Genomic DNA, 72,089 nt, shown 5'->3' with positions numbered 1-72,089 from the left:
GTCTTCGGTAGAATTCCAAATGTACACAGAGAAACCCTGTCTCAAAACAACACCAAACAAACAAAAAATAAATAAATCTATCAAAAAAACCTTGCTTTAAGAACAGAGTGTGTAGCTAGGCAGTAGTTAGCCATAGAGGACAGGCCATGGAGGAGCACACCTTTAATCAAAGAAGTTTGGATCAGTGGGATCTATATAATTTTATGGCCACCCCAGGATACACTGGATTTATCCAGTCTAAAAGAGAAAGAGAGACAGGTCATGGCTCATTCCTTTATTCCTGTACTTGGGAGGTAGATATGGCTGGGAGGAGAGAGAAATATAAGGGTGAAGAAGACAGAAGCTCATTGTGTTCTAATGGAAGACTCCTAGAATCAAAATCGCCAGACCCTTTGGTCTGAAGATAGAGTGGAAGTAAGAACTAGGGGATCACTGCTCTGCTTCTCTGATCGTTCATCATTAACCACACATCTGAGTCCATATTTTGACTATTAAGACTAACTAGAATTAGCTTTACAATTTCCAGTGTAGTGTGTCAAAGCTGAACTATGGTGTACAAGACTAGAATTGATGGTAATAGAATTGAGGGTATAAATATTTATCAATTTATAAAGCTTGTTGCTACATTTTGTGTGTTTGAGCATGAGAGAAAATGGTTTGTAGGAATATACAGGTTATGGGATGTAGATAATTATGTGAAGTTGAGTGTTAGTATCTGACCTTTGGTCATCCCGCAAAAGAATATATGCTGAGTCCCTTGCCAAGATACACAACATATTTTATCTGATGAGCCAACACTCTTCCACAGATTAACAAGAAAACCAAAATAAATAAAGAACTAAGTAATGGTCTTTGGGAATATGAAGCATCAGAATTAAGATCCTATACAGGGTAAGTTTGCAACATGAAATGAATACAATCCAATTACGATGAACAACAATTTATAACAAAATGCTTATTACAAAGGCAGATTAACATTTTTCTTTGAAAATACACAGGATGCTCAATGTAATTATGAAAACACAGTACAAAAACTGACATAATATGACTTTTATACTTACCACAAAGTTACAACAATCAAAATACGAACAATATTTGTAAAAGAATAAAAGAAATAGAGAGAATAAGCCAAGAACAAAGAAAAAATATCATCAACTATTAATATAAAGTACAAAAGAAAGTTTGCTAGGAAAAGTGTGATCTTGATCAATGTTATCCAAATACCTATGAAACCATGTGTACAGAGATTAAATAATCAGACTTCAACACCCCAATTAAATCAACCCAAAGTAACCATTCAACACTTTTGACCCTGCAGCTATGGATATCTATTCCAAAGACAGGAGGTCCCTGCTCTAGAGCTCTCTATGCAAAAGGAGCTCATCTTCTGCTACGGCTCTGGAGCCCTTTATGACCCTTTCTTGTTTCAGAAAAACCCATCCCCACTGATGCCCATTCCACAAATAACATGGAAGAATATTTTAAAATCTGCTTCCTGCCACATGTTAGATGGCCCAACATTAGGACCCTGACCTAACTCGCTACCCAAAACCATACCCATCTGAGAAATCTCCGCAGAACAGGGACTCATTTTGTCCCCTGGAATTAAACTTCACGTAACATGTCTTATAAGGGGAGGTAGCATAGACTTAAAAACATTATGATCTTGTATGGCTTATAGACATACACATCATCATTTTTAATACTTTCTAAAATATTTAGAAGACAAACCTGAAAGTGGAATGGAATATACAGAACTTCAAGAAATAAAACCTCAGTTTTCCAGTGTCAGCCACCACTGCACACAAACGGCATTGCATGCATGTGCATACTGAACAGTTATGTAATATGCAGCACATCCTCCCATGCCAGGGCTACAGAGTCTCTAGCAAACCAGAAATGGCAGCTGAGCATACCTGCTTTGAAAATCCTACATTTAAAATGGTGTAACCTGTGTTCTTCCTTAAATCTCGATAGAGCAGAAGGAAAAGGGAGTCCTGGAAAGAAGCTTTCTCAGAGTTCCAAATTGGCTGGGACCACACAGTTTGGCCTATAATTTTTGCAGCCCCCCTACCAGGGGATCAGAAGTCAATGACTCAGATTGCACAGTCCTCGTAGCTCTGCACTACCTACCCAGGAGACAGGGACCTAGTCAAGAAAGTTTGTGTTTTAGTATACATTCTTCTACTGTCCTGGAGCACAAACTGCTCATTGTGAAAATCACAGTGTCTTTTGTGTGCACATTCTATTACACACTTACTGTTCATAGCTTATAACTCTTGACCACATAGTTGGGAAATACTTCAGCCAAGTCCATGAAACCTTCAAATGTTCACTGTTTTCAGTGTGTAAATCCTGTTTAAGAAAAGCAGGCTGTGAATTGGAAAATAATGAGGAATCATGCTAGGGCTTGGGGGCAGAAAAGAGTATGAGGATATGATGCAGTTATGTTCTAAAAAAAAAATTGAAAAGCTGGAAATAGCTTCATGGCCATGTGCTCCAGAGACTAGGGGTTTCTCTTAGAGCACAACAAGGATTTCTCAAACCTTTTCTCTCAGACGGTACATCCACAACCACAAAAAGTAACAGTCCTGTTACCTAGTCCACAACAGTTCACCCGGACCTGTTTTTGCTGAATATGGTAACTATAGCAATTTGTATTCACGTTACGGTCTCTCTCCATCCAGATTCTTGATAGCCCTCATCCATGGATTCCAAGAACCTACCCACTGGGACAATTATGGATTATCTAGGAATGATTATCTAATTCCACTTTGCTCACCTTGACTACTGATAAAGGAGGAAATCTCAGCCTCCACCCTGCCTGTCACATTCTGCACTGTGACTCCACCAGTATCAAAGTGGGTCATGCACTCAATTCTTGCATAAATCCAGCTTCATTTATATGTTGCCACAATAATCAGACATGTAAGGAGTTCACACATTTTCTGGTCTATTTTACTTCTCATTGGCAAGTCAAAGGCCAGACTAGAAGGACATGTGTGATTTTCTTCCCAGCACTGTCCAGGAGAAGCGGGATGAGGAGTTCAAAGCAATTCTCAAAAGCTCAGCATATGAAAAGCCAAAGTTACAAGAGACTTTGCTCTACTCAGAAATCAATCATCAACATCACTTGAGAAAAGGAATTACATAAGTAAAATCTAAGAAACAGGAGTGCAGAAAATAGAGGTAAAAGCATTAATATGTTTAAAGAAGACATTTAAAAATATACCAATATCTGGGTGGTGGTGGCACCTGCATTTAATGCTAGTGCTCAGGAGGCAGAAGGAAGCCTATCTCTGTAAGTTCAAGATCAGCCTGGGCTACAAGATCTAGTCTGGGGCAGGCTCCAGAGCCACAAAGAAATTGGGTCTCAAAAAAATAAAATAAAATAAAAAATAAAAATAAATAAAAGAAATCTATAAAAATGATACCAGGGGTTGAGCACTGGGACAGAGGGTGGAGCCAAAAGTCCACCCTACTTCGGAGACTTCTCGGAGCAACTCTGAACAAAGGAGACCTGACTATCCACGCGGGACCACCCGTAATTTCCACCATCTTGGTCTCTGACCCTGCCTCCAGTCCTCTGCTTGAGTCCCAGGCCCCTCCCAGACATCCGTCTATCTCTGTGGGTCCACTGGGAGTTCCTCTGGGCAAGATCCTTGAACCCCAAATCCTGGCTTCTGCCAAAGAATGAGGTCTCAGCTGGAGAGCGCCAGTTTCCAGGGAGATCCCACTATCCTGCAAAACCTTCTCAAGTTCCAGCTCAGTCCTTACCCTCTTCCGCCAGCTATTGGCCAGAGTTATTTGCCAGAGCTATTGGCCAGAGTAACACTGGCATCTTCTTCTGGATCCTCATCCTTAACCCCATCCCTGGATCCAGGTCTGCGAAGAAACCTCCTAGAGTGCTTGGACCACACAGAGCTACAGATATTGAATCTCAGACCCACATAAGCCCATCGGGGAAGTACCATAGAGAGAGGGGGGGAGACAACACCAACACATACTGGAAGAAGCTATGGGAAGAAGGCTATACAAGAGAATACCTAACAACAGAAAGACAAACATGACACCACCAGAATCTAGGGAATCTACACCACCTAGAATGGAACACAACAACAAAGCAGAGGAAGCAGAAGGGTATGACTTAAAATTTACCATCATAAAAATGATAGAGGACCTCAAAGAAGATGTGAGAAAATCTCTTAAAGAAATGGAAGAAAAAACAAACAAAAAAGTGGAAGAAATGAACAAATTACTTAAGGAAAGGACAGAAAGCCAAGAAAAAACAATTAACCAGGTGAAGGAAACGGTTCAACACTTGAAAACTGAAATTGAGAAAATAAAGGCAACACAAACGGAAGGAATGCTGGAAATTGAAAAGCTGGGCAAAAAATAGGGAACTATGGACACAAGCATAACCAATAGAATTCAAGAGATGGAAGAGTGAATCTCAGGCACAGAAAATAAACTAGAAGAAATAGATTCATCGACCAAAGAAAATCATAAATCCAACAAATACTTAACACAAAGCATCCAGGAAATGTGGGACACCATGAAAAGGCCAAACATAAGAATAATAGGCATAGAGGAAGGTGAGGAAGTCCAGCTCAAAGGTTCCGAAAACATATTCAACAAAATCATCGAGGAAAACTTTACAAATCTGAAGAAGGACATGCCCATGAAAGTGTAAGAAGCATACCAAACCCCAAATAGGCTGGACCAAAGAAAAAAGACCCCTCGACATATAATAATCAAAACACCTAGCATACAGAATAAAGAAAGAATATTAAGAGCAGCGAAGGAAAAAGGACAGGTAACATATAAAGGCAGACCTATCAAAATTACACCTGATTTCTCCATGGAAACCCACAAGGCCAGAAGGTCCTGGATAGACGTTCTAAAACTATTAAAAGAACCAGTGATGACTTATGTTGGAGAGGATGTTGAGAAAGTGGAACACTCCTCCACTGCTGGTGGGAGTGCAAACTCATACAGGCATTTTGGAGATCAGTATTGCAGTTCCTCAGGAAAATGGGAATTAGTTTACCACAGGACCCGGCAATCCACCTCTTGGGCATATACCCAATGGATTCACATCCATGCAACAAGACATCTGTTCAACTATGTTCATAGCAGCACTATTTGAAATAGCAAGAACCTGCAAGCAACCTAGATGCCCCTCAATTGAAGAATGTTTAATGAAGATGTGGCACATCTACACAATGGAATACTACTCTGCAGAAAAAATAATGGTATATTGAAATTCGCAGGCAAGTGGATGGCACTTGAAGAAACCATCCTGAATGAGGTAACCCAGTCACAAAAAGAGGAACACAGTATGTACTCACTCATATATGGATTTTAGACCTAGATCAAATGATCACCAACCTATAATTCACATCACCAGACAAACTAGGATACAAGCTATATTCTAAGAGATTCATATAAAGTCCCTCACAGAACTGGGAAGGAACAAGTCCCCCGAGATCAGGTGAAGTGGGGGGGGGCAGTGAATGGAGAGAGAAGTAGGAGAAAATGAGGGGGAGGAAAGGAAAATATGTGGGACCAGGAAGATTGAGCCTGTTTAGGAATAGAAGATAGGAAAGAGAGAGAGAGAGAGAGAAACAGAGACAGAGAGAGAGAACATAAATGAGGGATCCAATATTGGTTTTAAGATAAAATTGAACACAAAGAAAGGTATAGAGAACTACAAGTCTGCTTCCAACTAACAATCTCAGCTTCCGTGGAAAGGCTATCATAAATGCCCTTCCTGGAGAGTGAGATCAACAACTAACTTCTCCATGGATCCCTCAACTAATGCCTGTTGAAAACAGGATCAATCACCCATACATAAACACTGAGTCGAACTAGAACCCAGAAGCAGATGGAGAGGACAAGACCATGCGGCAGATACACATACAGACAGGTTACCTGAACAAGGAGCAGCTAACGGCCACTAGACTGATAGCTGTGAAGCCAGCATGGGACTAACTCAGCCCCCCCCCCTGTATATGGGTCTCAGCCAGAAGGACTGAGCAGTCTAAGAGACCTCAGACAGTGGAGCCAGGATGTATCTCTGGTGCCCCAAATGACTTTGCGAACATATCCCCCAAGGAGGAATAACTGCCTTAATCTAGAGACAGGAGAGAAGCCCTAGTCCCTACTTCACAGGTCCTGTCACATCTACATGACCCCAACTGGATGGCATTCCCCTACATATGGAATTGGGGTGGGGGGATGGGGGGAGGGTGTTTAGAGTGCATGTGAGAGGGCAGAGAGGGTAAAAGAGAGGGAAGGAGGGAGGGAGGGCTGAAGGGGAGGGAGGGAGGGAGGGAGGGAGGGAGAGGGAACTGGGATCAACATGTAAAATAATACATTAAATTAAAAAAAATGGTTTGACTCCAAAATTTAAGTTGAAGGAGAAGTTACTGGGGAAAAGGTTTCTATTTTTTGTTTCCACAGAAAATGAAATGATGTGGATTCCTTCCAGACTAATTTGGTTTGATCACACCAGACCACCTGAAACAGAGTACACGGTGATCCTACATTCCAAACAGCTGGACAAAACAGCCTTACAGACTACAGCCAGGATATCTGAATCTTCTTCGAATCCCCCGGAGACAGCGCCCCTTACCAGCCAGAAGTAGTTTGGAAAGAACGACGCCCAAATTCCCAAATATTGTGTATAAATGTTTGTTTTCATTTAATTGGACTTTGTTATATAAAATTAAATAAAATAATAATAAAAAATGATACCAGGCTCAACTAGAGGCCTCAGCTCGAGAATTCCAGGCCCTGGCTAGATCCGCATATACATGCCACCATCCTGAGGCCATTCCTGCTGGAGGCTTGTCTCCCATTGCTGGGTCTCTGCTAGAGAGACATCAACAGGAGTGTGCCAGGCCCTGGATTGGTCTGCCTACCCAGGCAGGAACACCCTGAATTGCTGCCAATGTTAATCTTTGACACCCAATGCCAGGATTATGCTAGTTGTGAGTCTGGGACTAATTTGGGTTGAATTAACCCTACAACCAACCCAGGAAACTCCCTGGATTGGTACCAGATATTGCTCCACCTGTGGCCTGTCCTCAGCTAAAAAACAAACAAACAAACAAACAAACAAACAAAAACCAAAAAACAAAACAGAAAATAAATCTCACTTCAACAGAACCCAAGGGTTAATCATGGCAAATATACACACAAAACCACTGCCAACAACAAATCATAAACAAACAAAAATTAACCATCAATGATCCTTATTTTCCCTCAACATTAATGGTTTTAACTTGCCTATAAAAAGACACAGGCTATCAGAATGAATATGGAAACAGAATCTGTCCTTCTTCTGCATACAAGAAACACATCTAAGCTTAAAAGATAGTCATTACTCAGGGTAAAGGGCTGAGAAAACATCTTCCAATAAAATAGACCCAAAAGCAAACAGGTCTGTCTCTCCTAATATCCAGCAATTTAGACTTCAAAGCAAAATCAATCAAAAGTAATGGAAACAGTCATTTTGTATTTATCACAGGAGAAATACTCACCAGAAATCCTCAATTCTGAACCTCTATGCCCCAAATACAAAAGCACCCACATTTGTAAAAGAAATACCACTAAAACTCAAACCACACATAAAACATCACACACCTATAGTGGGAGACTTCAACACCCGACTCACAACACTAGACAGGACCACCTCAGAAACTTTATAAAGAAACAAAAAAACTAACAGAAGTTATGTCTCAATTGGATTTAACAGACACATTTAGAACCTTCCATCCAAACAAAAAAGAATATAACTTCTTCTCTTCTCCACATGGAACATTTTCTGAAACTGACCACATACTTGGAGACATAAAATTCCTCAAGAGATACAAAAAAATTGGAATAGTCCCTTGTAACTTATCAGACCACCATGCTTTAAAATTGGAAGTCAACAACACAAATCGCAGAATCTCTACAAAACCATAGAAACAGAAAAACCGCAAATGCAGCATACCTGAATCAAAGAAGAAATAATTAAATTAAGAATGTCTTCAAATTCAATGAATATCAGAGCACAAAATTGCATTAAGTGCCCATATGAAGAAAACGGAGGATAGTCACATTAGAGAATTAACAGCACAACTGAAAGCCTTAGAACAAAAGAAGCAAAATCACCCCTCAGGATTAGGGCCCATATTCAATTTTTGGGCTTAAAACAATAACGAAGAAAACAGGAAAATAATACAAAAAATCAGTACAACAAAGGGTTGAATTTTGGAGAAAATTAGCAAGATTCACAAACCTTTATCCAAACTAACCAAAAGCATAGAGAGAACATGGAAATAAACAAAATCAGAAATGAAAAGGTGTACATAACAACAGACACTGAGACAATCCAGACAATTTTTAGGTCATACTTTGAAAACCTGTACTCAACAAAATTTGAAAATTCAAAGGCTATGAACAAATTTCTGGATAACTATTACTTACCAAAATTAAATCAAGAACAGACAAGCTACTTAAACAGACATATAACACTTAACAAAAGAGAAGCAATCATGAAAAGACATTCAACCAAATAAAGCCCAGGACCAGATGGCTTCAGTGAATAATTCTAGCAGAATTTCAAGGAAGAGCTAATACCAATACTCCTGAAATTGTTACACGCAATAGAAACAGAACATTCATTACCAAACTCTTTTTATGAGGCTACATTCATCTTGGTACCCATCCACACAAATGCACAACTAAGAAAGAAAATTACAGCTCAATATCCCTCATGAACATTAATTAAAAAGTACTCAATAAATTACTGGCAAACCGAATTCAAGAATACATCAAAGAAATCATCCACTGTGACCAAGTAGGCTTCATCCCTGGGTTTCAATGATGGTTTCACATATGAATATCTATCAAAGTGATCCAAAATATAAACAAACTGAAAATAAAAAAATCACATGATCATCTACCTAGGTGCAGAAATCCTTTGACAAAATTCAACATCTTTCATATTAAAGGTCTTGAAGAGATCAGCGATAACAGGAACTTATGTAAACACAATAAAAATAATATACAGTAAACCAAGAGACCAGACCAAACTGAATGTAGAGAACCTTAAGGCAATTCCTCTAAAATCAGGAACAACACAAGGCTGCATCCCCACTCCATATCTCTGCATTATTGCACATGAAGTGCTAGCTAAAGAAATAAGACAACAAAAGGTGATCAAGGGGACAAATATTGGAAAGGAAGAACTCAGATTTTCTCTATTTTCAGATGATATGATAGTTTACATAAGCAACCGAAAAAACTCTAACAGGGTACTCATACAGCTGAAAAACACATTCAGCAAAATATCAGGATACAAGATAAATTAAAAAAAATTCTGTAGCCCTACTTTATTCAGATAACAAAAGGACAGTGAAAGAAATCAGAGAAACGTCACACTTACAATAGCCACAAAAACATAAAGTATTTTGGAGTAACACTTACCAAACAAGTGAAAGACCTATATAAGAACATTGTGTCTTTAAATCAGAAATTAAAGAAGATTCCAGAAAAGGGAAAGATTTTTCATGCTCTTGAATAGCTAGAATAAACATAGTAAAAATTGCAATCTTGTCAACAGCAATCTGCAGATTCAATGCAATCCCAATTAAAATCCAAGCACAAATATTCACTGACCTTGAAAAGATAATAATCAACTTCATATTGAAAAACAAAAGAAACAAGATAGCCAATACAACCTCTATATTAAGGGAATATCAGGAGGCATCACTATCCCTTTAAGCTCTACTACAGAGCTGTAGTCCTGAAAACAGCCTGGTATTAGCACAAATATAGACAAGTAGCAAAATATAATCAAATATTAAATCCTGATATTAATCCGCATACCTATGAACACCTGATTTTTGACAAAACAGCTAAGAGTATACAATGGGAGGATGAAAGCGTCTTCAACAAATGATGCTTGCAAAACTGGATTATGTTGTGTAGAAAAATGTAGATCACCATGCACAAAACTCAAGTCCAAATGGATCAAAGGCCTCAACATAAATACAGCCACACTGAAACTCTTAGAAAAGGAAATAGGAGGTATTCTTGAACAAATTGGTACAGCAGACCACTTCCTGAATGTAGCTCCAGTAGGACAGACACTGAGATCGACAATAAGTGGGACCTCTTCAAATTTAAAAGACTTGTAAGGCAAACGACACAGTTGACAAGACTGAAAGGCAATCTGCAGACTGGGAAAAGATCTTGGTCAATCCTCCATCTGACAGAGAGCTGATCCCAAAAACGTACAAAGAACTAAAGCAATTAGTCAACAATACACCAAATAACCCCATTAAAAATGGGGTATAGAACTGAATAGACAAGTCTCAATAGAGGAAATTTGAAAAGGCTGAAAGACACTTAAGAAAGTGCTCCACATCCTTAGCTATAAAGGCAAATTAAAACAACTTTGAGATACCATCTTACTCCTGCCAGAAAGGCTAAAATTAGAAACACCTATGACAACTTATGCTGGAGAGGATGTGGGAAAGGGGAACACTCCTCCACTGCAGGTGGAAGTTCAAACTCGTACAGCCATTTTGGAGATCAGCAATTCCTCAGGAAAATGGGAATCAGTCTACCACGGGACATGGTAATCCCCCTCTAAGGCATATACCCAAGTGATCCACAACCATGCAACCAAGACATGTACTCAACTATGTTCCTAGCTGCTTTCTTTGTAACAGGAAGGACTTGGAAGCAACCCAAATGCCCCCCAACTGAAGAATGGATAAAGAAGATGTAGCACATTTATATAATGGATTACTATTCTGAGGGAAAAAAACAATGGAATTTTGAAATAAATAGAAAAGTGGATTGAACTTGAAGAAACCAATCTGAATGAGGTAACCCAATCACAAAAAGAGAAGCATGGTATGTACTTGCTCATTTATGGATTTTAGACATAGAGTAAAGATCACCAGCCAACAAATCAAACTGCCAGAAAAACTAGGATACAAGGAGGTATGTAAGAAATTCATATAAGATCACTTGCAGAAGGTGAAAGGAAAATGGCCCCCGCAGCATATGGGTGTGGGTATAGACGGGGAGTGAGTGGAAAGGGAACTAGCAGAAGGAGAAGGGGAGGAGAGCAAAGTGCATGGGACTAGGAAGATTCATATAGGGGAGGAATAGACTTGAGAAGAGAAGAGAAGAGAAGAGAGAAAGGGACAGAGAGAGAGACAGACAGAGAGAGAGAAAAAAACCATAAAAGAGGGAGCCATTATAGGTTTAAAGAGTAAATACAACTAGAGAAATGTCCAGAGGCCTACAAGTCTGACCCCAACTATGAATTTGAGCAATAGTGTAAAGGCTACCATAAACTCCCTTCCCTGATAATGAGATCAGGAACTAACTTATTCACCATCATGGGGCCCTCATCTAGTAGCTGATGGAAACAAAAGCATAAATGCACAAATAAACCCTGAGCCTAACTGGAATCTACATGCAGACAATGAGGACAAGACCACGCTGTAGAAACACATAGACACAGCTGATCTGAACAAGAAGGAGCTAATGGTGCCCCAGAATTATAGCAGGGAATCCAGCATGGGACTGACTTTTAACCCCTGAACATGGGTCTCAGCTAAAAGGCCTGCAAAGTCTAAGGGACTAAGTGGAACCAGGAAGTACCTCTGGTGCAAAAAGGACTTTTGGGGAAAATCACCATGGAAGGATACTCCCTTAACCTAAAGACAGGAGAGAAGTTTTAATCCCTACTTTAAATGACTTGAAAAATTTAGATGAATCCCCATGGAAGGCATTACTCTACATGTATAGTGGGGGTTGGATGGGAGGGAAGAGTGGCCGGGGGGCCTGGGAAGTTGAGAGAGATGGGGAGAAGGAGGGAGGGAGTGAGGTAGAGGGAACTGGGTTTGATATATATATATATATATATATATATATATATATATATTTTTTTAATTAAGAAAAGAAATGTGATACCAATGTAATTTAAACAAAATAAAGTTAACATATTTTAATAATTTAAAAATGTCTAGCTCTATTGACTTTGAAAAAATCACACTTCCCCAGAGAGAACATCACTTCCAGCACAAGTTCTAATGGATCTTAATAATTAAAACTCATAGTAATCTATCAGGGAGTGGAGGGTAAAAACTGAAGGATCACAGATTCAGAGCATCTGGCCAGTAGATTTCTTATCTCTAACAATTCTCAGACAAATAATATGGTCCTGTCCTCACACTGCCTCCTTAGATTGACTGCCATCTCTTCACTCCCTCAGACAGACTGCTCTAACAAAATCCTCTCACTGCATGCTCTTCTGTCTCCTCCACCTTATCTTCCTCTTTCTGTCCAGCCATGTAGCTCTATCTCCAAATCCCTACACTTGGGATTAAATACCTGAAATCCTAAGAAATGGGATCACCTTAGTATGAGCTGTTTTTCTTTTAGACAGATTTTTTCTCCCTCTCTGTCTCTCTCTCTCACTCTTTCTCCCTCCATCTCTCTATAGCCAGGAGTGGCCTTGAACTCACACAGTTCCACCTTTCTCCTTCCCCTTGTGCTGGTATGAAAACTGTGCCCAACCACTGCTCTCTTAGGGAAGACCTTGGCATCTATGTTGGAAGATCTTGGCCTGTATGTTGAAATAGTGGCTTGGGTGTGTGGCTAGCTAGTGACTTACATGAATGGCTAACTATTGAGTTAGGTATGTGGCTAAATAGTAACTTAGTGTGTGTGACTAACTAGTTACTTACTGCTTTACTGTGTGTGGCTAACCTGTGAGTTAGTGTATCTAACTAGTAACCTAATTGTGCATCAAATCATTGACTTAGGTGTGTGGCCTACTAGTGACTTGTGTGTGAGGCTAAATGGGTAGTGACTTAACATGTGTAACAAACTAGAGACTTATCTGTGTGACTTACTAGTGACATAGTATGTGTGGTTAAATAGTGAAATAGTAGTGGCTGACTAGTGACATAGTGACTGGGATTAACTAGTGACTTATTGTACGTGGCTGACTAGTGCCTCAAGTGTGACACTAACTAGAGGTATGTGGTGAATGTGTTAGTGACTATAGCTAACTAGTGACTTAGTGTATGTTGCAAACAAGTGACTTAGCTGTGTAGCTTACTAGTAACTTCGTTTGTGGGGCTAAATAGTGACTTAGGTATGTGGCTGAATAGTGACTTAATGTGTGTGGAAAAGGTGACTTAGTTTTTGTGGATACTAGTGATTTCATGTGATTAGCTATCTAGTGACTTAGGTGTGTGGCTAATAGCTGAAATAGTATGTGTGGGTAACTAGGGAGTTAGTATGTGTGGCTAACTAGTGGGTTAGTTTGTGCTTAAGTAGTGACTTATACTTATCCAAGTAAATAGTGACTCATCTTAGTAGTCTGATCTTCAGGAAAGCCTTATTTTATAGATCACAAAGAAAATAACAATACAGTAATTAAGAAGAGATAGACTGATGCTGCCCATATGCTGTCATTTTGTATTGAGCTCTGTAACCTGACATATAGTTACAGTCAATGACCTGCTTCTCAAACCTCTGAACTGATATTACTGTGTCAGGTAGGATTGAACATTTCTGTACACAGAGAATTATCTATTGGTAAATTCAATATTCATTGGTTCAGAACAAGCTTCACAAACTCTATACCTACATATTCTGGTCTGTGTTCATACACATGACATAGATTAAAACATGCTGGGAAATTACAAAATCACTCCCCCTACCACAGTCAGGTCCTTTTTTCATAGCAGTCACTCCAGCACATTGTTGCCTACCAAGAATCCTCCTGCGGTGTAAACAATTTTTCTTATTCTAGTCTGAAGGCAGAGGCAATGCTCTACTTGTGAATCCTTTTACTGTGACTGCACTGGATAGTTGAATACCTGACCTGCAAAATTTAAATCTCTGTTACACTAATTTAAGAATTTTGAAGGTATACTACAGAAAACAGCAAGGCCATTGCTTTAGAGATGAACAGACTGCAACCAATGCCTCCCGAATCAACATATGAGCTTGTCTCATAAACATTTTTCTAACAGGAAGAAAATGCATTTGTTCTAAAATGAATATGCCTTCCAAGGGATACGTCATTTCACCCACAGAGGAGATCCATAAAGACAGAACTTCTAACATAACAAGTATCCATCTCTGGAAAATTCTCAAAGAGGAGCCAGCCTAGACATATTTTGCATGTCATATGCCCTATCTTTCTTAAATGGCTCTTAAGTTAAAGCTCCATTTTACACATTGAACAATTTCAGTAGAGACTGGAGACAAGGCAAGTTTAATTAGCACACCCTGATCCCCTAAGTTCTGTTGACCCTAAGCGGGACCATCAGGCTTCAAAGGGTAACATACTCAATGGACAGAGGGTCACACCCCAGTGCCTAAGCTTGTGGGTTTTTCCTTTAAAAACACTTGTGCCTGGGGGATGGGGCTTCTATCTAGCCTGTGTGCTGAGGTAGCCTGTTTGTGCAAATGATTCCTGTTCATTAAAGCCTCTTGCGTGTTGCAGCAACTGGACTGGACATTGAGTTCTTGGGGGTACCGACTGAAACTGGGAGACTCCTCTTTCTGAGGGTCTTACATTTTGGAGGTTCCATCAAGATCTGGTTGACCCCTAGACTCAATTACAATGCCAGTTGGAGGTAAGATAGAGCAATTAGCCTATATGCTTGATGTATTTCTGATGTGTCTAATGTTATATGATATTGACTCAAGTTTCTGTGTCTGGCCTGCACAGGACTTGAATTTGGTATAGGTCCACAATGGGAGAGAGATGTGTCCTGAGACCCTTGGTCCAGCCCTGGACAAAAGTCCTGGGTTGTTTGGAGCAGGGGAGGAGACGAAGTCTTGATTCTCCAGGGGACAGTCAGCCCCTGGACTCTGCTTCCCCAGTGCTTTGTAACTTTGGTTTCAGCACCATTTGTCTACTGCACGGATTTGTCCTGTTTGTCACATTGTTCTGTTTGTTGTGTCCTTCTCTTCCTTCTGTTTGTGTCTATTTCTACTCTCCCCATGCGTCAACAAGTAACTACCCCACATTATTTTGACATTAGATACGCCAGAGAGCAGGGCTGGGAGACCCAGGGAGACAATGAGCACACTCATCTCTTGGCCCCATGAATGTGGCAGTTCCGCCAGAGCTGCTGGGGCTGAGCTGCAGCCGAATGGCTGAATAGCCTTGGGCCGGGGTGGCCTGGGTTGAACAATGCCAGAATGGCAGGACAAGGTTATGTGTTATGACCCTGCCACAGCACATGTTTTTCTCCCCAGTACCAGCCTCCAGGGTTGACCCTTCTACCCAGATGTTTATAATTTGAAACCTAACCACATCCTTTTCTCAGAGGATCCCCAATGCCTTAAGGGGTTGGTAGAGTTCCTTATGTTCTCTCACCAGGCTATTTGAGATGATTATCACCAGCTTCTGCTTGAAGCTAGAAACATATCCCTTGGGCCAATGGGTGGCCCATGCAGCTGAAAAACGAGATTGACTTGTAATTCCTTTGACTTGCCCCATTGAGACTTCAACATTGCTGAAGAAAGGGAGAGCCTAAAATCTATCAGCAGGCTCTGGTGGCGGGTCTCCCAGGTGCTGCAAGGTGGCCCACCAATTTGGCTAAGGTAAAGAGAGCACTCCTTTTAACCCTACCTCAGAAGCTCAGAGAGCTTTGGTGGCTCTAGTCTTCATGGGGAAATTTGGCCTCAGATATTAGAAAAAAACTCCAGACACTGGAAAGGTTACAGAAAGCTGAGTTGTATGATTTAGGGAAAGAGGCAGAGAAAGTGTATTGAAGGGACAGGGAACAGGAGAGAAAAGACAGTAGAAAGACAGAGAGCAGGAAAAAAATGTGTGACAGAAGACAGGAAAAGAATTTGACTAAAATATCTTGGCCACAGTATTTACAAAAAAAAAAAAAAAAAAAAAAAAAAAAGAAAATGAGAGGAAAAAAAAGTTAAAAATTTTAAAACAGGCTAGGAAATCTGGGCAAAAGGGACCACACTCAACAAGGACCAGTGTGCATATTGTAAAAAAATAGGACACTTGACAAAGGGCTGTCCCAAGAAGACAAACAAGGTATCAAATATCCAAGCCCTGAGAAAAGGTAAAATTAAAGGGAGACGGGATTTGGATCCCCTTTCCAAGCCCAAGGTAATTCATGGACTACCCGAAGAACAGTGGACGTTGGTGTGGGCCGGGTATCCCACGAGTTTGAGGTTTCATCTCACCAGCCATCTGTGTTTTGCCTTTGGATGGTTTTTAGACCATGACCGCTGTGTGGAGATCATAAGTCAACTTTGTGGAGTCCACATTTGACCTACCTTGAGGGCAACTGTAGACTCATAGAATTCTCTTTTCCCCAGGAGTCGCATTATAGAAAAACGCCTGAGTCTTTCAAATGAGAATGTCTCTACGGAAGTAACATTGACTTCTTATCTGACCATCTTATAGCAGAAACAGGAACTGAGAATGTGCGAGAGTTTTAGAGAAGGGATAAATTCCATATTTAGCATTTTTTTGTTTTGTTTTGTTTTACATATATTTACCCTCTATTTACTGTATTCTTTTTTGTTTTCAAAAAAGGTCAAACTTGATGGGAGATGTCATTCTGTATATGTTTCTTATACTGGTTAATGAATAAAGCACTATTGGCCAATAGGAAAGGTAGATAGGAGGGACTAGGAGACAAAGAGGAAAGAGGAAGTAGTAAAGAGGAGCCAAGATGGAGCATTTGGAGAGAATAGATCCGCCAGCCGCCTCTGGCTGGTAAGACCACGTGGAAATACATAGAAATGGGTTAATAATTAAGATAGAGCTAGCCGATAAGAAACTAGTAACTTGCCAACAGAATTATATCATATACAGAGTCTCTGTGTGTTGATTGGGGCTGGCACGGCGGCGGAACAACACCAGGCGGAGGGCAGAAAAAACATACTCCTTACACAAACTGAATAAATATGCTTTAAATTTTCATTAATTTTGCTTTTGTATTTTGTCTCTTCTTTTTAAGAATAATATTACTGTGAATTTCTGTCTAAAATAGAACTCACACTATAGACTAGTCCGTCCTAGAACTTCATAGAGATCTGTCCATCTTGATTCCAGAGTGCCTGCATTGTAGTTTGCCTTGTCAACAGAGGAGTTATTTCATTTACTTGGTTCACTTATGATGAATGACTGAGCCTGCTTGGTTAGTGTAGCCAGAAAACAGGTCCTGGTCCTAACTCCAGTAACAAAAGGTGGTACCCACCAAATGCAGTTATTCTGACTCAAAGTCCATTGTCTTCCAAATATGAGAAATATTACTTTTCCTTATCATTTAGTCTGTTATAACTCATCAAAGGCCTTGGAAGAGTTTTGTCTAAACTTGCTGATGGTGACATCCAGGTTCATAGAGATAAGATTTTTTTATATAGTTAAGTGTATTTCTTCCCATCATTCTAATGTCTCACTAAGTAAACTTGAATCTATGAATCCAGGCATGCTGGCAGAGGCCTTTAGTAATGGTTCTTAGAAAGTGGATGTAGGCAAAGCACTTTTTTAATTTATTATTTTACATGTCGATTACAGTTCCTTCTCCCTCCCTCCCTCCCTCCCCTTCAGCCCTCCCTCCCCCTTCCCTCCCTTTTACCCTCTCTTCCCTCTCACATGCACTCTAAACACCCTCCCCTCCCATCCCCCCACCACAATTCCATATGTAGGGGAATGCCATCCACGTGGGGTCATGTAGATGTGACAGGTCTTGTGAAGTAGGGACTAGGGCTTCTCTCCTGTCTCTAGAATAAGGCAGTTATCCCTCCATGGGGGATATGCTTGCAAAGTCCTTTTGTGCACCAGGGATACATCCTGGCTCCACTGTCTGAGGTCTCTTAGACTGCTCAGTCCTTCGGGCTGAGACCCATATTCAGGGGGGCCTGAGTCAGTCCCATGCTGGCTTCACAGCTATCAGTCTAGTGGCCATTAGCTGCTCCTTGTTCAGGTAAGCTGTCTGTATGTGTTTCTGCTGCATGGTCTTGTCCTCTCCATCTGCATCTGGGTTCTAGTTCGACTCAGTGTTTATGTATGGGTGTTTGATCCTGTTTTCAACAGGCATTAGTTGAGGGATCCATGGAGAAGTTAGTTGTTGATCTCACTCTCTGGGAAGGGCATTTATGATAGTCTTTCCATGGAAGCTGAGATTGTTAGTTGGGAGCAGTCTTGTAGTTCTCTATACCTTTCTTTGTGTTCAATTTTATCTTAAAACCAATATTGGCTCCCTCATTTATGTTCTCTCTCTCTGTCTCTGTTTCTCTCTTTCCTATCTTCTGTTCCTATCCAGGCTATATCTTCCTGGTCGCACATGTTTTCCTTTCCTCCCCCTCATTTTCTCCTACTTCTCTCTCCATTCACTACCCACCCCCCACTTCACCTGATCTCTGGGGGACTTGTCCCTTCCCAGATCTGTGAGGGACTTTATATGAATCTCTTAGAATATAGCTTGTATCCTAGTTCATCTGGTGATGTGAATTATAGGCTGGTGATCATTTGAAGGAGGGAAGGAGAGGGAACTGGGATCGACATGTAAAATAATAAATTCAATTAAAAAAATGCTTTGACTCCAAAATTTAACTTGAAGAACAAGTTTCTGGGGAAAAGGATTTCTATTTTTGTTTCCACAGAAAATGAAAAGATGTGGATTCCTTCCAGACTAATGTGGTTTTATCAAGCCAGTCCACTTGAAACAGAGTAGAAGCTGATCCTACATTCAAAACAGCTAGACAAAACAGCCCTACAGACTACAGCTAGGATATCTGAATCTTCTTCGATTCCCCCAAGACAGTGCCCCTTACCAGCAGGAAGTAGTTTGGAAAGAACGACACCCAAATTCCCAAATATTGTGTATAAATGTTTGTTTTCATTTAATTGGACTTTGTTATATAAAATTAAATAAATAAATAAATAAAAACTCATTGGAAAAAAAAAAGAATGGCATTGTCCAAACACTGAGAAGGGACAACTTTAAGAAAAGAATTGTTTACTCAGTGAGTGGTCCTTTGTGGAAAAAGAAAACAAGAAACAAAGAGATTTCAGAGGAACAAAATCCAGGGGAGTTTCTGTGAGCCTGACCCTCATTAAAGGAAAATCTGCAAGATGTACCTTAGGCAAAAGAAACAAGATGACTTCTTCTTTTGTTTTGTTTTAAGCTATCAACTATTAAAAAGAGGATATCTGTGATGTTATTAAAAATGGGAGCAAAGCTAAGAGAATGTCAGCTTTTTAAAACAATATTAACAATAAAGTCTGGGGCTAGAGAGAAGGCTCAATGGTTAAGAGCAAAACTGGCTGCTCTTCCATAGGACCCAGGTCCAGTTCCCAGGGCCCACATGATGGCTCACAACAGTTTAACTCCACCTATCAGGAATGCAACACCCTCTTCTGGCCTCCACAGGCGCATTCCCACAAGGGCATGTGTTCACACATACACACAAGTATAAATCTGTAAAAGAAAAACCATGTCTAATTGCTGGAATTTAACAAACTATAAGATGGAAATATCCTGCCGAGTATGCATGTTAAAATGACTGATCAGGAAATGCTACCTTGCTGTAAGAGTACATATGCCAGACTAATGTGAGAGCAGAAGAGGTCACTATCTGTGATGGAGAAAGGGAAGCAAGAAGGGGAGGGAGGGAAGGTTCGAGAAGGAGATGAATAAGAACAAAGGATACTAGCATGTATGTATAAAGATGCCATAATTTTGTCATACTAAATTAAAATTGTTTCAAAGTATACCATGAAAAAAAAAAAAAAAAGAAAGTGGATGTAGGAATTTCAGGATTTTAAACAAGATGAAAGTGGTCTCTGGGGTATGGTGTTGGGACCACAGTCAAAGTTAGTCTGTGACTGCTTCATGACAGTGTCTATAACCTTGCCCAAAGCTTCGGTACTTCAGGGGCCATGGCTCAAGCAAATGTTAGCTAAGGTATTGACCCCACCTTATTTCCTATGCTTAATTTTAATGAATTTTGTTTAAATTATAAATAAAGTTATTTTCCATACCCATCTCTGTTCCCACTCCCTCCCATGTCTGCACCAACCACATCATCACTAGGGCAGGGACTAGGCCCATCTCCATGGGTCTAGGCTGAGGGAGTAACCCTCCATAGTGAATGGGCTCCTGAAGTCCTTTCATACGCCAGGAATTCATCCTGATTCCACTGCCAGAGTTCCCTCAGTCATTCCAAGCCTTCTAAATCGACACACTTTCAGGGGTTTTGGGTCAGTCATATTATGGTTTTCAACTATTAGACTGGGATACATGAGCTCCCCCTTGTTCTGTTTATTTGATTCTCCTACCTGGTCTTGACAACTGTACTTAACACTCATCTCTCTCTGCAACTGGATTTCATGAATTCCACTTAGTGCTTAGTTGTGGGTGTCTGCTTCATTTCTGTCACCTACTGGATTTAGGCTCTAGAATATCACATAAAGGTAGATATCAATCTCATTAGAGGGAAGGGCATTTAAGGTAGCTTGTCCACTATTGCTTATATTATCATTTGCGATCATCCTTGTAGATCTCTGAAAATTTTCCTAGTGTCAGATTTCTCTCACAACATATTATGTCTCCATCTGGTATAGTACCTTGCTACACCAGACCCAGTGGAGACAGTATAGCAATGGCTGAGAGAAAACTCAAAGGCTTCCTGTCCAGAGGTTAGCACCACAAGTGGTTACGCCTCCTGGGGAAAAGTGGTCCAGGTCCCTGCTTGTGTTTGTTTGACTGGCTGTTTGGAACGGGTGGTGGGTGTATTTTGTGCTATGATATCAATAATGCTTTTGATCATGGGTGTTTTGGCCTATAGCTCCACTGTTAATTCAGAGAAGCCCAGAAAACACTGAGTCTCAGGAACTGAAAGAGATACAGACCAGCAATCAACATATAGATGTTGCTCTCTGTGCCCTTAGTTACAAATCCCATGGCACCAGCGTGACTCCAGATGATAGCCCAAGGTCAAATAAACAATCAGGGTTAAAGCTGTAGGGATCAGCACACAATATGACCCTGCCTATAATTAGCCCACCTGAAGCAAAGCTGCTGTGGAATTTACTACAAACGTCTAACTTGAAATCTTAGGGCCCCTAAATCAATAATGGTACAAGACTTCTTATCAATGCTGTTAAAAGTTATGAATCAGAGGCAATGACTACACCCTAAACTCAGTGAATCAAATCTCTGATATGCTGACCCAAAGCAGGCCAAAATAAACAGAGATTCCCAGCTACACTCTTGCTTAGATGTATTTATGATCACATGCTTCAAAGCAATTGTTGATATGTTTATGATATGTCTGTAAATCTTTAAACTGTGACCACAGATCTGTTCTTTGAACTTTCTGCATAAAAACTCAATGCTCTGAAGTAAAAGTTGCAGCAGTCGCAAACCTCCTCGTGTGTGTTTATGTTTGTTTGTCAAGCCAAAGCCATTGCTGACCTGTTCATCTGAGTCTTGGTCTCTTTGCAGACCCGTCACCCACTGAGAGGTCTGTTGCAGTATCACCTTTCTTGCTCTCCTATCTTCCTTCCAAAACTCAGTCTTCTTGATTCCTCTTGTTCTCTTTTCCCATCCTCTGCTCCCCTTCTCTTTCTCCTAACTCTACCTCTCCTCACCCCATGCCCCCAATTCTCTCGGGAGATCTTGTCCCTTTCCACAACTCTTGGGAGACAATGGCAGGCCATTTAAGGGTGAAGTCTGAACTGAGGTGAATCCAGGGGAGGGCCCCCCTTGACACCCTGAGGGTGGAACTTGGAAAGGTGAAAGCAAACACTGCTAGGATTGAATCAGCCTCTCTCCACCTGCAGCTCAATGTTAAGGCTAAAGCTTTACACAACCTGCCTACTCCATTCATCAAGGAACAGGTGCTGATGGTCTACAGGATGGCAGCTAAGGAAAACCTTGTAAACCACACCGCCTTCTAAAAGCGAACCCACCAACTCCTTAATCCTTCCTCCCCATATCATCCCTGGCAAGATGGAAGAAGCTGTACTTAAACCAACACCAGCATCCCCAGGGAGGCTGGGTTGTTAGGTAGAAACCCTACTGGCTTTTGTATCAATACAAATTGTTTAGAATGTATGGTAGCCCTGCTCCAAACCCTGCCCTCATGTTCTGTCTTTCCTGCTCATGTAGAACTGTAACTCAGGCTCCAGTAGTCAATCAGAGCTTCAAGCATAGCCACCAGTCATAGGGGAGGGTACTATCCCAATCTTATATGCTGTGCCTTTGGTACACAGAAGCTTTGGGTGATGTCTCTCTTGCTCCCATTATCTCTCTTTTCTCTCCCTCTCTCTCTTCCTCTCCCTCTCTCCTTGCAGATTACATCAGAATGGCTAACCAGTTTGTCATTTATCTTGGGTCTAGTGAACTTAATAAGACCCCGGCTCCACAAAAAAAATTAATTTATTGAAATTAAGCAAAAGTATGAATGCTAAAATATTCACCAAATTGCGTGATTTGGGTTTTCTCTTCCATGGGTTTTTCCATATCATTTCATAACTAGATGGTAGACAAAGTATGTCAGATATGTACAGGGTTACAGAAACGGAAGAGAAAAATTATGGAATGTTCATTGCCAGGACCTATGTTAGGAATTTGAGAACATTCTGTAGTTCCTGCTACAGTTTTTCTTATAACTCAAGGGTTGAACATTCTTGGGAACAAGTGTGAACAGACACAACAACATTCACTGGCATCACATAATTCAAATTAAATCAATTCTTGAACCAAACATATTTTCACCTGAGAATATTTAATAATGTGAGCACTCATTCCTGTAATGCAAGTACTTAGGTTTTTAAAGTCTTAACAGTTTCCACCAATATGAATTGGTTTATGTAATACAAAGCAAAAGTGTAGGATTGGATTTAGAGAAATTAATCATCTCAATGAGGCATTCTATGTTGTTAAAGTAATATGTGAAAGGGCCCCCATTGCAGGGGCTCTGCTAAAGAGGCCTTAGGTGGAGAATGCCAGGTCCCAGCTAGATCTGCCTATCATTGCTGAAACAACCAGAATATCAGCCCAGTATCTGTCCATCCATCCCTTGTCTAGAGTCCTCTACTGGAGTTCTGGGCCCTTGACAGAGATCTGCCTGCCTCTGCAGCACCACGGTCTAGGGATTTGCTAGGACCATATGGGACCAGACAGAACACTGAATGTGGCTAAAGTTTCCCACCAAGCCACTGGAGGGCCTGCCATACCAACTCCCAGGCCTCCCCAACCCACCCTCCCCATCTTAGGATAGCATCCCCTCACTCACCATGTTGTGGCTTTGGTGTTCATCCATGTTCCACTCACAATTTACAACAGTAGCACTTCCAGAACAGCAATCAATCCACTGGCACTTGTTCTGCTATAACACCAAGGCTGTAGCAAGCATAAAAGCCTAAAGTATGGCTACAGGAAGTGTTCTGCAATGCCTGTGACTGACAGGTTAGCCTGGTTTTGCTGATTGGCTGGTGAAGCTTGAGCAACAAGGGCATTTACTTCCACAAGGGTGAGTATGCTTAAAATCTCACCACAGCGTTCCTAGGCCCTGGCTTTTACTCAACAGGTAGACACCTGTAGAGACACAAATTTCAATATCACTTACTCCTGTCTAAAATAGATAACCCCATTCTCTTCCAGTGGTGTGTGTGAGATCATCATCTCCCTCCTCCACAAAATGTGCAGATGTTGCAGATACAATTATACAAAGCAGACAGGAATGATTTCCTTATTCAACACAGGAAATTTGCCCTGTATATTAAAAAATTGAGAGAGATTTTAGGGCATATGGTACAAAAGAAACGTTTGCTTTGTGTCATCTTGCTGCAGTCAGGGGAACTGTGTGTCCATTTTATCTAGTAGTCATAGACAGTTCAGAAAACCATGAGAGAAGAGAAGGAGCCATATCAGAAAGAAGAAGATCTATCTTGCTCCTGTCAGATTCTTGGCTGATAGATCCAATGCATTGGGAGTTTTATTAATGAAATTATTGAGAAATGAATAATAATAAAAAGTGTTGTCTTTATGGTAATTTGAATACTCTGAGTGAATTGGGCTGGGAAGATGGCTTCTATAAGCACTGTGGTGACCCAGCAGAGCTTCCTCAGGATACAGGTGAGAAAAATAGCTGCATTATTCAATGTTCTCTTCTTGTACAGGACTGTTTTCAGGTTTCTAAATCAGTGGAGCCATCATCCAGCCTTGAGTTTGGAGAAAGACTTATTTTCTTGTTTGAGATCTGGTTCCTGTTTTCTATTCTTTTCTTTCCTCTTTTTTTTTCTGCTTGTCTGAAGCCCCAGTGACAACCAGGAAATAAGTGGTTTCAGTTCATCTGACCTAAATGGGAAACTACTGAATATAATTCCCCCTTTCTGTGCTGAAATCTCTCGCTAGTAGTTAGAACAGAGAATAGTCACTCCATGTGATTGTGCGAGCTAGCTAGCCACCTTGTTTTCAGGAGAAAGGAGCGAGTGTGAGAAGAGAGCAGTGTTTGCTATCGGAGTCTAGGCCAGTGGGGTAGAAATGCATTTCTCTGCTGATCTGGAAAAGGTTTTGTCTGGGTTGAAAAGCCAGGCCAGGAATCATTGTGCTGTGTGTATAAGGACAATGCATTCCTATAGGAGGTGGTCTTGTCATTCAGTCATCACTAGCCAATCAGGCTCTCCTCATGACCTGTCAGTCATAAAAGGTAAAGGGACCTTCCTGGTGCCATATTCAGGCTTTTCTATGAAGGAGAGCTGGCACCTTTTTCTATGTGCTTTTATTCAATTGCTGCTACAGGAAATTGATTAGAGATTGGGAGAGCTCAGTAATCACACCATGGTGAGTGAGTGGCTAATGTCCCAAGAATGGAGGAATATATTGTGCAATATATGAGCCATGTGGTGTGTTCTCCCAACATCTGAGTGGGAACATGCAGACAGATTTTCCTTCATGTGGGTTTTCATGAGATCCACGCAACTCTATCAGTCAATAATAGGAATCTGAATAAAACTTTGTGGGTTGAATATCCTCAGAGTATTGGGAGCAGGGAGTCCTGTGTAGAAACTTTTTAGTCATCTTCAATGAGCATTCTGTGTATCCTTGGAAAGACTGCCATGCTTGGAAACATTTAACAATTTACATTTTACTTTATGTGAAGTGATGGAAAAATAAAAAAAAAATAGGGATTATGGCAATATGGCAAGAAGGGGAAACTGGAAAGAACAAGAATTTCTTCCAGTAGATAACTTCCTGACAAATCCCACAAACTATTTTCAGGACATAAAGAAAAAAAAATTAACGTTGCAGGTGTGCTAATGAGTCTTGTCTACCTATCCTTGATGAACTTCCAAAAAACTATGTACTCTATGAAATGCTGTAACCTTAAAAACCATATGAACTGAAGTTAGTGGTCTCAAGCTTCCCTATTTATTTTCCCTTTTGGAAGCCCTTCACTATTGAAACTAGGTGCCTTAGTCTTACAATAGAGTGAGGTTCTATCCTGTTTGTTTCTTCCCAATTAAAAACATTTGCTTTTGCATTTGAGAATTACTTCACTGGACATTGAAGAAACCTGGGAGGTACAAAGTTGGGGGGCTCAACCAGGATTTCCCCCAGCCACCCAGGGTCCTTGACCCTGAAAGATTGTGCTCATGGCCAGGGTGTTAGTTCTAAGTCCATCAATTAATGTGCTTGAATGTCTGTCTGTCAAAAAATGTTTTTTTTTTTCTTGTCCAGCAGTGGACATCTCAATCTGTACACAGGTTAATAGCACCTCAGTGGATGCACCAAAGGGGTCACCCCTGGAGAATTTGGGGGACACCACAAAATCTTATCTGAGTGGGGATATATCAGAGGGTTTGATCAACCTGATATTTGAGTGTGAAGACTTGGTCAAGGACTGAGTCATCCTAATGGATAGGCCACCTCTCATATGTGCCATGTTTGACATTACAGACCTTCCTTTGTAAATGGGGGAGTCCGTCCATCTGAATCTGAGAGGACTCAGTGTATGTAAGTCCCTGTGTTGGGTCCTCTGTCTGTGATGTTGATTTATGTGATATAGTTTTCCATTGTCTCTCCCCTATGGATGCTACCTCAGACAAAATTTAACATAGGACTTACCTCCTCCTTCCTTATGTAAAAACAAATTATTTGGCCACATCAACTGCCTGGCCAGGAAATTACAGGCTGGTGGTAATGCAGAACACCAGAGTGAACAGCACCCGGCTCCTCCTGGTACAGAAGTCCTAAGCCATGCTCATCCAGGAGCAATGCTGGGTCACTGATGGCCTAGATGCATTGGGCCAGCTAGTAGGAAGTCAGAGGAGAGATAGAGGCAAATGATTGAAGCTGAACCTGGCCCATCCCTACTCTCTTCAGGTGGCAGTGAGTGTGACTGGAGGTTCCACAGAGCAGCATGCAGATACAGGGATGGGGGTGAAGGTGGTGTGCTGGAGGATGAAGGGGTATTGGGGAGAAGAACTTTGGTGAAGATTGTTATGTCAACTTAAAAAATAAAACTAACAAAATAAATGGTAACTTGATGTGACGTCTATGTGCAGACTTGGTACAATCAGTGTGAAGCAAAGAAGACATAATAAGATAACAGTGGTCCAGTAGACAGGTCAAATGGGGCTGCAGATTTATAGGTCCACACAACTCACCAAAGCAGTACCACAAACATGAGAAGCAGGTTCAGGTGTTACAAAAAAACTCGACTTTTCTGGACAATAAAAGGGAGAACAGGACAAAGGATTGGCCAGATCCAGAATAGTCGAAATGAGATTAATATATATATATATATATATATATATATATATATATATATGAAAATAACATCAGAGCTGGTGTACCCACATAACTCATAAAAGGAGGCAACAGTTAAGAGAGCAGAGGGTGCAGACAGACTCAGGGGAAGGTGCCATAGTAAGAAGATACAGTCAGGATTTAAATAAATAAACAAGATGTTCACTTCAGCACCTCTGAATAAGAGTCACTGATAAGAAAAAAGGAAAAGAGAAAAGGAGAGATTTCTCTATGATAGGGGTGTCTGAAAAAAAATCAAAGAAAGAGAATAAAGGTAATGTAGATAGAGAGGTTCAAAGAAAAGTCAAAGAAGGATCAGAGGAAGATGTAAACTGCTGTGGGCTCTCATATCTACAAATACTAAATTTAAAATTAGTAATTTGAGTTAAAAATTTTACCATACTAGGTTGTTTAAAATTCCATTTATTTCTCTCAAGAAAAGTATATGTATCTGTTAAAAAGAAGTTCTATCTGGGATTCCTGTTATAAACCTAAGTTTTATTTCAAGAATAGAGTTAAAACAAAAATAGTTTAAACATTTTTGCTGTCTAATGCTAACAGCTCTTGCCCCAACCAGCAGGACATAGTTATTTGTGGATCAAGGTGGGATAGAACCTGAAAATAATGGGAGAGAAAGAAGGAATGAGACCAGGCAATGTTTGTCAAGGTCTAACTTTAAATTTTTTTTGTAACCAAGTCCATTTAAAAGAAAACACACTTTTATAGACAATATTTTGGAATTTGGGCGTCGTTCTTTCCAAACTAGTTCCTGCTGGTAAGGAGCGGTGTAATGGGGGATTCTAAGATGATGCAGAAATCCTGGCTGTAGTCTGCAAGGCTGTTTTGTCCAGCTGTTTTGAATGTAGAATCACCAGGTACTCTGTTTCTGACGGTCTGGCTTGAACAAACCACATTAGTCTGGTAGGACTCCACAGCTTTTCATTTTCTGTGGAAATAAAAATAGAAATCCTTTTCCCCAGTAACTTGTCCTTGAACTTAAATTTTGGAGTCAAAGACTTTGTTTTTTAATTTATTGTTTTACATGTCGATCCCAGTTCCCTCTCCCTCCCTCGTACCCTCTCTCTCTTTTACCCTCTCTGCCTTCTCACATCAACCCTAAGCAGCACTCCAATTCCATATGTAGGGAAATGCCATCCAATTGGGATCATGTAGATCTGACAGGTCATTTGAAGTAGGGACTAGGGCTTCTCTCTTGTCTCTAGGTTAAGGCAGTTATCCCTTCATGGGGGATGTGTTCCCAAGGTCCTTTTGTGCACCAGGGATACATCCTAGTTCCGCTGTCTGAGGTCCCTCAGACTGCTCAGTCTTTCTGGTTGAGACCCATATTCAGGGGGGCCTGAGTCAGTCCCATACTGGCTTCCCAGGTATCAGTCTGGGTGCCCGTTAACTCAACAAAGAGGAGTTTTTAAAGCAAAGCCGGGAGGTATTGTAGAAGGGGTAACTGTTCCGAATCTGGGGCTCTGGTAATCGTCCCAGGTTATAAATATCAGACCATAAATGTCTGCTTATCTCAGTTCCTGGAGTCTGGTTCATCTCAGTTCCTGGGGTGAGTGGAACAGACTGCTTGTTAAGCAATTTTCTGTTTTACCAAGATAAGGCTCCATTAGAGTTTTAAGATATAAGTAATTTTAAAACACGATGTGACTCAATGCTGGCTGTGACTCAAGTGCAGCGCCCAACATCTCCCTCTATTTTGTTATTTTTTCTAGAGGGTCTGTCTTAGGCTATGTGGTTGGCTCCCACAATCGGGACACTGGGGATGGGCTTGTTACTATGAGATGAATGGGTAGGACCTCTGACTTAGGCTACATAGGGTGCATCTGCCTTCATCACTCAAGTACATGGTCAAAAATCAGGCAAGAAACTCAGGCAAGAGGAGTGGGCTCCTGAGATAGTGTCCTTTGATACTCATGTCATTGAGGGACATACAGCCAAATAGGAGGGCCTGCATCCGATTTGTAACACAATGATATTCCTGTCATTGAAATCTCCATATTTGAGGGAACCATGTCCGCTGCTGTTTGAGTTCTGTGAAATCAAGTCATTGTCTAGGGGGATCAGAACTGTCATTGTCACCATCCTAAACAAGTTCCTCAGAGGAGCTCTTATCCTTTTCCAAAAGCTGATGGTAGTGTAAAGAAATAGGTTTTTCAATCATGGAAACAATTTGAGTTTTGATCAATCAAGGTAATTTTGGAATGCCCTGGGCCCAAAAGTCATCAATAATCCCACAAATTGTCCCAGGAAAGAAGGAAGCAAGGTAGAAAAACAAGGGAAGGTGGAAAACCAAATTTATACCAGGACTTGGCCTGTTCCCACTGTCATTTACATCCCTCAAGACTTTTCTGTACTCTATCTAAGCTGTCTTTCACTAAGCCAATCTTACAAGCATAAAAGCAACATTCCTCTTTGAGTGCTGCACAAATTCCTCCTTGTTGTAAATACAATAGGTTTAAGCCTTGTCTGTTCTAGAGAATTTCTGTTCTAGAGAGAGAGAGAGAGAGAGAGAGAGAGAGAGAGAGAGAGTATTTATGCTTCAAGGTCTAAGGGCCAGTTTTCCTCTGTTCCATGCATCTCACCAAATAGACTGGCAGTTACTGGGCCTCATTTTTCTTCCTGCCAGAAAACACAAACATGACCTTGACCCCTCTCAACCCCATATTATGACAGGGTTGGGTTCTTTCCATAGTCTTGTGCATGGATCTTTCCATTTGACTTCAGTAAATGTCTCTTGAGTTCCATCATATCAGAATTTGTCTGCCACAGATTGCTCATAGGTATCCACATTAGAAAATTTAAAATGAAGAGTGCATGATTTAATGTATCATGTGGAGACTTGGGACATGAATCCCTTTTCCTAATAAGTAGCATTTTTAAGGAGCTATTAGGATACTGCACAATTCTTTGTTCTTGAGTATTATAAGGAGTGCGTTATATGTTTAATTTTTTATTGGGCACAAAATGTTGAAATGCTTTACCAGTATATCCAGGACCATTGTCTGTCTTTATAATTTTTTGGAACTCCCATGTAAGCAAAACATTTTAAACAGTGACTTATCACATGCTTAATGGCTTCTCCAGTTTGTACGGTGGCCATTAAGAAGCCTGAATATGTATCGACTGTCACATGAACATAATTTAATCTGCCAAATTTTGCAATATGAATAACATCCATTTGGCATAAATGATTAGGAAGCAGGGCTGAGGATTTACTCCTGTATTAGTTACTGGTAAATATTGTGGGCACACATCACATGCATGTTCCTGAAGCCTTTTCAATCACAAATATAGGGGAATTTCAGGGAGAGGTGGAGGGGATCACATGTCTTGCCTCGAGTAGTTCTTTAACTAGATGGGAAGCCACAAGAAGTTTTTCTGCGGTTCAGAGTCATTGTTCCATCCACATTGGATGTCAGAAATCCATGCAATGGGAATGGGGTCTGGCAGTGCAAGAGCAACCCTCCTTAAAATGGCTAAATCCTTTTCTATCACCTTGAGTGTCTAATGGGAGTGTGGCCACAGAGAGAACTTTTCCTTGCTCCAGCTTACCTGTCCCTTGTCGTTTGTCCCAGCCCATTTTACATATCATTTGGAGAGCTTTGTCTCTTGGCAGAGTGCCTTGGGTAAGGGTTTGGGTAATAAGAACAACTCCCATCTCTTGCAAGAGGCCCCATGCCCACAATTTAGGGGAGAGGCCAGCCAGGACATAGGCCTGGAAGTAACCTGAATGTCCTTCAGCATCTCTCTACTTAAGCCAAACTGTTTCCTTATACTATTACTATTTTGATGATGAAAGCTGTGTGACTGCTGAGCTAATTCTACCTGAGATAAAGGGACTATCAGCTGACTCATTACTTTTACCAGTAGACCGGGAAGTTTGAATGAGCTCTTATATGACCTACAAAGCAAGGTGCCTTTCTTTGTTGAATGGCACTTTGAATTTGCTCAAACAGTAATTTAACCTGATTATTAGTTTCAATTTATGAAACCATCTCTATAACTTGAAGAAATCTGAAAATATAATGACTATCAGTATATAAGTTAAACGAATCATTCATTAGAAGCGGAAAAACTATTGCAACAGCTTGTAACTCAACTATCTGAGCTGAAGCTGGATCTGTCTGTACTACATATTTTTTTCCCACCAATAAATAACATAAGCTGCTTTTCCATCAGAAAAACCATCAGGAGAAACTAACATAGCATTTTGTAAAACAGGATTACTCTTTACAATTTTAGGGAATAGAAAAGGATGTATTAGTACAAATTGTAACGTCTATAAACTGATTATCAAATTTTTCCAAAAACTGACAAAAAGCTGATGGATCAAAAATTATAATTAATAAAAGCTTGAAAACTTAGGCCCTAAATCTATACAGAGAAGAAAATTTCTAATGATAAAAGAAAATTAAGTCCTTAAGTCAGTAGTGCCAGGGCTGACACCTGAGCCCACTGTCAGAAAAGGGGAGGTAACCACTTACCATCTAAGTAAACATTATTTTGCCTGTTAATTGCTGGTTGTAAAGGTTTTGAACTAACCATTAACTTACTATTTGGTATAGGGAACATGTATTATGCTTGGTTCTCTACCCAAATATCTCTTAGACAGAATTTTGTATCGTACAAGCTACTGCTTTAAAATAAGGATTTAACACTTTGACTGAGGAAAAAGGTAAATGCAACCATAACAATGGTCCCCTTTGCCATAAGACAGAAAGAATTCAGACTATGCTGTGTGGAAGTACATAAGCCTTGCATGGTTTTGCATAGTCAATATAGCATATCTGCTGATGCTGGATTGTATTCTCTGATTGTAAGAGAAATTTTCTATTCTCTTCAGTTAGCTGTTTAGGTGAATTGGGATCACTATATCCTTTCAGGATATTGCTTAAAGGTTTCAAATCACGATTATGTGCTTTTTAAAAAAAGGACATAACCATTTTAATATATCCTAATAACTTCTGAAAATCATTCAATGATCATAAGCTATCTTTTCTAATTTTTAATCTTTGAGGCCCAATTTCTTTAGGATGTAACATAAGTCCAAAATTTTTTGTAAACTTTCTTCTTTGACCTATAAAGATTTCATTAGCTGACTGATGGGAGATGACATTCTGTATATGTTTCTAATACAGGTTAATGAATAAAGCACTGTTGGCCAATAGGAAAGGAAGGTAGGAGGGACTAGGAGACAAGGATGAAATAGGAAGTAGGAAGTAGGGTCAGGATGGAGAGCCTGGAGAGAACAGAACTGCCATTACTCCGCTTTCAGTAAGACCAAGTGGAAATACATAAAAATGGGTTAATAATTAAGACAGAGCTAGCTGATAAGAAACTAGTAATGGGCCAACAGATTATATCAAATACAGAGTCTCTGTGTGCATTATTTGGGGCTGGCACCGCTGCAGGACAAGACCAGGCGTTGGGCGGAAAATCCCATACTCATTACAAATGGTGCCCACATGGCTAATAAGAACTTCCACTTAAAATTTAACAGAAGCTTAAAAAGGGGTTTTAAAACAAAAGAACAGAGACAAGCAAGGTTTCTTGGTAGCAGCATTTTTCTCTTGTGAGAGACAAGCAGATTGTGCGGCTCCTCTAAAGGGAAGATTCCAGACTCGGCAAAAAACTGCACGGGTTTAAAAAAGCACTGCTAAAAATTCACTGGTGTGTATCAGAGCTAGCAATGGCAGTGATCACATCTCCAAGCTGGCAGCATGCAGACCAAGGCAGTGAGCACAGCTTTTAGTGCTGGCGGTAAAATAGCCGTTGCCATCTTTTATAAACCCTGGCAGAAACAACAAAGACTTTCATTTTAGCAGTGTTGTTGTTTACCTGATAAAAGACTCGTGGCCAGAAAAAGTTAAAGATTTACAGTAAAGACAGATTCATATTAAGAAAAATCTCTAAAGGTTTACAGTGTATATTTTAAAAGATATGTAGGCTTGGGAGAGAAAAGAAATAAAATGATTTTAAAAAGAGAGTGGGGAGCTGGGTGTGGTGGCACACGCCTTTAATCCCAGCACTCAGGAGACAGAGGCAAGCAGATCTCTGTGATTTCAAAGTAAACCTTGTATGCAGAGTGAATTTCAGGACAGATAAGAGTTACACAGAGAAACCCTGTCTCAAGAAATAAAAAATAAAAAGTAAAAGAAACGGAGTAATAATAAAGTTACGTAAAGATGAAAAGCTCAGAGAGAATCTGTATACTGTATGACATTATATTGTCTTTGTATTGTTTGACTGCTGAGGAAACAACTGTTAAAACAAATGCTGCTGAATTAATTCAATTTATATATCTTAAAAATGCTTTGACTCCAAAATTTAAGTTCAAGGACAAGTTACTGGGGAAAAGGATTTCTATTTTTATTTCCACAGAAAATAAAAAGCTGTGGATTTCTTCCAGACTAATGTGGTTTGAGCAAGCCAGACCCCCTGAAAAAGAGTACCAGGTGATCCTACATTCAAAACAGGTGGACACAGAATCCTTGCAGGCTACAGCCAGGATTTCTACATCTTCTTAGGATCCCCGTGACAGCGCCCCCTATCAGCAGGAAGTAGTTTGGAAAGAACGATGCCCAAATTCCCAAATATTTTCTATAAGTGTTTGTTTTCATTTAAATGGACGTGGTTATAAATGGTTAATGATCACAACCCATCTCTTTTTAAAGGTAAAAAGGGAATTATGGTATAGCTATGAATTCTTTATTTTCAAATGGATTTTCATTTATTAATATAAACTTAAGGTCAATTTTGTAATTAAGTATATGTCTCCTCTTGTTTAGAAATTGTGTTTATATAACTCATTTAGATATGTAATGTGTAATTTAGTACCGATTTTAGATAGTTACCTAGCTAAAAAGTTATAGCTAGGTGAGTTAGGTTTTCTAGATATATATAGATGTATTTGAGAACAGATCATAGATAGAACCTATGATATTCAGATATTATAGTTAAGTTAGTTAAGATTTCTAGATATACAGATGTATTTGAGATGGATAGGAATTCTTCAAACCTTTCAAAGACCTACAGAATATGGCAATTAAAATGATTTAGGGTTTTTCTTGACATAAATGCTCCTGGCAACACCACCCGAGTCAAAAAGGAAGATGAAGATAAACATTGAAGAAACTCGTTAGGGAGTTTACTTCTAATATAGCAAGACTAGTCATTTGGACAAGATACTGCTCTTGTCTGGACTGTTTGACTTTATGCTGTATAAATTCGACGTGCAGGACCCACAGAAAAGTGACTGCTGATTCAAGATGGATATTGTTATAGAGTTCCTGCTTCATGGAAGAGTCTGCCAGACAGTCTACAGGACACAGAGAAAAATGACTGACAAACTGCCAGTACAAGAAGACAGTTTAAAGTTTTCTACTTTGCTGAAGAGTCTGCCAGACACACTATGGCATATGGGCTGAAGATGGAAGATTACAGAAGAACTTCAGGTGACTGGCCAGACAGTGAGATGTCTATGTCATTTCTAGAGTTTATATACTATCCTTCTGTGGTCTTTGAAGGAGTTGAAGACAGATAGTTATGGTTATTGTTTTCCTTAGTTAGTATTCAATGATATAGGACTTTAGACTCACAAGATAAAATAGATGATAGAATATTTTATTCAAATCTTACTAAATCTTAATGGACTAAATATTGTTAACTGTGATTCTTACTTGATAATTGTTGTGTGACATATTTTGCTATGTTAAGGCTAAAACCCTTCTTTTTATTTAGACAGAAAAGAGGAGATGATGGGAGATGTCATTCTGTATATGTTTCTCATACTGGTTAATGAATAAAACACTGTTGGCCAATAGGAAAGGAAGATAGGAGGGACAAGGAGACAAGGAGGAAATAGGAAGTAGGAAGGCGGGTCAGGATGGAGAGCCTGGAGAGAACAGAACTGCCATTCCTCCACTCTCGGTAAGATCACGTGGAAATACATAGAAATGGGTTAATAATTAAGACAGAGCTAGCCAATAAGAAACTAGTAATGGGCCAACAGATTATGTCAAATACAGAGTCTCGGTGTGAATTATTTGGGGCTATCTCGGTGGTGGGACAAGACCAGGGGAGGCAGGCAGAAAACCTGTACACCTTACAGGTGACCAGGTCTCATTTACATTTTCACTGACACCTTTCTAGGTGGGGCTAACAGGGTCTGCAGTTCCCTGAGGCTTATTCTTAATTGTTGACAAGGTCTCATTTGCATTTTCATTGACACCTCTCCAGGTGGGGCCTAAAAGTTTCCTGAGCCCTCCCTTCCATAGCTTTTCTCAAATCTTACATTAACCTCCAGCTGTAACAGCTAGATAACAGGAGACATGCTGTCTAATGCAAAATGCTAATGCTCTATTGGCTCCTTCAGCCTTGAAAGCACCCTAACAGGTCCTTGGAACCTGAGATGACTAAGCACCCTTTTTTTGCTTCCCCTACCTCCATCTGGTGCCAGGATATATAAGCTAGCCTAGTAAAGTAAGATATATAATATAAAGCCTTCTTAATATGAAGAGTGCTGTGTTATTAACCTCAACATCCTCCACAGTTTCTCGGGCTTCTACAGATGTGAAGGCGCCGCAAAGTTTCCCTGTGTTTCCTGCTGTCCTGGGACTTGATCAGTAAACTGCACTGGCCAATTCCTTCCTAATTATTAATATTAGTCTTGTTGATGTTTTCTAGTAGATTTTTCCAATTAATTGTTTAATATTTATTTATTTATTTATTTATTCATATATTTATTTATTTTGGAGTTTGACACAGAATTTCTGTTTGTGGCCTTGCTGTCCTGGAACTTACTCTGTAGAGCAGGATGTCCTCAAACTCACAGATGTCCACTTGTGTCTATTTCCTGAGTGCTGGACTGAAAGGCGACAGTTAGACACAAAATTTATTGTCGCTTATCCATGTCACCAATAGATGACACAGGTCATAAAGGTTTAATCTCTCTTTCTTCCTCCCCACAATGTGCAGAGCTAGCACAGACCATTACTAAATGCAGACTGAAATGATTCTCTTCTTTCACATATTGAAGGCTTCCCAGAATATTAAAAATCAAGAGAAACATTTTAGGTCACAAAAGATGATGTTTTTACTGTGTCATCCTGCTGAGGTCAAGATACCTGAGGGTGCTTTTTACCTGGATGTCAGAGTCCCCAAAAACAACCATGATAGAAATGCAGGTGCCATCTCACAAACAAGATGATACATCTTTTTCCTGAGAGATGTCTGGGTGATAGGACCATTGGATTGTGGTTTCATTCCTGAAATTCATGTCAAATTCTTGAGATATTTAGCATATGGGAGGTGCACTAGAATGTGACAGAATGTTGGATCATAAATGTTGCCTGGCAACCCTACTTACATTCAATATCCTGGTATCATGGGTCAAGAACCAGAGAGCAGCTTCGCTGTTGTATTATCATGGGACGTTACAATCTCTGAAGATGACATATTCCAAAAACTTTTGATGACAGCATTTGATTCCGCTAACCAAGTCATAGCCAAATCTCTGGAAGTTTGCCTACAGCTATTACTGGTTACCCAATTAAAGATTACCTATTATCAGAGAATATATACAGTCTGTGGAGAAACAGTTCAAAGACTTCTGCTGCAAACATATTTTCAGCTGATATGAAAATTTTAGCTTCTACTGCTATGCCAGGTATGGGCCCATCATCTCAGGTCCTGCCTCAGCACAACAGAGATTCAGGCACTGGTGATGATGTCAGACCAACATAATACATCAGGCAAGAAAGTATAAGTATCTGATCATTAACTTATGGAATTTTAAAAATCTGTGCTGACAGCATACTTTATCATGTCTGCCATGTCTGCCCAGGAATTGATGATACAAAAATGTTCAACTACTTACATATTTAAACATGTAATTTTTGAATTGTTTCTTGATAGAAAATGTTAACCATGAAGTTTGGGGACACCTTGTGTGACTCAAGTGAGACAGACGATCTAACTATCTGATTGTTTCATTATTCAAGTCTGTCTTCTTCTACTCAAGACAGTATGAATATCTGATCATTAACTTATGGAATTATTAAAAATCAAATTCTGTGATGACAGCATACTTTATCATGTCTGCCATGTCTATCCAGGGATTTATGATACAAAAAGTTCCACTACTTACATATGTAAAGATGTAATTATTAAATTGTTTCATTATATAATCTATGAACCCTGAAGTTTGGTGCCACCTTGTGTGAATCAAGTGTGACAGACGATCTAACTATCTGGTTATTTCATTCTTCAAATCTGTCTTTTTCTAGTCCAGGAAGAGTGGAGTCTGGACCCACCTTGGTGGTGTTAATTGTCTCTTGGGATTTCATTATTTATTTATTTAAATCAATGTTGATATCATTTTGTTAACTCTCTAGGGGTGACTTATGAGAAATTATCTCATTATTCATTCACTTATTTTTTCAAGTCTATGATTAAAAACTCAATGACCTCTTCAGTTCTGAGCAATCTTGTAGGAGTCACGTATAAAACAACATCCCCTTGTTGAATTTTTATTCATTTAATTATGAAAATCTATCATTATGTATTCAGGGATCACTGTAGATTTGAGCCTCCTTATGGAAGTCAATCATGCCAGACCATCACATCATCTAATACACTTACTTATTGAACTGTAAAATAAGAAATGAAATAAAAATTCATCATTTATTTAACGTATTTGAAATAAAGATGGTGTTATGGACCATACGTCCCTTTTGGAGTCAGATGTTGGGGGGCTTGATGATGTAACATCATCTCATTACTTGATTATGTAGCTATTTAAATAGATCATTACATCAGCCATAGATTTACTACTTTGGTGCCATCTTGTCACTGTTATTATAAACACCCACTGATTCTCATTGTCAATTTATTCCAGGAAGAGGTCAGTCTGACTCCTCCATGTGAAATTTAAGTATGCACCACCATGTCATTATTCAATAATTTTTCAATATATAATAATTGTTTAAATCGATGAAGATGTGGTCCTTCATGACTGAGGTCTGGTCATTCCTCCCTGCGAGTTAATCGTGTGGCATTATTTACTTATCTAAGTATTACTCCCATGACAGTCACTGGAGTTTGGTTCCGTCTTAAGAAAGTTAAGTGTGCAGAAGTATCCAATGATTTACTGATTTGATTATATAAATAATGATGGCGCCAACAATTATAGGTTGGACTGCTGTGTGATTGACACAGCAGGAGATTGGTCCCAGAAGCAGTGCCCAGAGAATGAGGGACACTGGGATATCCAGTGATTACTGATTACATAATAGATTTTTAATGTTCGAGTGATTAAACGATTTAAAAAACTTTATTGTTTCGCATCAACAGTTTCTGAGAGGTTGCAACAATACTGACCCAAGAAGGACACACTCAACTCCAGTTTAAAAAATCGAGTAACTTAATAATCTCATGATCAGAGAATCTTATCTAATGTACTCTGTTCGGCTGAAAACATGACACACCACCAACACTAACTAACTCTAAATATCCATATCATAAAGTGGGGTACAGACCTTAAGAGAGAATTATCAATTGAGGAATCAAAAATGACTGAAAGAAACGTAAGACAGTGCTCAAAATCCTTAGTCATCAGCCAAATGTAAATCAAAACAACTCTGAAAAACCATGTGAACAAGCTGTTCTAAAGGTAGGGGAATGAAGAGAAGTTCATTTTCATTTCAGTAAATAGAAAAGGATTATGGTAGAGGCGATTAATGGTACTGTTTCCATCCTGGAAATGAGAAAATTGAAGCATAGAACATAGGTTTAAATACTCATCAATGTACTTGAATGGCAGAATGATGCTTTCATTTTCATGCTCCTATCACTGTAGGCATGTTGTGAGCTTGAGAGACTGGTAAATATGTATAACTCAAAAGAAGAGCCCTGCTTTGTTTTTGTGAGGAAATCAGTGAGGCTGTAAGGTTAGTCCATTGGTGGGTATGTAACTTTAGCTCGTGGGAGGGGCACTAGAATGGGACAGAATGTTGGATCATAAATGTTGCCTGGCAACCCTGCTTGCCTCCTGGTATCATGGGCCAAGGACCAGAGAGCAGCTTCAATAAACTGTGGGACATTACAATCTCCCAAGGTAACTATCTCCTAAAACTGTTGATTACAGCATTTGATTCCCCTAAGCAAGTCATAGAATAATGTCTGGAAATTGGCCTACAGCTATTACTGGTTACCCAATTCAAGATTACCTAATATCAGAGAACATAGCTGGTGGAGAAACAGTTCAAAGTCTCGTGTTTATGAAAGCTCTCTCTCCTAAGAAGTAAAACTATGGATTATAAGATAATAAGACTCACAATTATTCATCAAAAGTTGAGTTTTCCGTTGTTAAATTCTTTCAGGAAGGTGATAATCCATTTGTTAGAGTAGACTTAGTGATTATTGGAATGCAGTTCATCTCCCCTGAGGCAGCTGTCCCACATCAAATATGGGGTATCTTCTAAAACCCTGCATACACAATGACATTTCAGCATTTACACGTTTTACTTCTCAAGTCTGCGATTTAATAAGGGATGAACCGGGGAGTTTCACACAGTCTTGTGGGAGGCAGGTGAGACACAACTTGTGTCGAGTATGGCAGACCATATCCTTTTCTGATCATGTTATTATTTAGTTATTAAAATAGGACATTAGATAATCCATGATCAGTGGATTATTGTTCCACGATGTGGGAGTCACATATTTTAGACCATCTAAATATTAATTATATAATTAAGTTAATTAAGTAATTAAATTAATGATGACAAGCATTGTTCACGAGTCTGGTTTGGAGCCACCTTATGAAAGTGGATGATGTTACATCAATTCTTTATTTCATTATTTCTAATTAGTTGTATAATTATGTAAACCAATAACCCTCTACTCCATGAAGAGTTCTGTGAAGCTCCCTCTTGGGAGTTAATATGCAATGTCATCACATTTTATGATTAATTTTTTCAATTGATGATGATGACATCCTTCATGATTGGAATCTGGACATGCTTCCCTGCCAGTTAAATGCTACCTCACCTCTCTATTGTGATGGTTAGCTATTACTGACTTATTTAATTGTTTAAATTAATTGAACGGCAGACAGTGGCATCATCGATTACGATTAGGATGAAAATGCCTGTCAGGGACCAGGTTGGGAAGGTTGTAGAAATGGAAACGGCAGTTTCTGAATGATCAATGAATCACCCAGATACACGTGTTGCTGGATGATTGAGTCCAGAAGATTCCATGGTGCCCTCCGAGAAATACAAGGACTTCACCGAAGCAGGCATGGTTTTCTGGGTGTTTGCTCCCTGTTCTTCCTCCACATCTTCACCTTGGTGGTGATCATTTAATTAATGTATTTAAAATAAAGGTAATGTTATGGACCATAAGTGCCTTTTGTAGTCAGATTTGGGGAGTTGATGTTGCAACATCATCTCATTACTTCATCATTTAGCTATGTAAATAAATCATTTCATCAGTGATAGGTTTAGGACTTTGGTGCCACCTCGTAAGTGTTAATATAAAATTCCAACTAATTGATTATCTTTTTAAATTTTTAAATACATCATTATTCCAGGAAGAGATCGGTCTGACTACACCATGTGGGATTTAAGTATGCACCACCATGTCATTATTCAATAATCTTTCATTATATATTAATTATTTAAATCGATGAAGATGTTGTTCTTCATGACTGGAGTCTAGCTCTTCCTCCCTGGGAGTTAATCGCGTGGCATTATTTACTTATCTAAGTACTACTTCCTTGAAAATTACTGGAGTTTCATTCCATCATATGAAAGTTAAGTATGCAGGTCTATCCAATTATTAACTTATTTGATTGCATAAGTAATAATGGTGTCAACCGTCATTTGAGTGCTGTGCGATTGACACAGCAGGAGACCGGTACCAGAAGCAGTGCCCAGAGAATGAAGGACACTACATTATCCAGTGATAACTGATTATGTAATCGTAGATTTTTTTTTATTTTTTTTATTTAATTTTATATAACAAAGTCCAATTAAATGAAAACAAACATTTATACACAATATTTGGGAATTTGGGCGTCGTTCTTTCCAAACTACTTCCTGCTGGTAAGGGCGCTGTAAAGGGGGATTCAAAGAAGATTCAGATATCCTAGCTGTAGTCTGTAGGGCTGTTTTGTCCAGCTGTTTGGAATGTAGGATCAGCTTGTACTCTGTTTCAGGTGGTTTGTTGTGATCAAACCACATTAGTCTGTAAGGAATCCACATCTTTTCATTTTCTGTGGAAACAAATATAGAAATACTTTTCCCCAGTAACTTGTTCTTCAACTTAACTTTGGAGTCAAAGCGTTTTTTTTTTTTTTTAATTTATTATTTTACATGTCGATCCCAGTTCCCACTCCCTCCCTCCCTCCCTCCCTCCCCTCCAGCCCTCCCTCCCTTCTTCCCTTACTTTTGCCCTCTCTGTCCTCTCCCATGCTCTCTAAAAACCCTCCCCTCCCAACCCTCCACCACAATACCATATGTAGGGGAATGCCATCCAGTTGGGGTCATGTAGATCTGACAGGTCCTCTGAAGTAGGGACTAGGGCTTCTCTCCTATCTCTAGAATAAGGCAGTTATCCCTCCATGGGGGATATGTTTGCAAAGTCCTTTTGTGCACCAGGGATACATCCTGGCTCCACTGTCTGAGGTCTCTTAGACTGCTCAGACCTTCTGGCTGAGACCCATATTCAGGGGGGGTCCGAGTCAGTCCCCTGTTGGCTTCCCAGCTATCAGTCTAGTGGCCCTTAGCTCCTCCTTGTTCAGGTAAGCTGTCTCTATGTACTTCTACCGCATGGTCTTGTCCTCTCCATCTGCTTCTGGGTTCTAGTTCGGCTCAGTGTTTATGTATGGGTGTTTGCTCCTGTTTTCAACAGGCATTAGTTGAGGACTCCATGGAGAAGTTAGTTGTTGATCTCACTCTCCAGGAAGGGCATTTATGATAGCCTTTCCATGGAAGCTAAGATTGTTAGTTGGGAGCAGTCTTGTAGTTCCCTCGACATTTCTTTGTGTTCAACTTTATCTTCAAACCAATATTGGTTCCCTCTTTTATGTTCTCTCTCTCTGTCTCTGTCTCTGTCTCTGTCTCTCTCTCTTTCCTATTTTCCATTCCTAACCAGGCTCAATCCTCCTGGTCGCACATGACTTCCTTTCCTCCCTCTCATTTTCTCCTACTTCTCTCTCCATTAGCTGTCTTCCCCCACTTTACCTGAGGTCTGGGGGACTTGTCCCTTCCCAGTTCTGTGAGGGACTTTATATGAATCTCTTAGAATACAACTTGTATCCTAGTTCCTCTGGTGATGTGAATTATAGGCTGGTGATCATTTGATCTAGTTCTAAAATCCATATATGAGTAAGTACATACTGTGTTTCTCTTTTTGTGACTGGGTTACCTCATTCAGGATGGTTTCTTCAAGTGCCATCCACTTGCCTGCGAATTTCAAGATACCATTATTTTTTTCTGCAGAGTAGTATTCCATTGTGTAGATGTGCCACATCTTCATTAACCATTCTTCAATTGAAGGGCATCTAGGTTGCTTCCAGGTTCTTCCTATTACAAATAGTGCTGCTATGAACATAGTTGAACAGATGTCTTTGTTGCATTGATGTGAATCCTTTGGGTATATGCCTAAGAGGGGGATTGCCGGGTACTGTGGTAAACTAATTCCCATTTTCCTGAGGAACCGCCATACTGATCTCCAAAATGTCTGTATGAGTTTGCACTCCCACCAGCAGTGGAGGAGTGTTCCACTTTCTCCACATCCTCTCCAACATAAGTCATCACTGGTGTTTCTAATTTTAGCCATTCTGGCAGGGGTAAGATGGTATCTCAAAGTTGTTTTGATTTGCATTTCCCTGATAGCTAAGGATGTGGAGCATTTTCTTAAGTGTCTTTCAGCCTTTTTGATTTCCTCCATTGAGAATTCTTTCTTCAGTTCTGTACCCCATTTTTTAATAGGGTTATTTGGTGTTTTGTTGACTAGTTTCTTGAGTTCTTTGTATATTTTGGAGATCAGCCCTTTGTCGGATATAGGATTAGTGAAAATCTTTTCCCAGTCAGTGGGCTGCCGTTTGGTCTTGTCAACTGTGTCCTTTGCCTTACAGAAGCTTCTAAGTTTGAAGAGGTCCCATTTATTAATTGTTTCTTTCAGTGTCTGTGCCCCTGGAGTTATGTTCAAGAAGCGGTCTCCTATACCAATTTGTTCAAGGGTACCTCGTACTTTCTCTTCTAAGAGGTTCAATGTGGCTGGATTGATGTTGAGGTCTTTGATCCATTTGGACTTGAGTTTTGTGCATGGCGACAGACAAGGGTCTATCTGCAGTCTTCTACACACCCTCATCCAATTGTGCCAGCACCATTTGTTGAAGATGCTGTCTTTGCCCCATTGTATAATTTTAGCTGTTTTGTCGAAAATCAGGTGTTCATAGGTGCGTGGATTAATATCAGGATTTTCAATACGATTCCATTGGTCTACCTGTCTATTTTTATGCCAATACCAGGCTGTTTTCAGAACTATAGCTCTGTAGTAGAGCTTGAAGTCAGGAATGGTGATGCCTCCTGAAGTTCTTTTATTGTATAGGGTTGTTTTGGCTATCCTGGGTCTTTTGTTTTTCCATATAAAGTTGATTATTATCCTTTCAAGGTCGGTGAAGAATTGTGGTGGGATTTTAATGGGGATTGCATTGAATCTGTAGATTGCTTTTGGTAAGATTGCCATTTTTACTATGTTTATCCTACCTAACCAAGAGCATGGGAGGTCTTTCCATTTTCTGGTATCTTCTTTAATTTCTTTCTTTAGAGTCACAAAGTTCTTATTATTTAGATCTTTTACTTGTTTGGTAAGTGTTACACCAAGATACTTTATGTTGCTTGTGGCTATTATAAAGGGTGATGTTTCTCTGATTTCTTTCTCTGCCTCTTTGTCATCTGAAAAAAATAGGGGTATTGATTTTTTTGAGTTTATCTTGTATCCTGCTAGTTTGCTGAAGGTGTTTATCAGCTGTAGGAGTTCCCTGGTAGAGTTTATTGGGTCACTTATGTAAACTATCATATCATCTGCAAATAGAGACAGTTTGACTTCTTCCTTTCCAATTTGGATGCCCTTGATCTCTTTTTGTTGTCTTATAGCATTAGCTAGAACTTCTAGTACGATATTGAAGAGATATGGAGAGAGAGGACAGCCTTGTCTTGTTCCTGATTTTAGAGGAATTGGCTTAAGTTTCTCTCCATTGAGTTTGATGTTGGCAGTTGGTTTGCTGTATATTGCTCTTATTATGTTTAGGTATGTTCCTGTTATCACTGTCCTCTCTAATACCTTTATCATGAAAGGGTGTTGAATTTATCGAAGGCTTTTTCCGCATCTAGGGAGATAATCAAATGGTTTTTCTTTTTCAGTTTGTTTATATGGTGGATCACATTGATAGATTTTCGTATGTTAAACCATCCCTGCAATCCAGGTATGAAGCCTACTTGATCATGGTGGATGATTTCTCTGATGTATTTTTGAATTCGGTTTGCCATTATTTTATTGAGTATTTTTGCATCGATGTTCATCAGGGATATTGGTCCGTAGTTTTCTTTCTTAGTTGTGTCTTTGTGAGGTTTGGGTACCAAAGTTATTGTGGCCTCATAAAAAGAGTTTGGCAATAAACCTTCTGTTTCTATCTTCTGGAACAGTTTGAGGAGTAGTGCTATTAGTTCTTCCTTGAATGTCTGGTAGAATTCTGCACTGAATCCATCTGGCCCTGGACTTTTTTTCGTTGGAAGGCTTTCGATGACTGCTTCTATTTCATTTCGGGTTATAGGTCTATTTAATTGTTTGTCTGTTTTTGATTTAATTTTGGTAAGTGATAGTTATCCAGAAACTTGTCCATTTCCTTTGAATTTTCAATTTTTGTGGAATACAGATTTTCGAAGTATGACCTGAAAATTGACTGGATTTCCTCTGTGTCTGTTGTTATGTTCCCCATTTCATTTCTGATTTTGTTAATTTGCATGTTCTGTCTCTGCTTTTTCGTTAATTTGGATAAAGGTTTATCTATCTTGTTGATTTTCTCAAAAAACCAACTCTTTGTTGGATTGATTTTTTGTATTGTTTTCCTGGTTTCTATTTTGTTGATTTCAGCCCTCAAGTTGATTATTTCCTGGTGTCTGCTCCTGCGGGGTGAATTCGATTCTCTCTGTTCTAAGGTTTTCAGTTGGGCTGTTAATTCTCTTATGTTACTATCCTCTGTTTTCTTCATATGGGCACTTACTGCAAAGGAACTTCCCTGGTTGCACTGCTTTCAAGGTGTCCCATAAGTTCGGGTATGTTGTATGCTCATTCTCGTTGAATATTAGAAATTCCTTAATTTCTTTCTTTATTTCTTCTTTGACCCAGGTGTGGTGCAATTGCACATTGTTCAGTTTCCATGATTTTGCAGGTTTTCTGCTATTTGTGTTGATGTTGAATTCCAATTTTAAATCATGGTGGTCCAATAATATACAGGGGACTATTCCTATTCTCTTGTATCTGTTGAGGATTGTTATGTCACCTAGTATGTGGTCGATTTTAGAGAAGGTTCCATGTGGAGCAGGGAAGAAGATATATTCTTTTGTCTTTGGATGGAATGTTCTATAGATGTCTGTTAACCCCAGTTGAGACATAACTTCTGTTAATTCTTTTGTTTCTTTGTTGAGTTTCTGATTTGTGGTCCTGTCTAGTGTTGAGAGTGGTGTATTGAAGTCTCCCACTATAAGTGTGTGAGGTTTTATATGAGCTTTGAGTTTTAGTAGTGTTTCTTTTACGAATGTGGGTGACTTTGTATTAGGGGCACAGATGTTCAGAACTGAGACTTTGTGTTGATGGATTTCTCCTGAGATGAATATGAAATGACCATCTTCATCTCTTTTGACTAATTTTCGTTTGAAGTCTAACTTGTTAGATATTAGGATAGCTACGCCTGCTTGCTTCTTATTTCCATTTGATTGGAAAATCTTTTCCCAACCCTTTACCCTGAGGTAATGTCTATCTTTGGAGCTAAGATGTGTTTCTTGTATACAGCAGAAGGATGGATTCTGTCTTCATATCCATTCTGTTAGCCTGTGTCTTTTTATAGGTGAGTTAAGACCATTAATGTTGAGGGTGAGTAAGGTCCATTGATTGTTGATGCTTGTTTGGTTTAGGTTTGTTGTTGGCAGTGGTATTGTGAATATATTTGTTCTGCTTCACCCTAGGTTTCTGGTGTAGTTGGATTATCTGTTGCCTACATTTTTGTGGGCGTAGTTACCTTCCTTGGGTTGGAATTTTCCTTCCAATACTTTCTGTAGGGCTGGATTTGTAGATACATATTGGGAAAATCTGGTTTTGTCATTGAATATCTTGTTCTCTCCACCTATATTGACTGAGAGTTTTGCTGGATATAGTAGCCTAGGCTGGCATCCGTGTTCTCTTAATACTTTTAGAACATCTATCCAGGACCTTCTGGCCTTGAAAGTTTCCATGGAGAAGTCAGGTGTAATTTTGATAGGTCTGCCTTTATATGTTACCTGTCCTTTTTCCTTCGCTGCTCTTAATATTCTTTCTTTATTCTGTATGCTAGGTGTTTTGATTATTATATGTCGAGGGGTCTTTTTTCTTTGGTCCAGCCTATTTGGGGTTCGGTATGCTTCTTGTACTTTCATGGGCATGTCCTTCTTCAGATTTGGAAAGTTTTCCTCGATGATTTTGTTGAATATGTTTTCAGCACCTTTGAGCTGGGCTTCCTCACCTTCCTCTATGCCTATTATTCTTAGGTTTGGCCTTTTCATGGTGTCCCACATTTCCTGGATGTTGTGTGTTAAGGATTTGTTTGATTTATGGTTTTCTTTTGTCGATGAATCTATTTCTTCTAGTTTAACTTCTGCGCCTGAGATTCTCTCTTCCATCTCTTGAATTCTATTGGTTATGCTTGTGCCCGTGGTTTCCGATTTTTTGCCCAGCTTTTCAATATCCAGCTTTCCTTCCATTTGTGTTGCCTTTATTTTCTCAATTTTGGTTTTCAAATATTGAACCGTTTCCTTCACCTGGTTAATTGTTTTTTCTTGGCTTTCTGTATTTTCTTTAAGGAATTTGTTCATTTCTTCCACTTTTTTGTTTGTTTTTTCCTCCATTTCTTTAAGGGATTTTCTTATATCTTCTTTGAGGGCCTCTATCATTTTTATGATGGTGATTTTTAAGTCGTACCCTTCTGCTTCCTCTGCTTTGTTGTTGTGTTCCATTCTAGTTGGTGTAGATTCCCTAGATTCTGTTGGTGACATGTTTGTCATTCTGTTGTTAGGTGTTCTCTTGTATTGCCTTCTTCCCACAGTTTCTTCCAGTAGGTGTTGGTGGTGTCTCTTCCCTCTCTCTATGGTCCTTCCCCGATGGGCTTATGTTGATCAAAGATTCAATGTCTGTAGCTCTGTGTGGTCCAAGCTCTCTAGGAGGTTTCTCTCTGGCCAATAGCCGGCAGGAGAGGACGAGGGCTGGGCTGGAACTTGAGAAGGTTTTGCAGGGTAGTGGGATCTCACTGGAAACTGGCGCTCTCCCGCTGAGACCTTGTTCTTTGGCAGGGGCCCGGATTTGGGGGTCAAGGATCTTGCCCGCAGGAACTCCGAGTCGTAATCATAGATTTTTAACAATAGAATGATTACACGATTTAAAATAACTGTGCTGGTTCGCATCATCCGTTTCTGAGAGCTTGCTACAGAACTGACCCATGAAGGACACAGTCACCACCGATTTTAGAAATGGAATAATTGAATAATCTCCTGATCAGGGAATCTCATCTAATGAATCTCTGTCTGGCTGATAACATGACACACCATCAACAATAAATAACTCTAAATAACCATATTAGAAAGCACAGTACAGGACTTAATAGAGAACTATCAATTGAGGAATCCAAAATGACTGAAATAAACATAATACAGGGCTCCAAATCCTTAGTCATCAGCCAAATGCAAATGCAAACAACTCTGGGAAAAGATGGGATCAAGCTCCTCTAAAGGTAAGAGACTGAAGAGGAGTTTATTTTATTTTCAATAAAGAGAAAAGTATCATGTTGGATGTGATTAATTTTATTGTTTCCATCTAGAAATGAGAAAATTGAAGCATAGAAAACAGGTCTAAAATACTCATAAATGTACTTGAATGGCATAATGATGCTTTTGTTTTCATGCTTTTGTCACTATAGGCATGTGGTAGCTTGAGAGACTGGTAAATATGTAGAACTCAAAAGAAAGAGCCCTGCTTTGTTTTTGTGAGAAAATCAGTGAGGCTGTAAGGTTAGTTCATCGGTGGGTAGACTACTTTTAGCATGTCGGAGGGGCACTAGAATGTGACAAAATGTTGGTTCATAAATGTTGCCTGACAACCCTGCTTGCATTCTGTATCCTGATATCATGGGCCAAGGGCCAGAGAGCATCATCAAGAAAGTGTTATCATGGGACATTACAGTGACCCAAGATAAAGATCTCCTAAAACTATTTATGACAGCATTTGATTTGCCTAAACAAGTCATAGCCAAATCTCTGGAAGTTTGCCTACAGCTTTTACTGGTTACCAAATTCAAGATTACCTAATTATCAGAGAACATAGTCTGTGGATAAACAGTTCTAAGGCTTCTGTTTATGGATGATCGCTCTCCTAAGAAGTAAAACTATGGAACAAAAGATAATAAGACTCACAATTATACATCAAAAGGTGAGTTTTCCATTGTTTACTTCCTTCAGAAAGGTGATAATCCATTTGTTAGATTAGATTTAGTGATTATTGGATTTCAGTCGATCTCTTTTGAGGCAGCCGTGCAACATTAAATATGTGCTATCTTCTAAAAACCCTGCATACAAAATGACATTTCAGCATTTAAACATTTTATTACTCAACTCTGAGATTAAATAAGGGATGAACCTGGGAGTTTCACATAATCATATGGGATTCAAGTGAGAGCCAATTTTGTCGAGTATGGCAGACCATTTCATCCTCTAATTATGTTGTTATTTGATTATTAAAATAGGACTTTAGATAATCCATGATCAGTGCATTGTGATTCCACGATATGGCAGGCAATTATTATAGACCATCGAAATATGAATTACGTAGCTAAAATATTTAAATTAATCACAACAGCATCGTTCTCGAGTCTGGTTTGGAGCCACCTTAGGGAACTGGATGATGCTACATGAACTCATTATTTGATTATTTAAATATATAAAACAATGTTTACATCATCCATGACACCTGGAATTTGGAGCCAGAGATCATCTAATTACAAAATTAAAGTATATAAATTGACAATTCATGTTAATACCCCAGATAATGTAAATATCTCTATAGTTATGTAAACAAAAAATCCTCCATTAACTTCACAAAAGCTCCCTCTTGTGGAGTTAATGTGCAATATCATCACATTTTAGGATTCATTGTTACACTTGATGATGTTGGCATTCTTCATGACTACAGCCTGGCCATGCTTCCCTTCCAGTTAAGTGCTACATCACCACTTTATTAAGACAGTTAGCTATTACTGACACCACCCACTTGTTTAATGTTTATTCATTTAATTATGAACATCTGTCATTATGTATTCAGTGATCCCTGGAGTTTGGGCCTCCTTACACTTCCTTAGCTGTTAAACTAGGAAATTGAATGATAATTCATCATTTAATTAACGAATTTAAAATACAGGTGATGTTATGGACCATAAGTCCCTTTTGGAGTCAGATTTTGGGAGTTGATGTAACATCATCTCATTACTTCATCATTTAGCTATATGAATAGATCTTTACATCAGCGATAGGTTTAGGACTTTGGTGCCACTTTGTCAGCGTTAATATAAAATGCCCACTAAGTAACTATCAATTTAATTTTTTAAACACATCTTTATTCCAGGAAGAGATCAATCTGACTACTCCATGTGGGATTTACGTATGCCCCACCATGTCATTATTCAATCATTTTTCATTGTTACATTAATTATTTAAATCGATGAAGAAGTTGTTATTCTTGACTGGGGTCTGGCCATTCTTCCACGGAGTTAATCGTGTAGCATTATTTAATTATCTAAGTACTACTTCCTTGACAATCACTGGAGTTTGTTTCCATCTTATGAACATTAAGTAAGCAGGGCTATCAATTTATTAACGTATTTGTTTGTGTAAGTAATGATGGTGTCATCCGTCATTTGGCTGCTGTGGGACTGACACAGCAGGAGATCGGCACCAGAAGCAGTGCCCAGAGAATGGGGGACACTTCCTTATACAGTGACTACTGATTATGCAATAGTAGATTTTTAACAATCGAATGATTACACGATTTTTAAAAAACTGTACTGTTTCGCATCATCAGTTTCTGAAAGGTTGCAACAGAACTGACCCATGAAGGACACAATGACCACCGATTTTAAAAATGCAATAACAGAATAATCTCCTGATCAGGGAATCTCATCTAATGAACTCTGTCGGGCTTACATGACATACCACCAACAATAAATAACTCTAAATAACCATAATAAAAAGCAGTGTACAGGACTTAATAGAGAACTGTCAATTGAGGAATCAAAATGACTGAAAGAAACAGAAGACACTGCTTAAAATCCTTAGTTATCATCCCAATGGAAATCTAAACAACGCTGAAAAACCATAGCATCAAGTTCCTCTAAAGGTCAGAGAATGAAGAGGAGCTTATTTTATTTACAATAAAGAGAATAGGTTTATGGTAGAAGCGAATAGATGTATTGTTTCCATTCTAGAAATTAGAAAATTGAAGCATAGAAAACAGGTTTAAAATACTCATCATTGTACTTGAATGTCATAAGATGCTTTCGTTGTCATGCTTATGTCACAATAGGCATGTTGTAGCTTGAGAGACCGGTAAACATGTGTAAGTCAAAAGAAAGAGCCCTGCTTTGTTTTTGTGAGAAACTGGCTGTGTCCCGTTAATGCTTTCCTGGCCCTTGGCCTCCAGTCAGGACCTCTGCAGCCACTTTTTCTAAGGCTTCTCTTTTCCCTCCTGTGTTTGGTTGTGAACTTATTTTGATTGAGGATTTACTTGTCACCCCATGTTGACATGTCACGTTATTGCATTAAGGAAAACCTAGGAGAAAGCAAACAAGCAAGTGTATTCCGATAGGTCACAGATGTCCTACTCAGATTTCAAAGAAAAGCAGGGGAGCAGACTTAGGGTGGAGAATGGGGAACAGATATGTTCATGGGGGAGGGAGGGGGTTTCTTGGCATTTGGGCCTCAGTGAGATGCTAGATGTGGGTATTTCGCTCAGGTAAGGGTAGTTCCTGAGACTTGTGGGGAGATTCTTGTCCCACTGCTGTCTCCAGGAAATCCTGTGGACTTTTGCTAACACTCTGATTCTCTGATTATAAGTGACTGTAACAACAAAGAGAATAACTCTGCTCTGAGAACTGTTGCCACAGTGTCTCTAGGGGACAGGTTTGCTTTGGTCTGTAAATTCCCCAAAGGCAAGCTGAGACTATGTAAATTAAAGAAGTTGAGCCAGTGACAAGCAACTCTGTGGTTTTATTTGACTTTCCAAAACACATGTCCATCAACATGTCCCGGGCAGCACATGATTAAAGCGAAGCAACAGTCACTGTGTGCTATGTTTTAATTGCTGTAGCGTGTGCTGGGGTGAGGAATTGGAGCTACTGGCTGTACTTTTTTTTTTTAACCTTCAGCTATTTTCTTTGATTCATCAGAGTTTTATTTTAAGCCAGAATCACACAGTGTAGCAAAGTCTAGCCTCAAACTCACTATCCTCCTGTCTCAGCCTTCTAGAATGACAGGCTTGTACTATCATACACAGCTTTGCCGGAATTTCTAAGAACACAAAATAGGAGCCAATAGGCATTCTGAGCTGAGCTGAGCTTTCCCCCTTGGAAAAGTCATTTTCTTTGGCTCCCACTTTACTCAGCTATAAAATGAGGAACTTAAGCTAGGAAGTCTTCCACTTCTGAGTTTGACCATTCCAAGGGCTTGGGGTTTTTGTTTGTTTGTTTGGTTGGTTGGTTTTTGGTTTTGGGGTTTTTTGTTTGTTTGGTTGGTTGTTTGGTTGGTTTTGTTTTTCCTGTCTTAGAATCAGTTTTGAAGATTTTTATATTTTATTTTCATTTTATGTGTATAGGTGTTTTGCCTGTGTACATATTTGTGTACCACATGCATGTCTGGTGCCTGAGGAGGCCAGGAGAAGGTGTCAGATCCCTGAGGAACTGGAATAGCTGCCATTTGGGTGCTGGGAATTTGGGTGCTTTGGAAGAGCAGTCAAGGCTCTTAACTGATGGGCCATCCCTCCAGTCCCTTGAATGCATTTTTTTTATCAAATTTTGAGCAAAGATATATTCCACGTGCTCCTCTGGTTATCATTTTGCACATGGTGTTAGGTTGTCTTGATGCTATGCTACCATGTAGAATTCTAGAATGACTTCAGCTGGTCAGAGTACTCAATATCCAGTCAGCTTTTGTTGTTAGTTTTCTTAAGTAGTGATACTGTTAGGAGAATGTAAATGCTCTTCTAAAATTTATTTCATCAAATAGATATTAACAGATATTGATGAAGAAAGAATAATTGCAACTTTTATGCACTGCTGCTAAAAATGTAAAATGTTCAACTAATACAGGAGATAAGAAGGCTACAACAAAGCACGTGACCTAGCAACACTACCACTCTTTGTTCCTAGGAAAGGTTCTCTCCATGTAGAACTTTTATGCAAGTGTTCAGAGCAGCATTGTTGGTAATGTCTAAAACATGGAAGCACTCCACACATCAACCCATGAATAATCTGTGGCAAATATATCCAGTTTAGCAGGTAAAGTAACAAAGTCCCCAAGCACACAACCTGACAGATGGATTCTGATACCAGTGGACTGCAGAAGGCACCAGGCACAAGCTGCCATCATCTCGTGTCTATAATGTGTCTAGAAATGAAGTATATGGTGGTTTCTGGTGCTAGGCTGAACAAAACTGGACACTTAAAACCACTGACGTGTATATGATCTTAAAATGAGAATCATATGGCATAGGAATTTACATTGCATTAGAGCTGTTAAAACTAAAACCTATGAACCCATTTAAGACCCTGTGCTATACCTAGAAGAGTCACCCTGTAGATCATCCCTTCTTCAGATCCCACACTGGGCTCTGTCCCTCCCTGAGTGTGTGTGTGTGTGTGTGTGTGTGTGTGTGTGTGTGTGTTGTTGTTGTTGTTTTTTACTGTACAGTCTAGGTTGACATACTCATTAGCCTCCTGCCTCGGCCTCCTCAGTGTTGACGTTACATAACTTTCATGTTTTAATGTTGGAAAGTCACCTCCTTAGGTGACTGTTCTCAGTGAAGGGACATGCCCATCCCCTGCACAGCCAGATCATTCTGCCCATTTCAACTCAACACACTCAACTCTATCTGAAAGGCCTTTTACCTCACTTACTTATCCTGTGTCTCCCAACTGAGGTAACTGTCTTATCAATTCTTACATGCCCTGGGCCCTCCTCAGTTCTGGGTATGTGAGCATCCTTTTCCTATGCATTGGGAGGATGAGTGAGCTATGTTTATTAGCTTGGGATGGATGTCTACTTCTGTTCCAAGAGTTCCAGTATTGGGAATGGCTAACAGCTTTTGCCTGAGAGCATTCATTTCCTGTCTCTCATGTTTCTAGTGATACAGAAGAAACTGAAATGTGTTGACCTTAATCCTAAAGGAGGCCCAGATGAATGAGGGGAAAGTAACTTTGAAAATGTAATCTAATTATAAATTTGCAAAATATGCTACACTTTGATTTACTCATATCTGTTATGTCTCTGACATAATTTTTTAATTTATAGTTTTAAAGTTACATACTCTAGTTTTGTTGTCTTTGATTTTTCCTTTGTTCTGTAGCATCATTGGCAGCCCTGTGTGTGAATTTGTTCTCATAAGCATACAACAGACACACACCTGTCAGTTCTCAATTCAAGTCCCATAGCCTCTAAGGTGTCAAATTGGGTTTCAGAAGCCCCTTCCTGGAAGTTTGATGCTTCTATGCCAGCCTCAATAGAGAAAACCCTTCTTCTTACAACTCTCAGGAATTCTGGGAAGCATACTAGATGCCAGCTTCCTAGCACCCTCCCTCCCACCTGAGAAGTGGGGAGCCCTAAGAACAAGCAGCGCAGGCTCTACTGACCTCCCCACCTTAGCAGGGTGTCTCTTTTGACTCTGGTGTGCAAAGGCACCGGCACTGTAGTCCCACACGAAACCATGGGGGGAAGGAGGGAAACTCTGGAACAGAGCTTTTCCTTTTTGCTGGGATCCACACCTCTGCTTTTCAGGAGGGATTGCTTTTTGGATTTGAGGGAAAAACAAAACCAACAGCAAAAGATGTTACCCTTTCGTGGGCTCAGAACCAGCTGCTCTGAGGTGCTACAACTTAGCACACATTGGTACCAGAGATGAAACATTAGTGAAAAAGAAGGTGTTTCTGTGATCCCTGGGTCAGCTCATGAATTCCTAGGTGGGGATTCTGGGAAGGAGAGAGATTTTAACTGACATCAGTTACTGTGCTGAAGCAATTTATGTTACTTGTCATCCAATGTCACTCAAATTATGGGCAACAATCTTGCTGTTAAAAAAAAATAATCTTGTCATATAATACTCTTTTCCTCTTTTAAAACATAGGGAGATGTGGCCTTCAGGGTGCCACGTTTAATGTTTGTACATTAAGGAGGCTACACTGGAGTAGAAATGATAGTTGCTGGCTGTTCTCATTCATGATGGGATAAAATATGATCATATATAACTCATACATTTGTATACATCACATTTTTTTCCAGAAATTTTCCCTACAAAGTTTTTGCTAAAACATACCAACACTGATTTTACTTTTAGTTTTGAATAATACACTGCTGTTCATTATAGCTTTTTAAAATAAGCTTGCAAAAATATTTGCTTATCTTTACTTAGAATGCTATAATGTTAGGGGGAAACATTACTAAAAGATGAAAAGTAGGCTGGGCACAGTGACAAATGGCTGTGATCCCAGAACATAGGAGGTAAAAACAGGAGGGTCATGTGTTAAAGGCCAGCCAGGCCTACGTAGTAAGACCCTGTCTTACAAAGTCAAGGGCTGATGATGTAGCTCATTGGTGGAGTGCCTACCTCACATGTGCAAAGCCCTTGTGCCCAGCCTTCCCCCTCCAAATGTAGCATGCAAAGCACCAGACTGGTCCATGCTGGGTTATTCTATGAACCTAACTATCTTGCACATCAGGCTTGGTATTTGTTCATCCTAACCCTGAGCTAAGCTGTCATGGAAGTGGAACATGACCATGGAGTGAGTATGATCAACATCAGGCAACACACACCACTTAATATGTTGATAGCCATTCAAGGAGAGGACTGATTTCAAAGTGGGACACTTCACAGATGCACATGACAGCCATTTTTGTTGTGCTGCTGGCCATCAACTCCAGTGTGATAGAGCATTCCTAGACTATATACACACTGTATATAACTTCATATTATTAACTGTATTAACATAATAATATCCATGAAATATATCTATGTCCCAAATACCATGCTAATACACACATGATCCTATGGTTTGCTTTAACCCTCATGAGGAGATGTTATTGCTGCATTTACCGATGAGGAAACATAAAGAGAATAGAAGTGAAACCCTGTTCCAGGCTTACCCAGCCAGCTCTCTTGCATGCAGTAGTGATATGTAGTGTTTGTTAATCAACTGAATACTGGCATTAAAGATACAGAAAGGATCAAATACAACATTTCAGATGTGAAGGCACCCAGACTGGGGAGGTGTGGCAATTGTTTGCTTAGGACTATAGGCAAACATTAATATATATATATATAAACGAACAAGAATGTACTTATGAGAGGTGTCCCAGAGAAGAACTTTTAAAGGATGAGTCTAGCATTCTCTGCGAGTACTCATTAATTATTAGGGTCTTTGATGACATAGACACCACCATTTCTCAGAAATTTCTTCTCAGGGAAGTTTATAAACATCAAATAATTTTCCTAATGGATCATCCTCAAATGTGTTTGTATGAGCTTCTCTGGGACACATAATGGAGAAATAGCTGAAAGGGATTTCAAAGGGATTTTTTAGGACAGAATTTCAATTACAGAGAAGTAATTTCCATTTCTAGCTCACTAAGCTTTATTTCAGACTAATGCAGTTCCAAGATCCATATCCTTTCTCCCCTTATTTCAACAGATATTTTGAATATGAAAATCTTATGTCAAAACTTAGCTGAAGCCTTCATTGGGCTTTTTAAAGGCTAAGTAAGAATTCTGTTTCTAGGAATAAAAAGATTTGGATCAGAAAGAGGCTTTGCTGGGGAGAGTCCCTTCTCAGGATGGTAGTGCAGCCAGTCTTTAATCATATTTTTGTTGATTATTTATTAGTTTCCCCATAAAATCAAAGACTCAGTAACGTAAAATGTGTTTTCCCTAAGATATTTTACAAATCAGAATTCACAACAAGGAAATAATGGAAATAATATAAATTTGGTGTGGACTAATTGGGAAATCAAATGTCTTTCTCTAGTCAGTGGCCTACAGGGAAATGGCTAAGTGACCCAACTGGCCCCATTGTACCAGCCACACTCTGTCTAGACAGAAATCAAATGCCACTAGCAGATAAAGCGAGTGCTTTGTCAGTAAATCCAGACTAATTGAAGTGAAAGGGTGGGCTCCTTGCAAGCTGTTCTATGAACCCACCCTGAACCACAGTGGGGACTGATGAAACCCAATCCGTGTGTATTCCAGTCACCAGCCTTGAGCTTGTGTAATGCAAGCCATCACGGTTGCCACTGTGAGTAATGTGAAGGCAGCTTGCTGTCCTCAGCTGTGGGGCTCCCTGGCCAAGGAAGCTTTGGTCAATAGTGGGTTTGCTGTCAGGAAGCCAGACTTCAGCTCACTTCCTAGTGACCAGGAGGCTTGCCAAATGTATTGACTTACAGAGATGCTCCCAACCAAATAAATGAAAAAGGTACTGAGGAATCTGCTTGGTAACATACAGAGGAAAGAGGATCAGTCTCATTCCTTGAGGCCACTGTGGTCTTAGGGGACTGGAGCCTTGCACATAACTCCCATTGTCTTGGATATGGCCTTAGCAAAGACCATGGTTGGGAAGAGTTCTGATGTGAGTTAGCTGTTGCTTCTCTACTCAAGTTGCAAGGTACTTGAAGTCTGGCCCTGAATAGAACTCTAACAAATATAAGCCCTCAGCTCATTCTGTAATCTAAGTCTAGACTTGCTGCAGAGAGTGTTTGAGAGCTCCATTCGTTTCCTGAGACATGCAAGGTGTGATGCTGTTAAGAAGGAGTGCAGACATGTCCTGTTCAGCTGTCCTTCACTCTAAGGAGTCTGCTTTTTCTCTCACTGATTTCTTGACTCTTTATCACTGTCCAGGGCTCATAGACTTGAGCTCTGATGTTTTCCAGTTATTTCTTGGACTTTTGTGGTTTGTTTCTTTGATAATATGACTTTCCTTTATCATTTGAAAAGATGTTCAGTGGTCCTATGAGCTAGTCCAGTGTCATTTGGAAATTCACACAACCCTCCAGCAAAGTTTGTCAGAGGCCAAAAGGAAACACTGGAGTGTAGAAAACTACAGTTCATGAGCACTATCTAAAAAAAGGTTTCCCAAAAAATTTTGACCAAAGAAAACCCTCATCTTTCACCGTCACTTAATATGCTCTGATGCGCAAAGTTACCAGTACCACTTGACCTGTTTGAAGGAAGTGCTACATTGCCAGCTTTTTGTTCCTTCTAGGAGTTGTCATTTTTTTCTCGTCCCACTATGCAGTTATTTCCAAAGGCTTGGATTTTATTTTTCAAATATCTATCATCCAGAGTGTGATAACGACAAAACCACTGGAGCTTGCCAACCAGTTTGGAGGCCCTGTGAGAAAAAGGCTACCATCCTAGACCCTGCACAGCACTGAGCCCTGGGCCCTTATACTATGGGTAGGAGTCTGTGCCTGGCTTCTTCTATTACTGTTGTGATTATGGTGGTTTAACCAAGTGGAGATGGACCCCAGCAAAAACATTCTGCAGGACATGTCAACGGGAGATGAATTTGACTGGAAGCAGTATAAATGTTTGGGAAAATTTCCGACTTTTCTGTACTTAAAATGATTTTGAAAAAAAAAAGCTTTTTTTTTTTTTTGTTTTCAGTTCATCAAATTGTACTCTTAGGTTGTATAAATATATCTCAATTAAATAAGTATGTATAAATTATAACTATGTATTATATATTTGCAATATATTTAATAAGTAAGCTAAGAGATAGGTTAAAAGGATTTGAGTGTAGTAGGAAAGGCAACATATGAACAACAAGATGAACAGATTGAGGCTTGCAAAAGGTAGATGCACTATTTCTAAGATGATGTATCCTAAGAGTCTAGTTCCCAGCCTGAGTTTACCCAGGTCTCTCCCTGAACTTGTGACAACAGGATCTGCCAGCACAAGATGCTGGCTCCTCATCACAATCCTTTCTCAGCTGCCTTCAAAATCTGCTTCTGGCATTATGCTCTGCCTTGGCCTCATCATCTCCTCAGCTTTCATGTTGCTTTTGTCTTAACACAGCCCACTGTCTTAGGAAAAAAACTGAGCTAGGGTCATAGTTGAAGGTTTAGCTATAAAAGGATGTTTCCCACATGCCAGTGGGGACATAAGCCTGATTTTTACTGTCCTGGTAAACACTGCCCCCTTCCCCAAGTTAGAGATCCTTGAATTCCTATAACCAACCCATTTAGCCTCTACTGTCTTTTTAGTTGGGGCAGAGTGCTGATTCTTTGGCATTAATACAGGTCCTTGCCCTTCACCCTATATGTTTGTAAATCATCAGTGAAACACACTGGGAAGCAACACAGCAAGCTCCAACTCAGTTGCAGTAGTAAGAAGACAAACCTGGCTTTTGAGGTCAGTCTGTTGACAACAGCATTTTTACAGCCAATCCCTCTTCACTATTCTCTGCCTCCTGATTTTTATGAAGGCAAGTGACTCAAGACAATGCAAATCACAGAATTTTAAATAGCTGAATTCCTAGGTGATTTTTGAATGGAAACAAAGATAACCTTGTTCGACAGTGAATTTGTGCCCCTGGGTGAGTGTCCAGGTGTTCTTTCAACTGGACTGTGAGACTAATTTCTTCCTGGCCCCTGGAAGGCAGCTGAAGCAGGGGGCAGCTGGTACATCTTCAATCTTGCATACCGACATCTTTCTCTGATTCACAGATTTCCTTTATCCCCAGCACTTCCTCTGGTATGTGCATCTCCGACAGTAAGTGATATGTCTTCTTGGATTTGGGCATTTTGAAACTGCAGGTCCTGGGCAAGGAGGGGAAGGGAACAGGAGATGGCTGCTTACCGGACTGTTTCCAAAGAGACCCCCCCCACGCACTTCCATCTCACCCGCCTCTGCTTCCTGAGCATCCACTAAGGGAGTGACATTGGAGTAATTGAGGGTGGCATTATGAGCATAAATTCTTTGAATATTTAAATGATGCACAATGAATCCAAGAGAAAACAAAATTAATTTATGTCCAGTTGTAATTTCCATGACTGGACACATAAAGTAAAATGCTGTGGAAACTCTTAATGAGAGGAGAAATTTCTCTGGGAAAGTTCCTGATGACTGTCACTTGCAAAGCGGCGCTATTTCTTACGAAAAGGGTGGTATGGGGCTTTGGGGGCCACCAAGTACACCTGGATATGAGCCATCAGAGGCCTATCCTTGACAGCCTGGTGATCTCAGTGCCAGGTCATGCCCATAATTTATTTTCCTAAATTGCAGCACCAGGAAAGATTTTCATATGTGCCAAAAGGGTATTTGAAGGTTATATGTACATGAGAGAGAACCTGTGGTGACTTAGAATCTGTCCACTTTGGTCACCTTGTGCCTGTTGGTGCTTCTGGTGTGACCAGCGTTCTCTCTAGCACTCCAGTATTTCATGGAAAAGACATTTGTCTTTGCTGGTCACATATGTGCTCTGGCTTACAAAACTCCCCCAGGCCTTCCATGAAGTGTTCTGTCCTAGAGGCAAAGAACTATACTCTAAGGCAAACTGGGGACCCTCCCCCTTTAGCCTTGTGCATGTGGAAATTTCATTTGAACAGGTTTCTGCATGGAACAGAAGCCTGGCTTTGGCTGGCAGCTCCATCTCTTGAGCAGTTCCTAGGTTATTGCTATTGCATCTGCATTTATGCCTTTGTGTAATTCTCAAAACAACCCTGGAGGTAGGAGGCAGTTATAGTTCCCACTTCCTGTATGTGGAAACAGGCTTGGATGTAGTGATGTTAGTAGAGTTACTCACGCAGTCTAGGGCGTTGTAAAAATTGAATGTTCTACATGAAAATAGACTTCTGGCTTAGTAAGCACAAGGAGCAGGTGAGATTGCCTTCTACCCAGCCACAATTGCTTGGCAAGAAGGGTGGCTTCCCATTTTAAAGGATGTCTCTTGCTTCATGGCCTCTACCCTCACACAGACTTGCCTTACCCTCTGGTTGACTGACTTTGGGGCATTGTGCTCCGCAGTGACTGTCCAGAGACACTCTCTAGTTCTGCCCCTGTGGCAAGCTGTGTGCCTTCACGCTCTTTACTAGCACAATTTTTCAGTGTCTCCAAACAGTCATACTCGGAGCCACAGCACCAGACTTTACCCTCCTCCCTGTCTCTCTCTTCCTAAACAAGGACATTCTGAAGAATGTCCCAACCAAGTGCGACATTTAAGATGTGTAGACCTTTATCTCTCCTCCCAGCTGATGGCACTCAGAGTGCTAGGTTGACAGCAACTAGGATCATGACTGCATCTTCAGGCTTTGGCACAGCTTTACTTGGCCATCGTTGACAGACTCTCAGCCTCTGTGCATGGCAGAATGAAATACAACTCTCATATCCCAGAATGGAAAGGAGGCTACAGGCAGGCACATGTCTCCTTCCTAAACTGGAGATCTGTAGATGGTAATGGGCTGGCTTTTCTAGGAACTCCGTCTTGAGTATTTGTTCTATGTTGGACCACAGCCTTGCATTATGGGGAAGATAATGAATGCCGTTCACCAGGGGTACTCCTGTCAGTGGTGTGCCCATGCAGTAAATCATGAATGCAAAGCTTGAGTACTTTATGCCATTAAAGTCTCAAGATAGAATTAGACTTGTAATCACACTTGCCCATGTTTTGTCATTTATGATAATTATGGTGGTAATAATCTGTGTATTGTTGGGATGGAGCAGTCAGAAGCATCCATCAATTTTTTTTATCGACACCAAATCAAGTTGATAATTCATCTTTGCTGCAAAAATATAGATTGCACCAATTAGTCTAAAGAAATTGGGCAGTCATTAGCAATGGAGCAATCAGTTAGTCTGCATAACATTTCGGGTCCCCCTGATGCCAACCATCCCTCTTAATTATATGGGATACAGGCGCTTCTTTAGGGCTCAACAGGTTGCATCATTGGCTTAGATTACATATTACCTGTGTCCCAGACTTAATTTTAAAGACCACATTAATTCCTCCCAACCCTCACCCCACACCCTCCACTGCTCCCAGGCAAATTTATTTATTCCAAAGCATAACATTTGAATCAAGGCATTTGACATTTTCTTTCTTGATTAGGAATAGGGAGCTTCCCCATGGATTTCTTTCAGGGATGGGATGTTACTTTGCCATGCTGTGTGTACTAACTGCTTTTGATTTGCACCTTCCCCAAACCATGCAATAAAATCACTGGGCACACAGGGCAGGGGTGGGCTGGAGAAAGGTGCAAATACATACCAAAATCATCATCATCATCATCAAAACGCCAGGCTTTAAAAGAAGAATCCAACTCATTGTGAAGAAATCCTAATGCTAATGAGTTTTCTACATCTACCTCAAGTCTTTTCCCCAGGCTAGCCCAGTCCTGCTGTCCACACATTTCCAATCATCCTTGCCCACAAGTTGTTCCAAGTTGGTGATTAATGCAACAATGCATGTTTCATATGTAAGGGGGGTTTTCTATTTATGAAATTGGAAGGAAAATAAAACAGTAGTATGTCCTCTAGTCTCCTAACATCAGCACCACTCTGAAAACTTTATAAGCTATCTCTTCACACTCTTAAATATACATCCTGTCTATTTCTGTTGTTACTACAGAATTCCATTTTTCACTTCTGTAACAGTTTTAATCAATGCATAGTGTTCTATCAGGTATATATTATTGGGCTTAATAATATTAATTTTAATAAAATTAAAAAGTTGCCACACAGCAGAGGGAACAACTAGCCAAGTAAGGAGACAGCCTGCAAAGTACTCTGCTAACTGTACATCTGACAGAGAAGTCACACAGAGAATATATAAAGATCTAAAAAAAAAATATTAATTGTCAGTAAAACAAACCATCCAGTCAGAAAATGAGCAAATACTTCTCAGAGATGAAATACATGTGGCCAGTATACATGAGAATAAGTTTAATATCCTTAGCCATCAGGGAAATGCAAATTAGAACAATATTGAGATTCTGTCTGTCATTAGGAAGTGGCAGTGTCTAGGGATGTAGTTCAGTAGGTAGAATGTTTGCTTAGCCCACACAAAACTGTGAGTGCAGTTCCCAGCACCACATAAAACAAGCACAGTGGTACACACCTATAACCCCAACACTCAAGAGATGAAGGCAGAGTATTGGAAGTTCAGGGTCATCTTTGACTACATAGGGCGTTCTGGCCAGCCTCAGATATGTAAGACCTACCTCAAAAAATACAGCACAAAGGGAAAGAAAATAACAAATGCTGACAAAGATGTTGGTGTTGGCCTCATACACTTCCAGTAGTGGCAGTTAAATTGGTATGGACGTCAATGTAGGGGTTACTTAAGAAAACTAACTGGGGCTAGGCAGTGGTGGTGCACACTGTTAGTGCCAGCACTCAGGAAGCAGAGGCAGGCAGATTTCTAAGTTCCAGGACAATTAGGGCTACATAGAGAAACCTTATCTCAAAAGGGAAGGAGAAGGAGGAGAGGAGGAAGAAGAGGAGGGGAGTGAGAAGGAAGGAAGGAAGAAAGGAAGGGAGGGAGGGAGGAAGAAAGGAAGGAATGAAGGAAGAGAAAGGAAGAATGCTAACTAGGATCAAGCTTTACCCATCCAGGACTATACACAAAGGATCTAAGTCAGCATATCCTATAGAGGGATACCTACAGAGCCATAGTTAGAATTGCAGCACTGTTCACAACAGACATGTTACAGAATCATCCTAGGTGCCCACCAACAGATTAATGGATTAACAAACACTCCACTGTGATAGGTATACACAGTGGAGTCCTACTCAGCCATAAAGAAGAGCAAGTTTGCAGTAAAATGGATGGAAATGGAGGCAACTGCATAAATGGAATACCAGACTCAGAATGGCATTACCATGTTTTCTTTCATATGTAGATCCTAGATTTCAGTGTGTGTGTGTGTGTGTGTGTGTGTGTGTGTGTGTGTGTGTGGATGAAAGTACAAACGAAAGTGGGAGATGAAAGGGGACTGGGGGAGGGAAAGAAAAGTAGGGCATGGGTTGAATATGAATGAAAAAAAGTATATAAACCCATCACCTTGTGTAGTGAATATCTGTCTATAGAGCTATCTATACCTATGTATTTACAATGGCTTGGATGTTTCCCTGGGATTGAATGTCTAACCTGAAATAGCTGGTCAAAATTCATATCTTTTTTTGTAACTCTTAATACTTATTGACAAACTGCTTATCAAAAGGATTATACCCATTTAAAGCCTTCATTCACCATTCCAATTCAGACTCTAACTTTATTTTAGTGAATGAGATTTAAATTCAGTTGTGTTGACCTGCTCATAATTGCTGACCACTACTCCTCCACTGAGGACAAATAGGCATGGTATCAAACTGTGCCCTGACTCAACTAGGCATAAACATGGGCAGTCATTATCTTGCATTACAGTAAATTCAGAAGTGGGACAGCAGTTGGCCCAGTGATGTCACAGCAGACCTGTGCTCTTCAAGTTTGGCCATTATGGACTTAACCCTGGTGGTGACTTCCTTTGTGTTTCCAAAGGCTGTCCTAGCTTCAGGCATCATATCAAAAGCAGACACCACAAGATTAGGAGACCACCCCCCTCCTAGTGTGTCTCCTCAGAAGTGAAGAAGTTATTCCTCAAAGTTCCAGTTGGCACTTCCTCTGCTCTCACCATGAAGTCTGAGTCTTATGTCAGCTCTTACACTAAACACTGTCACAGGAAATGGTAGTGCCATTAACCAAGAAGTTTATCTGGATTATTATTAACCAAGAAGTTCATCTGGATTCAACAATGAAGTCAACATACTCTTGAGTATTCAGAGAGAGTGGGGGGGGGTACCTGTCACAGGTACCATGAGTATTTCCTTCCATTTTTGCCATTTTTCTAAGGCCAACTTTAAAATCCCTAAGTAACCATTATGAATTCAAGGAATCTTTGCAAAAGCAGCTGGCTCTCAGAAGAATTGGGCCTTGCCCTGCATAGAAGGTTCTTGTGGCTGGGCACATGCTTTAATTTAAAGACATTGCTTTAATGTCTTCCCAAAACCTCCCTTGGTGTTTCAGCACACAGATCTCATATGAGAAACAGATTGGATCTCCACCTTTCCCTTTGGAGGATTCTAACTGCTGGTACCATAAAGCTGTCCAGCTTCCACTGGATAGTAGTTTGCAGCCTCATGAACAGGTCTTGCTCTGCAGTTTGGATCACACAGGCTCCAGGCATCTTACTCCATTTGCACAGCCCAAGCTTTGGTCCTGGTATCACTCATTATCACCTCCAGTGAAAGGCCAGGAAGGCAGGAAAAGGAGCAGTTGAAGAACTCAGAACAGTAAGTCCTTGCTTCATCTAATTGAAGAAATGGCTGAAATTGCCATCTCAAAGATATTAGGAAACTATCGGATTCATACACATTTGCCACCAATGTGTACAAGTTAGTATTACATTTTAGAGTAAATTGCATAGACAACAACAAAGGGTGGAGGAGGAAGGGCCTATTCCTGGCCTGGATAAAACTATCAGAGATGTTGTATGTCTTAGTTTGCATTCTGCATTCATGACTTGTAGAGAAACTGTGTCTTCCTGACTTACAATATGATTTGGCACTAGAATTCCTAAGGAGTCTTAGACCAGAGTGATCCACTCCTTTACCTTGTAAAACTCAGCCCCAAATGTTCCCATTTCCTCTCACACTGCAGAAAGTCATTGCTTTTTGTAGGTAGAGATTGGGGGGGTGGGAGGCAGGGGAGGCTAACTACTGTACTGACAAACCGTCTGTTTTACAGTTTCACAAAAATTTTTACAACATGATTGCATGTTCTAATTATGAGATTACATATATTTCCACCACTTAGATAATCAGGTGCTATTAGACTACCAGAATAGACAGTGGTAAAAGTTACTTGAAGCAAAAATTACACTATAAAGCATTATTTCAGAAAGGCTTTTGGAATCAATGCACCACAGACCCCCACAAGGAGGTGATTATAATATTGTTCAAGTAGCTAGCCATAACCTGCCAGCTTGCCAAAGCAAGGATGCCTTTTTATTGTGCAAGATCCGTTTTTGAAAGCTACTATCTAATTCCAGGCACATGCTTCCTGGTACACGCATATCACAGATCCTTGTGCAGATACTCCTTGAGACCTAACCTTCCCACTGTCTGTCTGTCTTTCCCATCTTACCTTTTTTTTCATTTCAGAAAGTAGGTAATGGGAAGAAAAAGAGTTGATGCATTGCCCACTGAAGGAACTGTGGATCCAAATGTAAGGGGCTGCTGGTTTAAGAGTCCATGCACTCCTTAAAATTGCCCGACTCCTCAGAGAGTGGCCTAGAACATTGTCAAGGTCCAATAGGTCTTTGGGCCTTTAATAAAAACTATAAGGTGTTAAAATAGATATGTTAGAGAAAAAAGAGGGTGTAAATAAACACAGAACATGGTGTATGAAAAAGGAGGAGCCTTTCAAATGGGGAATGCATTTATAGACAGTCCTCAAAAACAACATGGTAGTTTATTGCAGCTGGGTTCCCATCCCCAGAATCAAAATAATCCTGAAAAGTCAGCCTCCCCTTGGATGCTTTAAGCGGACTCTAGTTATTTCCTTGTGCTATCCATAGGAGCTCACCAGATCCTTCCCGTTGCTTCATCTTCTGTGTTATCATTATTTAAAAGAGAGAGAGAGAGAAGACACCATAAGAACCCATTGGCTTCCTGATCACCTGTCCCAGAGTGTGTGGGGGGGTTAGTTGGCCTTCCCCTGAGTCCGGCGACTCTTTAGAGCAACTTATAGTCCATATGGAGCAAATTAAGAGAAAGCGAGAAGGACAGCCACTGGTTCTGATTGGGTACAGTAGTATTAAAAAAAAAAAAAAAAGTCAACGACATCCTTGCCCTGCCTTTGAGAAGATGGATAAAATACTCTTTGAACATACTAGTCTGTTTTTTTTTTTAATGTCAGTACAGAAGGGTTGTGTTTCTATTTGGCTTTCCAAACCCGTCTCTTGACCTTCTAATTACTTTATTTGAAACAGCACTGAGGGTATAATAAACCTGGAGGGTGCCTCTCCTTTGCTTTATCATAAATTAAAGCTGCTGCTTGTTGAGGTGAAAGTGGAGGCAGAGTGTTCATTACTGCTCAAGTGACGGCTTGTCAATAGTGGTGCTTTTTAGTTTGTTCTAGTCAGCACTTGCTGTGCATTTTGTTGGGCCACTGGGAAATAAATACAACAAGATTATACATTTGGAATACCACAAGAGTTCAGGGGAAGAAAAAAATCCAAAAATGATAAATCATGCGCTTGGTAGAAAGTGACATGCTATCTTGTGCTATTAACAACCAAAGATAATTGCAAGGAATTGTAATTGCAGTTTGCAACTTGCAGTACAGCGTATCCAACATCAATCTTAATAGTGAACAAAGCAGTTTATATTAAAACTTAATTCACCTGGTAATTTTCTGCTGTATACACAGGAGGTAACAGATGTAGCTTTTCAGAAAGTTCAAAGGCATTTGAAATGCGGCAAGCAATGCTAATACCGGAAGCCTTAGAGAAATGCTGTATTAGGACTTGTGATGAAAACAAATGCATGTCATTATCTCCGAGTTTGTGTTTATTTAATAAAATATGCAGTTTGCACATTGGTGAATTCAGTGTTTCTGAATGGGTATGGAATGATGGTTTATTTGGAATCAAAGGCCAAACAGGCTGGCAATTATGCATCTTCAATGAGCCATCTGCATCCTGAGTATATACATTGGAACAGTGTGCACCCCAGTGCTTCAGGGGGTTTGCATGAGGCGGAACAGCAAGCCGGGGTAACTTTATTCATGACTTTCCTTAGATTGGATGTCTTTGAAGCAAGAAGGGAAGAGCTCCTGGAATTACTTAGAGAACAAGCGTATTTGTTTTGTGAGTTTGACTGATAGCCAGCAGAGCAGTTGAGTGAAATCGCTAAAGTGATTAGGGCTTTCGTTCATATAATCTTCTACCTTTTTCATTAATTTATTCCATAATGCTATTTTGCTGTTCTTCTACCAGGGATAATAATCTCACACTCTCTGACCTTCGTGAGTGGATGACCTGGAGCCCATAACTAATCTTATTTACTCTCCTGACTGGCCGAACTTCATTTTACCTTGTCTGGATAAAAAGCCAGGAGTTCCAAGCCACCCCTTCTTCCAGCCCTCAGCTCATCTGTACTGAAGGGCAAGCAGCAGGCTCTCCCAGCCATCGTCCAGAGCATCCTCAGCAGTGTCCATTTCTCTTCATAAGAGCATATTCTCCACCCTTTGAAATTTTGAAAATAATGGATAAATGGGAGGCACAGGACTCATTCACATCCCACATCCCACATAGATATTTTTGTTTTGAAAGTTACTTTCCAGCCTCTGCTATGTGAATATATATGACTTAACCTAGAGATGACCATTGAATGCATATGATTTTGTGTTCAGCTTTTATATATAATGACAACATGTTTCACATAGTATTTGATGGTGCATTAATTATGCATTGTAATTACTGAATAATTTACTAAGTAAATATACCCATTTTATCTTATTCCTCATTATTGAAAAGTTAGGTAGTTCTGTTTCATTTTGATAATATGAAGAATGCTGCGGTCAAAATCTGAGCTTTACCCATTTAGAGTCTTTCTGTGGAATTGCCATATCACTAAAATATATTCCTAGATACCTGTAGCCAGTTGCATGGCCACAAGCAATGTGGAAGTATAAATGTTTGTCCCTAGTCATTTTAGAGTTGGTCCTGATTCCTCCATTTTCAAACTAGATTGTATTGTGCAAACTACCTAGCTTCTCTGCCTCAGTTTCCCCATCCAAATGAGGGATTGGTGATGGCACTTAACCTCCTAAGCTATTGTATTACATCAGTTTATATATTCAAAGTTGGGGCAAAAATGCCTGCCACATAGGAATCACTGAAGATGAGTGCTTATTATTACTGAAATTCATTTTCTCTTCATTTCATATCCCCCTCGATTAAGTTACAGCTTTTGGAGGAAACCTTGTGTAGAACACTGAAGCTAAGGAGCCAGTACATTTGTACATTTTCAGTGAGTCATCATCTAAGGACCTGGACAGTGAAGGCTGTTGCACCTATAAGGGACAGGTTTTGCGATGACCCACTTTGGCATTAGCAACATACAATAGCTACAACTGCAGAACCACCCAAATGGCCTTGAAGCCTGAATTGAAGGCTGGTGGGCCTAATCCTAGAACTTGTGTCTGTTCTGAGCTGTGAGGGCAGCTCCACTCAGACTCTCCTGGGGGGAAGAATTCCTCCAAAGAAACTTAGAGTCCTATTGGCACTGAGGTTACTCCCACGCTAGTGCTTGCAGAAACAACTGAGTGCTGCTCATAGACAACTTGGCGAATTTGGGTGGCCCAGGAATCTCATTAGTTGGTATAGTGATGAGGACCATACAACAGGGACTTTTTTTTTTTTTTTGTAAGAAAGGAATACACAAAAAGTGAGGCAGTCTTTCTGCTCTCTCGGGCTGGGCTCTGCACTGGTGTGGACATGTTTTTTTTTTTTTTTTTTTTCCTCAGCACCTCCTGACCATAGAACTGCTGTTTCCCTGGCCAGAGTCTCATCTGCCTTGTAGGGAGGAAGAAAAGGAAGGAAATGGGAAATGCTTATGACACTAGTCAGTCACCATTTATATACTTCAAGGCACTTCCCCCAGAAGTCCCCGCCCACCAAATCACTCCATTTGCTACCACTTACCCTGGCTCCAGATGCTAACTCCAGGAAGAGTCTGCAGCTGGGTGCAGCTGCTGCCCACAAAGGCTGGATTCTAGGAGGGAGGAAGAGGAGAGCATGGTAGCTATTAGGGAAGGCACCCTGCAGCTGCTGGCAGAGCCTCCCTGTCTGAAGCCTCCTTTCTTCTGCTCTGTGAACTCTCCTGGAGCTTCTGCTGCAGACCAGTGTTGGAGACTAAAGGCCTGAGGCGAGTAATGAGTGCTTTGCAGAGGAGAGAAAGAAAAAAGAGGACTGAATGATGAGAACTTCAGGTCACTAAATGAAGTTCCACCATTTTTTTCCTGCCCAAACATTTGCAACAAACTCTGTGGAGTAGGAATTAAAAGGAAATGTGCCCTGCCATTTTTCTTCAGCCTTTTTGCAATGTAACAGGACAATCAATACACATCTTTGCAGTAATCATACATTGGTTTTCCTAGAATATAACTCAATTTAAAGCACTTTTTATCCCCAAGAGTAGAAACATTGGAGGCTATCAAAGGAGGAAGTAAGTTTCCCTTGACCCCATCTGCAGAGCGCAATTGATTAGCACAGTATAGTTATGAGTGTCCAAGAGACGGAGGAGAGAAGTCACTGCAAGGTTAATATCAGCTAAAGAGAAACACGATTATAGGACATTAGGCTTTGTGTAAAATCATAAGGTCAGGGGTAAGATGGCCATACCATCCAAAGTGCCATAGGGGTGTGAGTGCCTGGCATCCTTAGACTATGCCACTTTAGCCCCCTGTAGCAGCTGAATTCAGGGGACTGAAAGAGACCTAAGTGTATATAGGCAAGGGGGTGATAAAGGAATAAGTAATACTATTTTAATTTTTCAGAGTGTGTATGAACTCCAGAATATAAGCTTGTATCACATGGAATGTTTATTTCATATAGACAAAGAAGGTTTTAAAAAGATTTATGTGTTTTTAGTTTATGTATGTAAATGTTTGTCTACACATATATCTGCACCATGGTGCATGCATGCATGGTGCTCTTGGAGTCCAGAAGAAAGTGTCACATCCCTTGGAACTGAGATATAGACGTTTGTGAGCCACCAATCGGGTGTTAGGAACTAGACTCAGGTTCTCTGGAGGGAGAACAGCCCAGTGGTGTTCTTAACCCCTGTGGACTTTTTCAGTGGAGGCTGGGGATATGCTTAGCCTGTTTAGTCTATAGCTCTTAAAAAAAACATCAGAAACTAGTTTTAATGCCTGACTGAACAACCTCACTCCCTCCCCCATGCTTTTTCTCTCTGTAGACTTTGCACAGATGCCATCATCCCACAGGCCATGGTACTGGGCAGCACCAATAAGAAAGTCCTGCCTTTGTAGCTAAGATGTCACCAAAGCCAGGCAGAGCACCCCCTGCAACAATCTCAAGTTCCCATTTGTGACTGAAAAGGTGGGAGAGCCCTAGTGGGCTCCTAGTTACAGCATATTGTTTACCATATATTTCTCTAAGTCTCTTCCTCACTTTTCATAGGAAAGCTGGCTTCTCACATGCAAACTCTTTAATAAACTAAGACATTTATGTAGCCTCCTCCTCCCAGTGTGCTGTGTTGGGTACTGTTATTTTGCTAGTTCATATTTTGTAGTTTTTTTTTTTTGTGGTTTGTTCCTTTTTGTTTGTTTGGGGGTATTTTTGGCTTTGGGCAGAGCAACTAGAACATATTGTCAGATAAAGTATCTTATCTGTCAGCTGCACCCTTGTGAACTAATCATAATTCAATAGGCTTACTAATCAAGATTTGAGATTAATGTTTTGATAGAGCAATCTGATTCTTCTAATCTATCATTAGTTGACAGTTGCTGTGGGCAGAGTGCAGACTTGGCAATAGTCTGCCTGCTTCTGATTGCATTGGCTGGGCCCCGAAGTTGGGTAGCAGAATTGACTGTAGCAGTGGGCCTGGGCCTTGCAGCGAATAAGGTCTACTCCTCTCTTCCACTCTCCCTCTCCCCTCCAGAGTTGGTCAAGTAGAAATATCAGTTCTTGTGAAACCATGTGATCCACATATTGGGAAGCATTTGTCCTTTTGTCTCTTTCACCTGATAACAAAGGTGTACCCAGCTAAGTGACAGATAGACCTCAGGGGGATCTGTTGTGACACTGGCAAACAGTGTACAGAGACAGAAGAGAGATGGAAGTTATGGTTAAATGTTACTGGTTACAACTCCTTTCATGTGTTACTGAAACCCATGTTACTGAGTCTAGCATTCTTGTTCTTTATAGCATCATTTGTTACATTTGTTCTGTTTGCCTGGATAATGAAAGCTTTAGCTATACGCTAGCTAATACACATATATTCATATAAATCACATATATTGTATATATTATGTTTCTGATATAAAATCCTAAAATAAGATATTATGGATTGGGGATGTAGTTCAGTGATTAAAACCCTTGCCTGGGATGTACAAGGCCCTGGGTTCAGTCCCAGCACCTATGACAATGATGATGATGACAATGAGGATGACGTTGATGACATATTATATCACATAGCTATCACACCATTTCCTGAGGAGTTTATTACCAACTTTCATTCTTGCTCTTGTCTTGTTACTAGTGTAGGATACTTTCTCATTTTAGAAAGCTTGAAAAATTCTAGAAGAGTTAAGCAAAGCATTTTTTAATCTTATGTTTCTTTTATTTATTTATGGGGGTTGGAGACATATGTATCATGTGGCGGTCAGAGGACAACTTGCAGGAGTGTGGTCTCTCCTTCCATCCTATGAGTCTGGGGAATCGAACTCACCATGGCAGACTTGGCAGCAAGGGTCCCTCCTTGCTGAGTCATCTCTTAGCTCAAGAAAACAAGTTTAGTTGCCCCCAAATCTGATCAACTCGGTTACTAATGTTAACATCATATAGCCTTATTAAAATCAGAAACCCAAATAAATGAGTAATT

The sequence above is a fragment of the Phodopus roborovskii genome, unplaced genomic scaffold (genome assembly GCF_943737965.1).
Source record: "Phodopus roborovskii unplaced genomic scaffold, PHOROB, whole genome shotgun sequence".
In the NCBI taxonomy this organism is placed as follows: Eukaryota; Metazoa; Chordata; class Mammalia; order Rodentia; family Cricetidae; genus Phodopus; species Phodopus roborovskii.
Note: the sequence above shows the minus strand (reverse complement) of the source record.